A 71,483-nucleotide genomic window follows, 5' to 3' on the forward strand; every position below is an offset into this window, starting at 1 on the left:
CACAAGCCTTGAGGGAAAGTCAGGAAGGACAGTGGAGAGGTCAGCACATGGCGTGTCTCGCCTCCTGACATCTGGTTTGGAGCTCACCACTGTTAGTGAGGTCAGGGATTTTCAGGTTTCAAACTGAAAATTCAATTTGTGTCCTTAGCAAAGATCCTGTTTAGTGTATCACAAATAAGTGGCTAAATTCCCAAGCCACTGCTGAAAAGGAGCCCGGGTAAAAGACAGGCCAAGAGACACAGGATGGCAAAGGCAGATAGCTACCTTAAATCCATACTTTTCCTCTTGAGCCTGAACTTTGAATGTGTGTTTTAAGATCAATAAAATTAGAATATATATATTTTCTCATCTAAAACATTGTGTTCAATGTCCATCACTGTTTATATTTTAAAAATGCAAAATTTTCAGTGTAAGGCTAAGGTTGACATTAATACAACAGTGCCACCCAGTGACTGTTCTGGTCAAACAAAAATGTCACTACAATTTCCCATTTAAATATCTGTGTATTTTCAGCATGTCTGTGGCCCCAACCATTTATATAAAATTATACACAATACTAATTAAAAAATATAAAAAAGCATTAGACACTTTTACCTACCCACTCAAAATTAAGTACAGTTAAGGTGTCAAAGGCTAATATAACACTTGCAAATAAAGGGCTTTGCTTATTAAATGTCACCTGTGATGCTGTGAAGCCAGTGATGTGGCTGACAGGAGGGCACATCACTGTCTCCTCTAGTGCGAAATGCTAGACAGCCATAAATCTATGACAGTCCTTTGCTTTCACAAATGTTCACCTATACCTCACAATGCAGTTTCAAGGAGTTCAACTAATGAATAAAAATTGTGTTCATAATTTCACTTCAGACCACTATTCATGGCTAACCATTATTTTTAAGGCTTTAATAAATATCATTCATGATTGCTATAAGTGAGTCTAGTGAAGGCATTGAAGATGCCACCATGGAATTTACAAATCAATCAATAACGTGATATGGTCAAAATACTCCTATGACCTCAGATAGCATTACAAAACCCCACTCTTTAGAACCATAGTTCAACTTTTCAATTTTAAGTCTGTACAAACAGAAATACTTTGTCATCCTTTATTTATTTATTTATTTATTTTTTACAGGAAATATAAGCACAAGCAGGAGGGAGGGGAGTAAAAGAACCAACATGTACAACAGAATCTCTTTGAAGCTACAACTGTAACTTTCTCCTATTAGATGCACCACATTTAAACCCACACACCTGCAATTCCAGCAACTCTGGAGGCTAAAACAGAAGGATCACAGGTCCTTGGTCAGCCTCAGCAACTTAGTGAGATCCTATTTCAAAATTAAAAAAAAAAAAAGCTGGGGATGTAGCTCAGTGGTTGAGCGCCCTGGGGTTCAACCTCCAATAGCAAAATAGGTAAATAAAAATAAAGAGTAGTAGTTCAGTTCAGCAACACTGACTAGATACCCAGGATGTACCAGGTACAGTGTTAGACACTAGGCAATCAAAGGTCATTAAGAACTAGCCTGTGCAGTAGTGGAGACAGACACTATCATTTCAGTGTAATATAAACTTTTTAAAAATTTTTTGGTATTGGGTAACCCAGGGGTGCTTTACCACTGAGTATATCCCTAGTCCTTTTTATTTTTGATAAAGAGTCTCACAAAGTTTTCCTGGCTGGCCTGGAAATTGTAATCCTCCTTCCTCAGTCTGCAGAGTTGCTGGGATTACAGGAATGTGCCACCACACCAAGTAGACTCCTATGCAAAGAGTCTACCTCAGACCTCTCCTTGTTACATGCATCTGAACACAGCCAGGGGCATGCTTTGCAGGCATCCTGAGCTAGTCTGATAAAGCTAAATCATCAGCCACCTCCCAAATGAGTTTGCCTCAAGGAACCTAGGTCAGAAGATGGTACCCCATTAGTCTAGGCATTGAATCCACCTAGTGTCTAGGACTGAGGCTGAGCTGTGGATAAAGGGTAGCAAAGAGTGGTCCCTGTCTCCTCCAAGGCTTTTTATGTCTTGGTATTCCTATTCCTACATTAGACCAATTTAATCCAGTTTTCATCTTTAGTGATCTGCTAAAAACAAAGCAGAAACACTGTTTGGAGCCTGTCACTTAGGGATGGGACTTGAGTGAAGTGCTGATTATTCAGGAATGCCACCTGCACTGACATCCCATTTGAGGGTTGCCAAGGTCTCACCCAGTATTGAAGCCAGATTTAAAATTAGGTAGTCAGTGTAGTTAGGTAAATCAGGTCTAATATCGAGTGAAATCTAAAATGGAGGCCATGTTGAGAATGAATTTCCAGAAAAGCTGAGCAACTCTCTGAATGTTAATGAAGTCCAGGAAACAGCCCCAACAGATTTGAAGACAGCCCATCCCAAAGAAATGTTAATGAAGCCCAGGAAACAGCCCCAACAGATTTGGAGATAGCCCATCCCAAAGAAATGTTAATGAACAGCAAACTCCACAGGGAAAGGCCCAGATTACTTCTATGGCCCACCTGTGTCCCAACCCTTCCCACCTACATTCCATCACCAAAAAATAAAAAGGGGAACACATTCGCCCTTCAATGGATTCCACCTCTTGGGTCCCCTTCTTCCTCCTGGAGAAGTCTTTTCTGCTGTCCTTGGTCGGCGTGCTTCTCTGGTGTTATTCTTCAACATTGGGGAAGCAAGGACTCGTCACTGGTCAACAGCGGTCACAGTATCACCTGTCACTCAAGGGTCTGCTCAGCCTTTAAAGGTTTGTCATGAGTCTTTAAAGTACAATCTGGAAGGAAATATGGATTTCACATTAGAAAAGGAATAGGTACTGCAGATACCAATGTGTGTTAAGTGCTTAAAAAATATTTTTTAGATTACTCCGATGACCTTCTAATAGAGTTGAAGAGGTTGGAAAGGGGATCAGTTTGTAAGAAATCAAATAAAAAACTGAGGACTTGTTAAAAATCAAGGACAGAACTGAAATTGGAGACTGAGCTTGGTATGCAGACTTAGGGTTAGGGCTTGATGGGGACCCAAGTCAACAGTCTCAGACATAGGCAGTTCACATGCTGATAAATCACACAGTCCAAACTGGGAAGGGAAGTAATGTTAGGAGACCTGACAGGGAAGATGGAAGTGAATATACACTGGAATGAGGTATAAAGGAGCAGAAAAATAGAATGCTGAGAAAAAACAGATGTTCCCAATTTACAAAGGCTCCACTTGTGAGTTTAGACTTCACAATGTTGCAAAAATATTTTCATTCAATAGAAACCACACCTTGAATTTGATTTGTTCCCAGGGCAGCAATGTTACACAGCACTCTTTTCCATGCAGGAGAGGCAGCAAGCTTCAGCTATCAGCCACAGGATCTGGTGAGAAGAATGGCATCACACTATGTTGCTGAGGCTAGGTGTGTGGACCACACTTCCCACTTAATGTGTTTATGAGGGAGTGAACCCACTGTAAGCTGAGTATAATCCTGGTACTGGAACTTAATTTTTGGCAGTGTTACCGCTGTTGACCGGTGACGAGTCCTTGCTTCCCCCATGTTGAAGAATAACACCAAAGAAGCACGCCGAGGCAAGGTCAGAATAGAAATTAGAAGTTTATTAAAGGTAGGCAGAAAAGACTTCTCCTGGAGGAAGAAGGGGACCCAAGAGGTGGAATCCGTGGAAGTGCAATTGTTTCCCCTTTTTTATAGTTTTGGTGATGGAATGTAGGTTGGAAGGCCCGAGGGGTGGGACACTTCTTTGTGATGGGCTATCTTTAAGTTTGCTGGGGGCTGTTCATTAACACTTCTTTGAGGTGGACTTTGGCCTAGGGCCTTTTCGGACTTCATTAACATTCCATGAGTTGTCCTGCGTTTCCAGAATCATTCTCAGCATGGCCTCCATTTTAGATTTCACTCTGTATTAGACTCGATTTACCTAACTATACTGACCACCTAACTTTAAATCTGGCTTCAGCAGTGTCTTTAAGGTGATGACAAAACTTGAGAATTCTTTTGCTTCACCCTTCACCTCACAGACCATGTAAGCATATTTTAAAAAGTTGTATTGATCCTTGTAAATAAGATCATTTGAATAAACTTTTTCATAGGTAACTTTAATACTAATATAACTTATATTTACGGTAATATTCTCATTCAACTCTGGACACCATGCCTTTCCTGCTAATGCTGCACAGGGTGGCCAGATCAAAGTTCTACTGGTGTGGAAACCTCAGTAAAACTGCTTTTTCCTCTAATAACAGGCCCACACGCCTTCAGCTGAAAGATCACAACTTGTACTGAATGTATATTTCCACACTTGCCCTCATAAAAATAGATTTTGGGGGGGACTCCTTCTTTGAAGAATGTAACTCACCCAGCAGGTGAAGCTGTGACAGTTTAGAGGAGGGAGAACAGAGCCTGTTGGAGATGAACAGGGGATCTGTCAGAAAATGGGGCTCCACTAGGCCACAGGCCCTCACTGCACCTGGGTCTGCCACACTCGGAATCACTAATTTGGATCCACTGCATCTGAACTCTTCACACCTGAACCCCCTGACGTTTGGGCCCACTCTACCTGAGGCCCTGCACGCGGGGCCGCTGCTCTTGGAGCCCTGCATCTGGGCCTGCCACACTTGAGCGTTCCTGTTTCTGGACCCGCTGCTTCTGGACTCAACGCGTTAACTTGAGAGCTCCGGCACCTGGACCCGATGCTCCCGGACCCCGGCGCTGGGCCTGCTACACCTGCGCGTTCCTGTACCTGGGCTCGCTGCACCGGGACCTGCTGCTCCTGTACCCGGGCCCGCCACACTTGAGCCCCAAGCACTGGGCTCGCTGCACTGGGACCTGCTGCTCCTGTACCCGGGCGCTGGGCCTGCTACACCTGCGCGTTCCTGTTTCTGGACCCGCTGCTTCTGGACTCCGTGAACTTGAGAGCTCCGGCACCTGGACCCGCTGCTCCCGGACCCGGCGCTGGGCCTGCTACACCTGCGCGTTCCTGTACCTGGGCTCGCTGCACCGGGACCCGCTGCTCCCGGACCCGGCGCTGGGCCTGCTACACCTGCGCGTTCCTGTACCTGGACTCGCTGCACCTGGACCCGCTGCTCCCGGACCCGGCGCTGGGCCTGCTACACCTGCGCGTTCCTGTACCTGGACTCGCTGCACCGGGACCCGCTGCTCCCGGACCCCGGCGCTGGGCCTGCTACACCTGCGCGTTCCTGTACCTGGGCTCGCTGCACCGGGACCCGCTGCTCCCGGACCCCGGCGCTGGGCCTGCTACACCTGAGCAGTTTTACTGAGGTTTCCACACCAGTAGAAGTTTGATCTGGCCACCCTGTGCAGCATTAGCAGGAAAGGCATGGTGTCCAGAGTTGAATGAGAATGTTACCGTAAATGAGTTATATTAGTATTAAAGTTACCTATGAAAAAGTTTATTCAAATGATCTTATTTACAAGGATCAATACAACTTTTTGAAATATGCTTACATGGTCTGTGAGGTGAAGGGTGAAGCAAAAGAATTCTCAAGTTTTGTCATCACCTTAAAGACACTGCTGAAGCCAGATTTAAAGTTAGGTGGTCAGTGTAGTTAGGTAAATCGAGTCTAATACAGAGTGAAATCTAAAATGGAGGCCATGCTGAGAATGATTCCGGAAACGCAGGACAACTCAAGGAATGTTGGTTCTTTTACTCCCCTCCCTCCTGCTTGTGCTTATATTTCCTGTAATAAATAAATAAATAAATAAAGGATGACAAAGTATTTCTGTTTGTACAGACTTAAAATTGAAAAGTTGAACTATGGTTCTAAAGAGTGGGGTTTTGTAATGCTATCTGAGGTCATAGGAGTATTTTGACCATATCACGTTATTGATTGATTTGTAAATTCCATGGTGGCATCTTCAATGCCTTCACTAGACTCACTTATAGCAATCATGAATGATATTTACTAAAGCCTTCCTGTACCTGGGCTCGCTGCACTGGGACCCGCTGCTCCTGTACCGGGGCCCGCCACACTTGAGCCCCAAGCACTGGGCTCACTGCACTGGGACCGACCCTGGCCTGGGCACAGGGCTTCTGGAGATGCAGAGGCGGCAGCCGGCGGCCGTACCGCTGGCTCGTCGACCTGGGGTCTCCACCCCGGCGAGGCGGCGCCTCAACTGCCCCATCGAGAAGACCGCTGGGTCGAATTTCCGACCAGGTGCCGATTCGGTGCCGGGTGGTCCTTCCTGCTAGACCTTGGTTCTCCTTTGACTTGGGCGCCCGCCTCCCGCCGTCGCCTTAGCGCTCCGGGTCAAACTGGAGCCCGAGTCTCTAGTTCCGGCCGGCTTCCGGGAGCGACGGTCTTTTGGCCCTGGTCGGCCACCGATACCAGGAAGGGGCGGGGATGGCGCCGGAAGGACAGGTACTTCCGGCGAGCGGCGGATTTGAAAGAGCAACGGTCGGCGCCGGCTGGGGAGGCCGTCCGCCGCCGTTCCGCGCGGGGGACCTTCTTGGCGGCCGTGTAGGTGAGCGGGCTGGCCTCCGGCGGCCGGGTGCTGGCCGGGTGCTGGCCGGGTGCCGCGCCGTCCGGGACTTCAGGGAACCGTCGCTCGAGCGTTTGCCGCTGTGGAGGGTCTGAGTCGGGATTTCCTCAGCCGCCGGCCCAGGGCGTGTCTGAAGTGGGGCCGTTTGGGCGAGTGAGGAGCCGGTGGCCGGGGCCTTCCGTCCAGCCCCGGGTTCCCGGTGCCCAGAGCCCGGTGTGCTGCGGGGCAGGGCGGCTTGAAGGCGGAGGAGATTCCCCAGAGACGCGGGAGGCCGAGGCCAAGTCGGGGGGAAGTTCATCGGGTTTCCAAGGTTTTGGAACCAAGCAGAACATTTGAGTTTGGTGTGATGGGAAAGGTTCTTTGTACCTTTGTACAAATATGGTGCCTGAGACGTTTTGCAGACATTAAACTGACGTCAGGAGCCCAGGACATCAGGAGAGGGACGTGCGGTGATGACTTAAGTTATTTCCCACCCACCTGTCCATCGTGACCATCTCTAATAAGATCTACTTTGTTCTGGAAGAGTGACCTGCAATCGTTCCTCATTGGGTCTTAAATATATGGCTTAGCAGAAAGTATAGATTGCTTATGTAGGGAAGTTTTAAGTGTCTAGCAAGCCTTCAGAGGGAATATAGTTTACACTGCAGGGAAAATCCAGAACTTCTTATGTGCCTAAGCACAGAAGGGCTAGACTGTTGAGGTTTATAAAAAGCTAAACAAAGGTTTAGTGCCTTGGGCTTGAGGGTGGGCAGGGGAGGTGGCTGCAGGCTTTGGAGGCCCAAGGGGAGAAGGTGACAGCAAGCAAGTTTACTATCGATGTTTACTATCTACATCTATCTAAAAAGCTGTCCTTTTGCAAACTGTTTACAAAAGGACAGCTTTTTAGAGCCTTTTCTTTGTCTGAAGAAGTCTGCATTTTCTCTGCCAAATCAGCTTGAAATAATGTCAAAGAAATATCCTGGGGTAGGAATCTTGCTTTCCCTCTCAGTTAAGGTAATAGAGACACCTAATATGTGAAGGATCTGAGTCTACATAAAGTGATCTTCATTCTAAAATAGAAATGTGCAGTTGTGAAATTCAATAGTAGGAAATACAGACCCTTGCCTAAGTTACCAATAGTTATGCAGGATCATGGGGAAATACAGCTGATATAAGGGGTCACCCTGAGGATGTTCTTAATATCCATCATAAACATGTTTGAGTGAGTGTTACATTTGTAGCCCAGCAGAGGAGTCTCCTTACTATTAATACTCTGCCCTGGGCCAATCATATCTGGAGTGTTGTGTTAAGCTTGGGCATTATATTTTAGGAAGACACTGACAAAATGATATTTTAGAGGAAGGTAAGTATGAGGGTATAATATTTTACATATGCTTTTGGTGTTCATCCTGAGTTCCTGGCACACAAATCTTAAAATCCTTGGAGTCTTCAAAGTGATAAGTGACCTTTTATGAGCTAGCGGTGGACTGAGGGCTGGTATCCCCTAGGTAGCTTCTGGATGGGCTTTCATCTGAAGAACGTAGGCAGGCTTAGAGAATTAGAACTTTTAACCCCACCTCTAATCTCAGGGAATGAACAGATCACCAGTGTCCAGTAATGTAATCAATCATGTCTATATAATAAACTTATGTAAAACCCACAAGGATTGGTTTTGAAGAGTTTCTGATGACCATCCAGATGATGTGAACCCCAGTATTCCTGGAGGTTGTAACCCCTTCCCTCATACCTTGCCCTACCTGACCTTTCATCTGGTGTTCCATCACTTGTAATATTTCTTTATAATTAGCCAGTAAATGTTTTGCAGGAGTCCTAGGCTATGTTCTGGGATCCCAACAAACTAGGTCCAGCCATTCATTCCCCAAACCATACAGAAATGGGAATGGTGAAAAGCAGAAAAAAACTTTATATGGCTACATTGGGAAGACTTATGCTAAGATCCAACATCTCAGCCCTGTCTTTCAGTTTGAAGGCAGCTTTAGGTTTAAATAGAGGAGGAATCAGGTCAGGAGGTCTGCATAATTAAACCATCATGGTCAAACTGGTCTGGCCTATCATTCTCTCAGTCCTGGCTCTATACAGGAGCTCTCATGAAGTCCTTATTCCTTGAAGTCCAATTTCCACTTGTTGCTTAGAATGTTTATCTGTCAGACCTGGGATCCTGGAAGGGGGCAGGTTGGCTCCCATGAGATGATTGCTCCTGCCTGGAGGATGAATCTGTCTTATCCTGGAGTGATGTGCCTGTAACATAGGATCTGCTATATAGGGCAAAGTGTGGACACTTCTAGGTGCCACTCCTGGGTGTGAAACTGGATGCTGCAAATCTGGCCTCAGTCTTAAAGGGGACAGGTGAGATAAATTTAGGGCTGATGAAGCTTGTATTACTAATTTTTAGGTAAATATTTCTTAAATGATTTGCATACCTACCTGAGCAGGTTAGAGTTTAAGGTGACAAAGGAGACAGGTACAAAATGAAGGTAGAGATGCCAAACTTTATCCTGCTTTTAGTTATCCGTGGGGCATCTCCAGACCTAAGTGAAGTCACTGCTTTTAGCAAAAGCAGCCTAAGTCCCTGTTACATAAGTGTTCCCTGAGTTCTGTGAGTTTGTCCAGCAAATTAAGTGAACCCAAAAAGGAGATGGTGTGAACTCCAATAAGTAGCAGGTTGGTCAGAAGCACAGGTGAAATGATGTGGGATTTCTGATTGGCATGTGGGCTGAGGAGATAGTCTGAGCCCTTAGCCTATAGGATCTAAATCTATCCGGTAGATAGTATGAATGTAGCTAGTGAACACCTAGCTGGCGCCACATGCACAACTTGCTTGGTGTGTGCAGGCACCACTCATCCCAGTCTTGTCATGAGCTTTCAGTGTTGATTGCTGTTGAACTAGGGGAAAGTTTGCTTTTTTTCCTCTCACAGATGGAAGGGCTTGCTCTTAGGTAAAGAAATTATTCTAGAATAAGAGGGCTTAGCAGAGACCCAATGACAGTCTTCACATTTTTTGAAAGAACTGTCATTTAAACAGGGATTGATACATTCTGTGAAGTTGTGGTAACTAGAAATCAAGGCAATGACCAAAATTCCACAACAAACATTACAGCACGAGGAAGAGTTATTTAACTGTGAGAGCCACTCTGAAGTGGAAAAAGTTGCCTTGATGGACAGTTGTGGTATGGAATGAATAGGTTTACTGCTCTGGCTCCCCCAAACTCTGGCTCCTTTGCAGGAAAAAGGTTTATTCAAAGCCAGCTTCAAGAAAGGGCTGAAGACCTTTCTGTCTCCAACCTCCATCTTTTTTTTAATAGCAGGCAGAGTGAGACAAAAGGCAGCAAATACACACATGTAGGTTTAGCTAGGCTGTGTTGATCAGAAGCATGCTAGATTAAGTTCCTTGGTGCCTCTCAGGCCGGTGTAAGGGATTGAGCCTCCTTTCAGTATGAGGAAATATGGAGTGTAAAAACATGGTTATTAGAAAACTTCCTTAATTTGGAAGGGAGTCTACTTGAGAGTGACTACTGTGATGCTTTCAAGGGTTTATATGGAACTAGGCAGTTTTTATAATCATCTTTTAAAATAGCTTTAGTTAGGCTAGTTGCCAGTGCTTCTTTTTAACCCTAATGTTCTAAGAAACATTAGGAACCTGAAAAAGAAAACAAGATTTCCAGAATTGTGGCCATTTCAGAATATCGGCATATCTGCAAAGTTGAGTATGTTCACATTGGGTCTCCACATTGGCTTCTTCCCTGGGACATCGTGGGAAAGAGGGATCTTTGGGCAATTAAACTAGTATTTAAGCAAGAGGTTAAGGCCCCTCTTCTTCTTGGTAAAGAAATGAGTCTTAGCTTATTGGACTCTCCAGGTAGCGTCAGAGTTCTGTAAGTGAAATCTCAGTACATAGCCACAAGGTTAAATGCAAGTTCTAGGACAGGCTTTCTTAACCTTATCCTGTGGGCATTTTGGATAATTCTTCGTTGTGAGGAGCCATTGTAGATAGATGTTGTGGGACGTTTAGCGGCATTCCCACCTCCACTGACTAGATTCCAGCAGCATTGCTACTCCTGGCCTGACAACCAAATGTCTCCAAGCAAATGAGCCTACAAGAGCAGGGGGTACAGAACTGTGAGAACTGCTGCTTTAGCGGGGCACAGGACCAACTCACCATAGGAACACATTAGGGAAAAGGGGTTTTTGTTTTGTTTTTTAAAGTTCTTGCTTTAAGAATTTCTGCATCTGTTTTTACTGATTTTTTTTCCTCTTGCATCTTAAACTTTAATAGTCATCTCATTATGTATGTAATGAATAGAATTTTGAATCAGAATATGATATTTTTTTCCTTCCGTGTGTTATCATCCCTTATATATAGCTTCTAATGATGGTGCCTTATGCTATGCAAAACCTCTGTCTGGCCCCTCAAATGTGAAAAAGGAAACACATGATTTCCCAGTTGTGTGTTCAAATAAAATCCTCTTTCCCATGTGGAAGATAATAGTGTACAGCATTAGGAAAATTAGCAGAAAATGAGTGTGCTTGGTAGAATTTTATTTTAGGATATACATCTTTGTCTTTATCTTATTAAATATTTGATGATAGTGCTAGTGTCACTAGTTCAACTTGACTTGTTTTGTTCTTATTGATTATCAAGTTCCAGACAATGAGAACTACTGATTGTATTTCTCATCTTTTTTTCTCCCCCCCTTCCTTCAGACTACAAGTCCCAAGATGGAAACTTTGTCTTTTCCCAGATATAAAGTTGCTGAGATTGTGGTTCATATTCGCAATAAGTTATTAACAGGAGCGGATGGAAAAAACCTCTCCAAAAATGACCTTTATCCAAATCCAAAGGTAAAATGTCTTGATGTTTGAAGTAGGTATTGGTGTTAGAGAACAAGTAGGTCACCATGCCATGTCATGTTGTCAGTTTTAATACAGAGAAAGATTTCAGCTAGTGTAATTTTAAATAACATTAAATTTGTATGTGAGATGATTTCTGCCCTCCCATTAGGAATTCACTTTTTTAATATGATTGTTTTCTTTTAAAAAAGACAGCCGCTTTTAAATCATAGATATATTAAAGGATTTTAAGTTTTTTTTATTGCTGTTGAAGTGTGGTACACGGATTTAATGTATTGGCAGGGCTTAGGGGAACTTATTCCTAGTGGTTTCCCACCATAGAAAATGCTTGAAATTATCCCCTTGGAATCTTACAGATTAATCTTCTTGCTTTATGCCCCAAGGGAGAGTTGACTTGCTTTGATGGGCATCATTCCTCACATGGTTATTAAATGCTGAAATGGACTGTGTGTGTGTCACAGAGCATCCAGAGTCCTTTTTCAGTCTTGGTGTTACCTTGCAGTGACAACATAGGGAAGCCTGGTTCCATGACATGGAACTCAGACTGTCTAATGTCAGTATCCTTTAATTCTTTAAAATGAGGGGAGTCAGCTCAGAGTAAATGATGGGCCTTTAAACTTTTTGAAAAGGTGCAATATTTTCTCTATATTTCTCACTTTTCTGCTCATACAATAAGGTTTTTAAACTTCTGTATTTCCTCATTGAGTTTATCCCACTTGTCTCTTAAACTTCACATCCAAGAAAATCTTAATGTCTAAGGTAGCAACAAGATTTCTAATGATCTTTTTCAAGAAATATATTCTCAGTGTTGGGACACATCTGCCACATTCCTGGCAACCAGCAGATCTGAAAGATGAACTAACTTCCTCCATTGCCTGGGGTGAGGGTGGCTTGAATTTGATTTAGAAGAGTATGTTTGTTCTTAAGCAGCTGTCTTGTCTACTTTTTTGTCTACTTTTGGCACTTGGAACAACTGACATGAATCAGGTATTTTAAAATCTGGAAAATTGTGAAACATTTCAAGGAGATGGAACAGTTGTCACCCTTTTCTCTGTGTTTACTGACTATAGCATTGGACAGTGGTGGTAGTGATGTAGTGCTGGAGTCATGCGTCAAGAGTATTGAAAATTCCTTTCCGTTGCAGCCTGAAGTCTTGTATATGATCTACATGAGGGCCTTACAGATAGTCTATGGCATTCGATTGGAGCATTTTTACATGGTAAGTTTATGGTAAGGCAAAACAATGTTTCGTGTTTTATTGCAGTTCTCCTGCTCACGTACATACTGCCTTTTAAGGAAATCTTGACTGTTTTGACACATTCAAAGGCTTATGTAAAATTAATGTCACTTGTGAAGGAATTTTAGGCATAATAATGGTTTATATGCATAGCTTTACCAAGATAGACCTCAGTGGAAGCCCTGAACAACACCTAGACATCACTGAGGCTATTCCCAGGTTTATAGGTCCCCTGAGACCCACGGACACAGTGAGTGTGCATGGACAAGTGTCTCTTCTCAGGAAGGACTCCTAGGTGAGAAGAGCAGGCATACAGTCAGAACAATGCTAGAAATGAGGCAGCTGAGCTCTCAGCAAACTAGCTGTTTCTAGTAGGAAAGGCCACTTTCTTTATTGTAATTTTTTTTTTTTTTTGCAATGAAGTCCTGAGGGCATCCTTTGAAGATGCTCTGACATTGTCAGAGTCTTTGGAGTCTCATCAACATGATAGTTATCTGTTGTTTAAAAATCAAAGACATTTTAAATGAACAAAAGATGGCTCACTTCATTTTTGTTTTTGTACAACTAGTGTTTTGCACACTAGCTCAGCTCCACCAACCCACCTGTTCTTTTTTTATTTGACATTGTTCACAGACTAGTACATATTACAGTAAGAGTGCTGGATAAAAACATGAGGTACGAAAGTAGTTCAAAGATTATAGGTCATGCAGATCATGTTAGACAGCAAAGAAAATTGTGACCGAGAAAACCCTAAATAAAAATACATAAAGAATGTGCATTATATATATTAAAAAAAAAACAAAATAAAAACAAAACAAAAAACAAAATTTCGTATGCAGAAAACATTTTGTTACATTGCAGATTTTAATGTATTTAAAAATTGCAACATGAAGATTAGTGCAGTGTATACTGAGTATTTAAATTAAAATGTACGTTTCATAAATACAGTTTCAAGAGAAAGCATCATTTTGTGTATATTAACACATTAAGTGTATGTCAGAAATGGATGTATAGATATATATTTTAACACATTTTCTGAAATTAAACCGCAGTTTTGTTGGAAAAAAAAATAAAAATCAAAGACAGCCACCCTTTTACAATGAAATCTTGCCAATTGTAGTTTCTTTGTCTATAAAAAGGGAATAGCACTTTGTTTATAGATCCTTGTAAAAATCAGAAGAGAAAATAAATAAAACCCCAGCATAATGCCTGATACACAGTGGTGGCTTGTGGTTATCCTTCTATTTTTTTATTCATTTAAAAATCTTTATTTAGCACCCCCTGTAAACCCTATCATTAGAAATATTAATGTCGATTATAGCTTAGTAGCAGGAGCTGCATTGTTTTTTTCAGATTTAATGATAAAGTTGATACAATTTTATCTTAACCTCTGATTAAGGTTACTTTTAGTTTATGGCTGAAGAAACTCTTTTAATCAATGTGTGACTTAGATTTTGTGACTTACTACATGCAGATGCCCGTGAACACTGAAGTTATGTATCCACATATAATGGAAGGCTTTTTACCAGTTAGCAACTTATTCATTCACCTGTGAGTAAACCCCCATTTTACTTTCTCCATCTGCTTTTGTATTTGCATGGCATTAAACCCTTTAAACCCTATATCTTTGGGAAGGAGTTCCATCAACTTCCTTTCCTCTCTATGTATGTTCAGAAGTACAGGTTTCTACCAAGCAGAACTCCCTTCACTTCTAGCACTTCTCAGGGTCTGTCCACTGAAGTTCGGAGGCCATGTAAATGGCAGTCCTCAGCCAGCTTTGTGGAGAGTTTCTAGAGTCTCGGTGTGCCCAAGTGCCTGTTCATTAGAATCTGTGGTGTCCCTGGCTCTAAGAAAGGCTTGTGTAGCTATCGAGCTCTGCACTACATTGGGCTCAAGTTGGTCCTGCAACCCTGGGGGAAACCTCCAGAAATCTCTCTAAAAATGGGGAATTTATGCTCAATGGTTCAGTATAGCTTACAACTCATTTATTGATATTCTTTCTATAAAAGGGATTCATTTCTGCCCATCTGCCGGGTGAATGACTTTGAGATTGCTGATATTCTGTATCCAAGTAAGTGAAAATTTAAACAGTTTTATTGTCTAGCTTTAACCAACCACTTTACCTTTCCATTGAAAAATGTGGAGGAAAGACTTAGAGTAGGTTTCAAGTGCATCCCATCCTTAGAGATGTGTTTTATTACATCCTTTTATTGAACTGTTTTTCCTTTGTAGATCAACATAAAAGCTGTGTTTCTGACTAATTTTTTTCTTAACTCCTTACATTTAAAAAGTATTCTTTAAATTTGGGGAGGCCAGGCACGGTGGCACAAGTCTGTAATCCCAGCGCCTTGGGATCATGAGTTCAAAGCCACCCTCAACAAAAGCGAGGCACTAAGCAATTCAGTGAGACCCTGTCTCTAAATAAAATACAAAATAGGTCTGGGGATGTGACTCACTGGTCAAGTGCCCCTGAGTTCAATCCCCAGTACTTAAAAAAAAAAATGCAGATGTGATGTCACATAGTAGACTATTCATATTTATTCATATTAACTTTATCAAGTTAACGGTTACTTTTCACCATGAAGAAGTTCTCTTTTAGTATGCATCATGGTCATGCTGTTATTTTAGATGTAAAATTTCCCAGCTTTGTGTCCCTTGATTCATTTTCGCCCTCTTGGATCTCTGACTTTTGTCTATGGATGTAGTATATGCATGACAGACCTCATGGATTTAAAATGTAAATTGGATGTGTTTTAATAAATACGTGTACTTGTGAGCCACTGCCACAGTTGTGTATAGCACGGGTCCATGGCCCGCAGGAGTCCCTTGGTGTCCCTTTGCAGTCAGCCTCCCATGGCTGCCTCACTGCTTGCAACCACTGGCGTGTCTTCTGTCACTCTAGCTTTAGTTTTTCCAGAATTTCATACAGATGAAAGAATATGGTCTGCCATCCGTGGTGTCTGCTTCTTTTTATTTTTCCTTTTTTAATTTATTTTTTCTTTTGAACCAGGGATTGAACTCAGGTACTTGACCTCTTAGCACATCCCCAGCCCTATTTTGTATTTTATTTAGAGATAGGGTCTCACTGAATTGCTTAGTGCTTCACTTTTGCTGAGGCTGCCTCAGCCTCCGGAGCTGCTGGGTGTATGGTGTCTGCTGCTGCTGCTTTTTTTTTTTTTTTTTTAAATAATACTTTCATTTTATTTATTTATTATTATATGGTGCTGAGGATCAAACCCAGGACCTCCCATGTACTAGGTGATTGTCCTGGTGTCTATTCTTTAAGCACAGCCTGGTTGAGATTTATCCATGTTACTTGCACTTGTTGCTGCTGTGTATCTTTTTATTTTGGAGTATTCTCTTCAGTAGATAGACATTTGAATTGTATCTAATATGTGCCCACTGTGAAAAAAGTACCCTAAACCTTGGAGGGTTCTTTGCTCATGTTTACTTTTGGTTTCATTTATTCTTAGTTTTTGTTCTTTACTTTAGAGCAGGAGCTGAGGTCATTAGTTTCAGGCCTGTTTTTGTTGTTGTTGTTTGTTTGTTTTGTTTTTTTCCTAGTATGAGGGTTTAATGTGTGAATTTCCCTCTATCTCAACTTCATCTATATTCTATAAACCCCACTGTGTTGTATTTTCATTTCCTATTCAATTCGAAACATTTTCTAATTTTCTTTTTAATTTTTTTTTTCATTCACCTGCAGGTTTTAAGTGTGTTGTCTACTTTTTAAAACATTCAGGGTTTGTCTAGCTATCTTTCTGTTGCTGATTTGTGATTTAGTTCCTTTGGGATTAGAGATTTGTTCAATTTGACCCCATTTCAGTTTATTCATACCTTTTTTATGGCCCAGAACATGGTCTGTATTTGTTGCCTTTCGGAGCCCTAATAAACTATCACAAACTAGATGGCTTCAGATAATACATTTATTTATTGACATCTTCAGACATGATTGTGGATTTGTCTGTTCTGCCTAGTTTTGAAGCCAACACATCTAGAAGTATTCTCTGGACTTGCTCTGAAATATGCTTTATATCCCAGGACATATTGTCTTTTGCTTTGCAGTTATTTGAGTCATTGTATCTGAAGTGGGTCTCTTAGAGACTGCCTGTAGAGGGTTCTTGCTTTGCTTGTCTGTCAATTGAACTGTTTAGTTCACTTACAGTTAATGTTACTATTGGTGTGATTTGATTTAAATTTAACTTGTCCTATTACTGTTTTCCCCATTTCCTGCCTTATTTTGGTTTATTGGGATATATTTATTTTTATTTAGTTTTGGTATTTACTGTAGGGTTTAATATGTATGCACATATCTTTAGCCTATTTCTGTTTGTCTTAATATATATTATACCTTACAAAGAGTTTATTTCCATTCCCCATTATTGTCCTTTGTGTGATCATGCTATAAAGTTTACTTCTACAGATATGTGAATGCTTTGACATATTGTTATGAAATGGCTTCAGTTGATTATCTTTAAAAAGTATTGTTTAAATGAGGAAAATTTTCTTTTATATTAACCCACATTCTTTTAAGTATGTCTAGTCCCTCTCTGGTATGATCTTTCCCTGCAACTGGAGGATTTCATTTAATATTTCTAATACTGCTAATAAACACCCTTTAATTTGCCTTTCTTTTTGAAAGAAATTTCCCTTTCACGTAGAACTCTGAGTTGACCACATGGCCACCCTATCTTCCGCTTGTGTTGCCGTTGATGAGAAGTCACTGCTGTTCTGTCTATCCATGTGATGTGCTCAGTTTTTTTTTTTTCCCCCTCTGGCTGCTTTTAAGACTTTATCTTTATCACTTTTTATTTATTTGGTACTAGGAATTGAACTCAGGGGTATTCTACCACTGAGCTACATCCCCAGCTGTTTTTACTTTTATTTTGAGGCAGGATCTCACTGAGTTGCCCAGGTGGCCTTGAACTTGGATCCTCCTGCCTGGGATTCCTGAGTTGCTGGGATTACAGTTGTGGTTGGCCTGTTTTTCTGACCCTCCAAGACCCATGAGTTCTGATTGCGTTGTGCTGTCTGCGCTGCAGTCTGGGAGCTTGAATTACAGGCCAGTGCCCTGATAGTGCTCGCTTGCTGGGTCCTGTGGAGGTGCTGCAGGGCCTGTGTCCAGTATCTGAAGTTTGTCGCTTCACAGACTGTTTCTTTATAGTTATTTAAGGGACACAAGCCAGTCAGGTTTTTGCTGTTTCCATAATGGCCAAAAGTAATTGGCTTTTTTTTCCTAATTATTAATATATAAGGGTAATTCTGATCTTGAAGTTAGAACAGATTGTTACACGGTTTTATTTTACATACCATGAGCAAAGTAATGCAGGGGGAGAGAATGAATATTTCTACATTATGTTGTTTCAATCATTTACTTAAAATAGTCTTGCTTTATATTTTAGAAGCAAAACGGACGAGTCGGTTTTTAAGTGGCATTATCAACTTTATTCACTTCAGAGAAGCATGCCGTGAGACTTACATGGAATTTCTTTGGCAATATGTAAGATTTAAATATACTTGAGGGTCATACAACAGATGCATAACCTCATTTATGAACCAGCAATCTGGTTAGAAATGTTTGTTGCAAATATCATTTGTGTTAAGTAAAATTCCTAACTCATTTGTGAGGAATAACTGACTAGCTCTACTAAAATTTATTTCTAATGGGAAAATTATAGTGTGAGTAAACATTTTGTAGTTATTGCTAGTAGTGTTATGTGTGAGGAAATCCATGGCTCTTGGAAAGCACTGAGGAGAGATTGCTGATGTTGCTTTGATAGAAATCCTCTGTGGACAAAATGCAGCAGCTGAGCATTGCACACCAGGAGGCACTGCTGAAAATGGAGAGGCTCGAGTAAGTGGGGTTTGCAAGGAAGTGAACAGTTTCAAAATGCACAGTGAGTGTGAATGGTGTTACCATCTTGAAGTCCACTTTAAGTCTTGTCTTCCCCTGTAAGTGGCAGAGTATTTAAGTGTGCCTTTTCTGAAAAGACAAAGATGTATTTTCTTAAAACTCTTTGCTTCAGTTTTCTTGGGCTCTGTCTTCTTGATGATGCATTAGCCGGACTCATTTGATGCCTTTAAATTACTTCCCTAATTACACCTCCAGCCTTTGTCTCATGCAGATGAGCACTAGCTGTTGGGACCCTTTCTTCATATCATCTAATGCTGGCAGCATGTTTGCTCTTCCACAGTGTTCTGCTTTGAACTCGAGTAAAGGGAAAGATATTCAAATGACAGTTCCTCAGTCTCCTGTGTACTGACAGATGCTCCTCAACCTATGTTGGGGTGTGTCCCACCAACCATCTTAAATGAAAAACATCCCAAGTTGAAAGAGCACCTGATGCTCCCGAACCACGTGCCACTGTTATCCTGGTTTGTCAGCCAGTGTGCAGTGGAGCTTGGTGTTCTCATTTGCAGTGGTGCGTATCCTCATGCTGGTGGCAGATGGGGAGCTGCAACATTTTCACCTGTCACTAGCCTGGGAAAAATCAAAATGTGAAGTACCATTCCTATTGCACATGAATTGTTTTCACATCATCATGAAGGTGAAAAACCATCATGAGTCAAGGACTATCTGTGGTTTTTTTTGTTTGTTTATTTTGTGTGTGTGTGTGCTGGGGATTGAACTCAGGGGTACTCTATCACTAAGATATCCCCATCCCTATTTTGTATTTTATTTAGAGACAGGGTCTCACTGAGTTGCTGAGCACCTCGTTGTTGCTGAGGCTGGCTTTGAACTTGCAATCCTCCTGAGCTGTTTGGATTATAGGCGTGTGCTACTGTGCCTGGCTAGTTTTTGTTTTTCAAGTCCTTTCTAATATGTTGAGGCCTCTGAGGTTGCCTGTTTTAGGAGAGAGCTTTTCTGACCTGTTTCTGGTAAAAATTGCCTTTACAATCAGTAATAAACTGAAAAGACTGGGGATGAGAGGAAGATACTGAGATTTAACATGGTAAAAACACCGCAAACCAGATCAAAAGAAATATGCAAACTGGGAGAGAATTTTTGCAATATTTGCTGCAAAGCATTGCAGACTATACTAACAAAACTCAGGTAGTTTTTCTACCTACAAAAAAGTCCTGCAAACTGAAGGGAAAAGATGACTTAATAGAAACCTGGGAGAAGGCTGTGCATAGAGTTCACAATAAAATCAAAACAGATGCTGATACATTAGTTATGCAAAAATCATACTAGAACTTTTGTGGGGAAGAGGCTTGAGCCTGTGTGTGTTAGGAATGGTAGAGGCCTGGGGATAGGGGAGGAGCATTAGAGAAGGCATTGTGCATGCATCTCATAGGAGTGAAGTCGGACAGCACAGCTGTGGGTGCTGCCTGCATAGAGACTCCATGGGAGGATACTGAGGGCTCCTCAGGCTTTCATTTCTCTCAGCAGTGCCAGGCCATCTACTTCAAATGGCTGGAGAGTGTGTGATTCAAAAAACAGAAAAGTAGATGCTGCATCTAAGTTGAGGGTATGGGTTTTATTTTGGCCTTTCAAAGTTAAGAATGTGATGTTAATCTATTTTACTGTGTTCAGTTCTGTTCCAGTTGAAGAGCAAGAAGAGTTCAAGCAACTTACTGATGATATTCAGGAGCTACAGCAATCATTGAATCAGGAATTTCGTCAAAAAACGGTATCTGTTATGAAACATCTTGAAAACATTTTTTTTAATTACATTTCCATAGGGGTGTGTAAGGGGGATAGGAGCTCACTGCTTTCCATTACTGAAGAACAGTGCTTGCTAGGTCCATTTGTGCCCCTTACAGTGTATCAGTCATCCCTGAACAGGTAGCTTTTTGTTTGTGTTGCAGTGTTGTGTCCAGTCTGGTTGAGCAGGCGTCTTAGGGTTCTCCTAAGCTTGCTCCTACTGAGACTAGAGGCACCCTGGACACTGCAGCAAGCTCAAGGGTGCTCGGGATAGTTTAAATTTCCAGGGAAGCATTGTGGTACCCAGCATCTCTCAGACACTGCTGTAGCTCCTAGCTCAAGGTAGTCCACTTCCGTTTTTAGATCATATTACCATTTGATATCTTTGGGGTTTTGGCATTTACCATGATAAAAAGCAAGTGCCATGTGAAAATCATTATGGAAGGAGGACCTGAGAATTTCTGTCTCATCTGCTTACGGGTACAGGGATTTATGCAACATCCAATAGGTCATATATATGCCTAATGAGTAAGTAGTGTGATTATCTAAGAATAAACTAAAATACTCTTTCCAGTTAAATGTTTATTTTCTCAAAGGACTGCAGCATTGTCAAACAGAAGTGTGAAGTCACTTTGACTTAATCATTTTGTGGAGGAATCCTTAGATAGTTATTCTGGCCCATGGGCATTACAAGCACAGAGAGTTTGAGGCCGGTCAAACTCCTTTCTCTCCTTTCTCATCTTGATTTTGTGAGAAAGCAGCAAGTGATTCCATTTCAGTCTGTTTTAAATCATAACCCCTTGGTTGGCTTTTTTCCTTAGATAGTGCTACAGGAGGGAAGTTCCCACAAGAAATCAGATATCTCAGAGAAGACCAAACGATTGGTAAGCACCTTCTGCCACCAGCACTGCTGTGATGTTCAGTGGGGAAAATACTGGAGCCATGTGCCTGCTTTCCCCACTTCATAGTGTGGCACATATTAGTCCTTCCACTGATGGCTGCAGGTGTCTGTGCTATCCTGCAGATGTTCCTGGAACCCTGTCCATGCCTGTTGTCTTGCCCATGTGCTCCCTTTTGTCATTGAAGGGATTCCCAAAGTCAGCACTTGGGGGTTCAAGGGAAGTGAGTATTCACAGCTGACCCACATTGCCCAACGAATTCTAGAGCTGAACACCAAGAATAAAGTAACAGCACACATCAGTAACAGACATAGCACACATCAGTAACAGACATGCATTATTTTGGTCAGCCTTGGCCTCTGTTGCCTGGTCAAAAGGTAAGAATCTTTCCAAATAAGAAACCTAGAAGGATTGCACAAGTCCTAGGATTGTACCTTCTGTCCTAACACATAAGCATTCCCTTGGTCTACGGCCCCAGAGGGGCGCCAGTTCATCTCTCCCTATGGCTCTGCACTCAGACACATGGCACTGTTTAGCTGTGTTTTTGTAAGGATATATTTGTGTTCTTTTTATTCAGATATATTTGATATATATTGACCTGTGACTTGTTAACATTTATAACATTTCTAAAAAGCCTCTGTGGTAATATGTAGAGTGATAGAATTTCCCAAGCAACGTAAACACAATTTATCTCTTAAGTATTTGGGAAGGAAGCTTACTGAATTTGTTTTTATAGCATGATTTCAGACTTGAAGCAGACTTTTGAGAGAATTCCTCAATACTCTTCTCTTTCACTCCTTTGGGTTATATTCGCTTTTTTTTTTTTTTTTTTTAAGATATAGGGTCTTTCTGGGTTATCAGGCTGCCATTAAGCCTGGGGCCCAAGCATCCTGTCTGCTAGGCCTCCTGAGTAGCTGGGACTATCGGTGCATGACAGCACACCTGGTACCCCCCTTCAATTTTATTAATTGATGTGTGAATATGTAAAATTGTGCATATTAATGGGGTACTATGCTTTGATACCTGCATATGTACATTGTGTAGTGTTCAAGTCGTCAGACGTACCTATTTCAAATGTTGGTCAGAGTCCTTCTTGCGTTTTGGAATTCACAGTACACAGTTGTTATCTGTGCTTACCTACTGTGCAAAGCACGCCAGGGTTGTTTTCTCCCGCCTCTAACCTGGTGTGCACCAGCCCATCTCTCTTCACCCCACCCTCTGGAAACTGCCATTCTACTCTTCCTGTGACGCTTGTCCTCCGGGGCTTCTTTCACCTAATCTCCAGTCCCATCTGTGTGGTCCCAGAGGTCAGGTTTTGTTTTGTTTGTGGCTCAGTAGTGATCCATTGGGCACACGCACCCCCCGTTTTCTCTACCTGCTTATCAGGTGGTGGATGTTGTGCTATGTCTGTCTCTTGGCCCTTGTACACAGTGCTGCATTGGTCGTAGGAGATCAGAGGTCCCTGCAGCACGTGGACTTCATCTCCTTGAATATGCACCCAGGAGTCTGGTTGCTGGGTCATGTGGGGGTTCCATTCCTGTTTTTTTGTGGCTCTTCCTGTTTTCCGTAATGCCTAGGCTGGTTCATGTTGTCACCTCTGGGTGGAAGAGGGCCCTTTTCTCCACATCCTCCTGCACTTTTGTCCTTTTGGTGATATTATGAGGAGCTGCTTCAGAAAACACTCGAAGTACGAATTCACATCAAAGAGAGCTTTATTTGCCTGGCCAGGGACTGTCACCCACCTGTACAAACTGAAACTCTGGGAGAACAGCAATTTCCAGGCCTCTGTCTTGGGAATTTAAGGATAAAACCACAGCTCAAGGGCTTTTTCTCAGCGTCATGCAAGCAAGCCCATCAGAGAAGCTAAAACAGTAGTTACCTGCAAGCCCTAAGCAGGACTGGAATTTTCCAGTTAGCAAGCAAGCAAGCAAGCAATCAAGTTACAGAAGCTAAAAAGCAGTCAGCTTGCAACTCAGTTAATCGCATCTTGGGTCTGAGCAGGTGTTAGACAACTGAATCCTGAGTTCGAGCAGGTGGTTAGTGGGGATGAGAACCTACTTCAAAGTCTTGGGTCACTAAGACCACCATATCCTGGGCTGAGTATATTTTATGGGGTACAAAGTACAGAAAACAGTATAAGAAAACAGCTTTCATTTCAGTTTCTCAGAAACAGCTCTTGTAACAGTTTTTTTATAGAAGGCAACAAAATGGAGTCTTAGGCCTTTCTATGACAGTTTTTGCTTTATAATTGTCTTATCTCACTTTTCAAAATCGTATATCCTATAATCTAAATATTTTACTAATCTATAACTATAACTTACACTCTTATTGATTGTTATCTATCAGTTCACACCACAACCGTGATTGCCGTTCTTACTAGAGCCAGGTGATTTTCCTGATGGTTAGTGGTGGGGAGCAGGTTGTTTTCAAATTCCTGTTGGCCATTTGTTTTTTGAGAAATGTCTATGTCTCTTGACCAATTTTAATTAATTGGTGGCTTTTTTGCTGTTGAGTTTGGAGTTTCTTGTCAGGTTTTTGCAGACTCCTGCTTCCATTCTGTGTGACCTCTTCACTCTGTTGTTTCCTTTGCTAGATAAAAGCTTTTCAGTTTGTTGTAATCCCATTCATGTATTTTTCTTGTTTCCTATGCTTTTGGTGTCTTGTCCAAAAAGTCTTTTGCCGTTGCAATGTTCTTGAAGTGTTCCCCTCTTTTCTTTTAGTAGTTTCATTATTCACTTTTAAAATTAGGGAAAAGAAAGGGATTTGTTTTGATTCAACAAGCATGGGCTAAGCACCTTCTCTGTTCTGTGGCTCCATTTGGGTACTGGGAGAACAAAGACAGCTTCACAACTACAAGTGGCATGGTGAATTTGGAAACACATTGGGTGCATAATTATAAAGTTGCATAGAGGAAATGGGAGTTGGATTTTCAAGGATCAATGAAAGTTGAGCAGGCAGGCAGGATAAGGGAGGTTTGCTGTCCTAGTACCACTCTGATCATGGAAACAGCTCCTTATTCATATGTATGACAATGTTTGAGTGATGAGTCAGGCAAGGAATAGTCGGATTAATTTTATTCCCTACCCCCTGCCCCAAAGGTGGGCTTTTGTTTTGTTCTTTTCTGTTATTGAAATATAAATCATCACTTTTATCATATATAAAAAAATGTTTCTCAACAGAATGAACTAAAATTGTCAGTGGTTTCTTTGAAAGAAGTACAAGAAAGTTTAAAAACTAAAATTGTGGATTCTCCAGAGAAGGTAAAAAATTATAAAGAAAAAATGAAAGATACAGTCCAGAAACTTAAGAATTCCAGGGTGAGTTTCCTCTTTATTTTATTGTTTTTCTATCTCTTTTCTTTCTAGCAAATTCTTGGATTACTTTTCTGGATTATCTATGCTTTTCTCTTATTTGTTTTTGTTGTTTTTCCTCATTGCTAATTTGTGGCTCTTCTCTAAAGACAGGGTGTGGGGAAAAGAAATAAAAATTTAAGACCAAGACATTTGTTCAATGACACTAAAGTTTTGAGGCTTTGCTTTGGGTAATTAAAGCAGAAATGCTCTGTCCTCATGAGTTTGAGTTACTTTATGACAAAGAGAAAGGTATTAAGCAATTTTAGTTAACAGCTGTATAATTATAAATTATAATACATACTTTGAGAGAATAAGAATATAAGGTGTGCTTATGAATACAGAATATACATGAAAACATTTTCATAACTTCTGATCAATTTTGCTGTGAATATAAAACTGCTCTAAAAATAAAAATGCTCAAAAATATAAATATAAAATTGTTCTAAAAATAGGATGACCTATTTTTAAAAAAGGAAAAAGTGTAGGGTGCTTTGACATTAAAATGGGGGAGCTCAGTTTAAAATGTAGGAGCCAGGTGGGAGAGAGGGAAGCGGGCATATGCACTCCCAGGTGAAGTCGTGTAGTGTGTCCTAGGGAATGATCCAGGAAAGAAGCTTGAGCAGAGGGAGGACTTCTGTGAGTTCTGTGAAGCATTAGGGGCAAGATGTGCACAGGCCATGGGTTACTCGGGAGACAGGTGGAGGTGGTAGGACAAAATTGGAAGTTGGAAGACAATTTAGCATTCTCCTTGAAGCAAAGTTTTTAAACTATTTCTATTAAAATCATTGCTAGTTTATCTGTGACTTTGTTACCTGATAGTTAAAAATTGCCACATAAGCATAAACAAAAGTCACCACAACGGCAGTGAGAGCCCAGAAATAATTTGTGTATTTGTGAGGAATGGATGATATATTCAAAAGCAATTCTAGGTCAATTAACTGTTTATACAAAAGGAAGGGAGATGAGCCTACACTTTACATTATTTTCAAAACAACTTATGTGGATTGTAAATTAAAGTTTAAAATTTCAATAATTTTAGAAATTTTAAAAGAATATTTATTGTAGTCTTATACTGTGATAGGTGCTTTTAAAAATTAAGATTGGAAACCCAAAAGCTATAGAGAAAACTAGACCCACTAGAACATATTTGCAGTGCATCTGACAGGTCAAGGATTGTGTCTATCATATGCAGAGTGTGTGAACAGCTGGGAAAGAGCATGCAGTAGCATGACCCAGTCCTAACTGAGGGGAGCCCTGCTGGCTAGGCAGTTGGCAGGAGTGCCTAGAGGGGAGAATAGAGAAGTCTTTGCAGTTACAGCATATGTTCATTTCATGATTTTAGAATTGGAATTGTTCTTTTTAAAAGAGGAGGCTATAGCAGTAGTTGTACCAGGGAGTAGGAAGATTGTAGATGGGTGATGTGATTGCCAGGGGGATCAGAAGCACCTGAGAGTTAGCGAGAAACACATTTCCTGGCCCCTTGCACAGCCCTGGGGTGGAACCACAGCATTGAACTGGCTCCTTTGCCAGTTAAGAGATGTAATCGCTCAATTGGACACATGTTGGTGATGATGCTCTGATGCTGACCTATGCACAGAAGTCATTAAGAGCAAATAAATTCATATTACTGCAGTTTTATAAAGAAAACTATCAAACTGAGGGCTCATTTTTCTTTCCTTTCATAGCAAGAAGTGATGGAGAAGTATGAAATCTATAGAGACTCAGTAGACTGCCTGCCTTCATGCCAGCTGGAGGTGCAGTTGTATCAGAAGAAAATACAGGAACTTGCAGACAATAAGGACAAGCTGACCAGTGCCTTGAAGGAGGTTTGTGTTGTGCAGGAGGGTTGTCTGTTATGGAGCTGCTTACTGTAGTTCTTTGAGTCAGTTTCACTCTTAACTGTTTTCCTGAAGATAGGTGGGATTCTTCCACAGTGTGATAGATGAGTCAGTGTGTGCTAAGGAAAAAGACACTTTTCTTTTTAAATATAGCAAGACCTGTCTTAACCTCCAGATGAAATGAATGATTGGCACAGCACATCACCATATATGTTTTGGGAAACAGTAATGGATATTTGAACTTGTAACCCTTGGAAATATTCTTACCTGATCAGTAAGCATAAAGTCCCAGTCTAGTGCCCAGAAGTGCACTGAGGATTTGTAGAGAGCTTTGAAGTTTATGATATAGATAGTGTCTATCCTGAGACCTGAGAACTCTGGTGTCATTTAAGTTTCTCAGTCCGGAAGCTTAGAAACCAGTTCTTTCTCACTTCTTACCATCTTACATTCAGACCACCCCTAGGGTCATTATCATTGGCATTTGATAAGACATTTTTTTTTTTTAAGAGAGTAGGAGTTAGGTGAGATTTCCACTTCATAGTTCCTTTATCTACCATGCATGTTAACAAGACAGATCTATTGCTTCTACTTGCTCCTAGCATCTGCCCTTTCCTTTTTTTCTACCAACTAAGTCTAGACTGTCCCCAGATAGCCTCAGCTTCTTGACTCGGTCCAGATCCTCCCCAGCCAGCCTTAGCCTCTTGACTGATACTGCACCTGCACCTCCCCCAGTCTTGGCTGGCAGAGTGACCATGTAAAGGCACCTCTGCTCGTTATGCTCATTCTAAGGTCCCTGTTGTCCCCCTTGCATGGTCTGCTGCTTTTTGCTATGCTTTCAGGGCTTCAAGGTCCATATCCCTTTCAAAACTATTTTATTATAGCTTATTTCAAAAGTACCCTTTCATTTTGTTTATAATTCTAACTAGCTTAACTGATTTTAAATGCTTCTCTCATAAAATTTAGAGTCGGAACTTAGAGGACCAAATTGAGAATGATGAATCTGAACTAAAGAAATTGAAGACTGAAGAAAATTCACTCAGAAGACTGCTGATTGTGAAGAAGGAAAAACTGGCCACGGCACAGTTCAAAATAAATAAGAAACATGAGGACATCAAACAATACAAACGAGCAGTAATTGAGTAGGAGCGCACCTTCAGTCTTTGTGTACTAGGAAGTGATGAGGAAAGCTGTGTGTGTGTGTGTGTGTTTCCCCCCAGAAAAAGGGCATTCCACCTTTTAGTGACTCTAGCAGAGGTGTCATGAAACTTGTAGTGCTCCATCCTGATTTTGAAAGGTTCTAGCTGTTCCTTTTTGTTCCTCTTTAGTGAGCATGATGCTGCATATTTCATGGTCTTCAACAGACAGTGGTTTAGACTTGCCTCAGAAGAATTAGCTGGCCTGTCTACAGTATATCTGGTCTGTAGAGTTAATAGCATTCATTTTGAGAAATCTTTTTATTCAAATATAGATTCATAATTTGCTGAATATTTTTGAGGGCAGTACATTGGGGTGTTTTGCTGGTGATCTTCTCCCCATCAATTCTAAGACTATGTTTTTAGAACATGTGCTGCAGATCTGTTATCTGTCATCCCCCTAGTCCCTACAATGGGTATCAGAGATCAGCTGAGTGTTTCCTTTGCAATTCCTCGTGCTGGAGCAAGGGGCAGCACCAGAGAATATTATACTTGATGCCAAACTGCCTTGCAGAAAAGTTGTGCTGATTCCCATTCCCATCGTAAGCATAGCTGTGGGTGTGCAGCTGAAAATCCTCTCCTTAAAGGAAAGCCCTTAAGTGCCCTGATGCGACTGTAGCACCACACTTTGGGGGATCTTTCTGTTTGCTTTTATGTCCTGAGAAGAGTTTTATGTCCATGAAACCATTAGTGACACATGGAGACTTTGGAATCAGAGTCAGCATTGTTTTGCCTTTTTAAATACTAAGTAATTATATCAGCTATCTCTGTTTTCTTTTAGGGATTGCAATAAAGTCCAAGAAAAAAGAAGTGCTGTCTGTGAGCAATTAACCACAATTAATCAAGAAATCCAAGAGATTAAATCTGGAATTCAGCAAATAAAAGATGCCACCGAAAGGGAGAAACTGAAGTCCCATGTGAGTAGCTATCTGTTCATGAGCGTCAACTAAGAGGTCCCATGTGCTGAGGATGGGGTCAGGCAGCCTCGCTGGAGGTGTCTGTCAGCTCTCCAGCTGGAAGCCTGGCTGCCCTTGGCTTTTGTCTCCATTTCTGCAGCTCTTGTGTCACTCTTGCACAGTGTGCACAGGTATCTCCTCTCTGTCTTTCTTCTTGCTTGACTTGGGCTCCTGATAGCACGTAGTAGAACATCATTTTTTTTTTTTTTTTGTAGTAAAAGTGGTTTCTATGTTAAAGTTTTGATTTTATTAGGTAAATGAACTTGAGTAGTGATTTCATTAAGTAATCACTAATTTTTAAGTAAAAAAATTTCGGTATTTCCCCCCCAATAAAAGATCTCAAAAGTTTTTCTTGGTGTCATTGTTAAATGTAATTCAGTTAACTGAAGTTTGGAAAAAAGAGCTTAGATTGGTCCCTTTGTGTTAGGAAAATTTTAATATCTATATATAATTGTCTAAAATTATTATGTTTACTTCCTGCTCATTTTGAGTATATTTATTTTATAGCTTCTTAAATAACCTTAGTTTTAATGAGAATAGGAATCTTCTACATTTTTATCTTTGAAAATGCCAGTACATTGCCATGCCTGTTTCTAGCCCTTTAACTGTCCATGTCTATTCCTAAAATATTCATTAAACCTCCATTCTCTCCTCAACTTGTGTGTGTGCTGCTGAGGATTGAACTGGAGGCCTTCAGTGTGCTAGACATGTGCTCTACCACTGAGCCACATCCTTTCTATTTCACTTTGAGACAGGGTCTTTCTGCATTGCCCAGAAACTTAGGGTCCTCCTATCTCAGCCTCCCAAGTCTCTAGTATTATAGACACACCATCCTGTCCACCTTTCCTTAACTTTTGAAGTTTGACTTTTATCTTGAAAATTGTTTTACTAGAACAGTTGTCCAAATTGCTGTATAAGAAATCACTAAAAAGGCTATTTTTCATGCAAAATTCCTTGATATCTATTTTTCTCACTCCTCTTCATCTTCCACACATCAGCACTGTAGGTTGCAGTTTCTGAAACACCCTGACACCTGATAACTATTCATATACCTACTTTTATTCCACCATACACACTCAGTTTTCAAAGATTGCTAATTCTAAGGAGCCACGATGGACCCTGCCCATACATGCAAGGTACTTTTATCCCCCAAAAGATACATTGTTAGGATACATTGTTAGTACTTGTGTATCTGTGAATGAATGCCTATGGATAATGTCTCTAGGCTGTTTTTAAGGTAAAAAGAAGATAGGAAGAGAGTAGAATAGCAGTGGTTCTCCTTGGTCTGCCCAGTATACTGTCCTTCCTTTTCCATTTGGAAAAAAGTCTGAATAGATTTTAGCAGATATCTAATCCTTTTTTTTTTCTTTTCAATATTACTTTATTTTTTGGAACCAGGGATTAAACTTAGGGGTACTTAACAAGTGACCCAGCCTCCCAAGTCACTGAAGTTACAGGCATGCACCACTGTGCCTGGCTAATCCTACTTTTTAACTAAATTAACAAATGTTTGTTATCACATGGTCCAAGTATGATTAATGAACTAGTTAGTAATGCATTACCAAGTAGTTACTAACTCAAATTTAAGATATCTTTGTTTCAATCATAGAAAATGTCCATATCTGTCTTATATTACTCTTAATTCTGTGTGTGTGTGTTTCCCAGTGACGTTTTAACTTCTTGACAGTAGCAATCATGCATGGTCCAAAGTTGACATCATGTAAACTATGCTGGAATGGTGGCTTATGTGTAGTATGCTTTCCACAGATCCTGTAAAATCATAAGGTTTTCTAGCACAGTGTTAAAACTGTCTCTGTGTCGTTATTCAGTAAAGAGTTTTTGAATGAACAAGTCCCCAAATGAATGTGCTGAATTAGGACCTCCAGTAGCAGGGCAAGAGTTTGTACTTTGTCTTGGCTTTTGAGAATCACCATAGGTTCTGCTTATTGTCCTAGTAGAACAAGACAGCTTTTATTGTTGAAATGTTCTCATTTTGAATTTTAAATTTTTATTTTTACATTCTAGTGAACTGAGGTCTTGTCTGTAGAATGAATCTGTGCCCTCTTGCTGAGTATCTCTTAAGGCATTTGAGGCTGTCAAGGTTCTTTCAGTCTTCTCTCAATGGGTTACTTAGCCCCAGTTTTCCAGCCTCCTTTATATAGCTTCATTTTCAGATTTATGACTAACCAGTTTGCTTGTCTCCTGTTCCCTGCTTGCCATTAATCCTTTTACAATGTATAACTTAGTCCTAAATAGTCTTCCAAGATCACGGCTTGACAGTACAGAGCGGTGCCTTTGAGGATGGGGCCTAACAGCAGGGTAAATTTGTAGCAGTAGCACCTTATCTTTAACTTGCAGAGCTTGGGGTCACTTTCACGGTGGTTCTGCCAAGGTGAGATATTCTTTACCTGTTTCAGTAAGCCTTTTCTCTGCTATGACCAAAGTCCTGGCGAGAAAACTTTAAAGAGGAAAAGTTTATTTGGTGGTTCACAGTTTCAGAGGTCTCAGTCAATAGACAGTCATTTCTGTCCCACGTGGCTCCTGAGGCTGAACATCAGGGCAGAAGAGTATGGTATAAGGAAGCAGAGAGGGAGCTCTGCTCAAAAGGACACAATGTAAACCCCGAATCACACACCTAGGGACCTTCATGAGCCGCACCCTACCTGCCTGCAGCAGATGATTAAGTCACTGAGTAGGTTGAAGCTCATAAGCCACTAATTTCACCTCTAAACCTTGCATAGTGTCACACATAAGTTTTTGGGGGACACTTACTATCTAAACCATAATATCGTACTTTATTTACTTATTATTTTGGTGCCAGGAATTGAACCCAGGGTCACTCAACACTGAGCTACTTCCCCAGCCCTTTATTTATTGAGAGGGTCTCACTAAGTGGCTGAGCCTGTCTTTGAACTTGTGATCCTCCTGCCTCGGGCATATGACACCCTGCCCAATAACACCTTACTTTAATGCAAATATTAATTCTTGTCATTATTTAGTGTCTCCTGAAACTTTGATTAACACGCTGCCTTTTCCATATTAAAAAGTTGAGTGGATCTGGGCTCTGCTGCATAGTTACAGATCAAAATTCAGGTACATTTTTTGGGCTTGCTGATTTCTCTAACTTGCCATTTCTCAGCCTGCACTGTGACACATGTATCTGCTCATAGTAGCTGGGGAAGGACTGTAAATACCTGGGTAACGTAAGGGTGGTTTTATGAAGGCTCTCTAGCTTACTACCTGATCCTCTGAGGAAAAGAGAAGGGCTTCCAGATTGCTTTTCCTGCATTTCTTTTGGATTCTAGTTTTTACTATAACCCTTTATTTATCAAGTATTTTTTTCCTCATAGTAATTCATTCTATTTCCAGTTTTAATTGCTATCTTTATTTGGGTAGCTTTCAAAAATCTGCTTCCTGTTCTGCCCACTCATGGAAGAAATAGCATTTATGAGCTTTTGTTCATTCTCTTGCTGCCTGTCCTCTTCTTTGCTTCCTCCTTTCCCCACCATGTGTCTCTCATTCATTTTGTATTTCTCTGTGGCAGCATTATTTTCCATAACAAAGACAGAAGATGACAGACAATCCTAGTTTTAAGGCAATCAGCAAATAAATTGGTCTTTCAGCTCCACTGTTCCTAACAGTCCCTTTCTGTCCGTAGTGTGTTGTTTTGTAAGACTCGTGGATGGCAGCTAAATTTCTTCTGTGACTCTAATTCTACATCAAATCTATCCTGGAAAGCAAGAATTGTCAACTGTGTCTTGCTGAAATAGCACCGTACTATTTCACTTCCTTGTTGAAAGTGGAGCTGGGCTGCTCTCTTGCAGCTGTTGGATCCACTCACAGTGAATGGACTGCCCAGAACCTCCATCAGCATGTCAGCATATGGCCTGGGCATCTTCCAGATGTCTGTGGTCATCTTGGACTCAAGGATGGGCCTCTGAATAAGGGAGGCCCAGCCCCATCCCAGCACATTCAGGTCTTAGGTCTTGGGCAGTCCTTCGTTGTTTGAGGCTTGATAATTTTCCTGGACTCCTTTCAGGTGCCTTTGATTTCTCTTAATACACTTTTGGTCTCTTCCAGATAATATGGTTCTGTGCTGTGTAATAGGGCATCTGCTAGCCACATGTGGCTCTTCATAACTACAGTGAAGTGAAATTGAAGATTACTTTTTCCTTTACACTAGCTGTATTACAAGTGCTCAGTCTTTGGGCTGGTTTTATTTTCCTTTAGGGCCACAACCATCACTGCAACTTCCACTTACTGTTGTGCTGTACAGAGTGCCCTGTAATATCCTTGGATGGTGTCAGGAATGTGCTTATGGAGTGAATAGCTGCACAGGAAATGAACACCGTGGGTGTTGTATAACCTTCACCTTCTCTGATCTGAAAACCCAGATAGACCAACACTGTCTAGTGGGATTCTCTGCATTAGTGGGTTGTGAGAGCTGTGCTGTAGCCACAAAGCACGTGTGGCCATTGAGCCTTGGCACGTGTCTGCTGCAGCCCAGAGGCTGAGCTTTAAGTTGAGTTTTAATTATGTTAAATTTAAATACCTGCCTGTGGCCAGAATATTAAATAGCATAGAACTAGACTATAGGTTCCCTTTTTTTCCTTTGTCTATTTTTTTTGTGCTAGCAGTGGAACCCAAGGCCTCATGCATGCTAGGAGAGTACTATAAATTCTTAACTCCACCCTCAACTCTAGAATTTGATCTTAAAAATATTGAACTTCAGTGAGATTCTCACAGTAAAACTTATATGTGAATTCTTGTACTATTGTGAACTTCCACTTGGATGTAAATATAAATAGAAACCCTAATACACAGTGTGGGGGCTGTGATCTGTCACCATGAAACTCCTTGTGAAATGGACATCCAGTGTTTGCTTCTTTGCATGCTCCTGGAGTACCCTCCCTATCTTCCTCTCTCACTGTGACCCTGTCTGTGTGGTATTCTTCAGCATGTTTGTTCTCAGAAGAATGTCCTATGGTTGTACTGAAATGATGGGCTCCTGTGTTTGCAAATGTCTTTCATTAGCCACACTTGATTTTGATAATTTCTCTCAACTAGTATCTTTCTACCCAATATATGCAACTCATCATACATCTAGTAGAACTAGGGACTTAAATAGATCTGATTTTTTTAAAAAGGCCTTCACACAAGCTAGCAGCTAATTTGCTGTATTTTTCTATAAGTTTTAAGAAATAAAGTTTTCACAAATTTTTGGTTTATCCATCTAGTTGTACAGCTTGGTCTCTGTTCTGTCTTGGAGATGTAAACACCCATTTCTTATGCTAGGGTTAAGTAGCTGTGTGTGGATTTCTGGGACGTATGTGCTTCAGTGCACACACAGTGTATCTGGAATAGTGTCCTCAAGCTCACTTAGGTGATGGTGCTGGGAATAGTGTTCTTCAGGACATTGTAAATTCATACTATATAGAATTATAATCTGTGCAATGTGTGTGAACTTTGAAAATATCTACACCAGAATTTAAGTAAAGGTAAGTAGTAGCTATTATTACAGGTTTAGGAGAAAGTTAATAGGAGAGACGCTCAAAGTTGAGAACATTGTACCAGTTCTCTGTTTTGACCATAAATTTTGCCCTATTGGCAAAGGGCCACTGTTTTGTTTAATTAGTGAACTCATCTTGAGGTTTGTTTTTTCTAAGGAAAATGAATAATAAACGGATCAGTATTACCTTTGATAAATATGAAATAAAGGAAAATGTATGCAATTGAATTTCTTTATTTTATTCAATCTATAAAAATTGCTCATTCTTGTAAAATCTGTAGCACACCCACAAGTGTTATATGAAAGCTGCTATTGCTCACAGTAGGACTTCCTGGCCCTCATTCAGAGGATTTGGAGATGTGGGCATAGAGTCAGTGGTGTAGTTCAGGTGGTAGGTACGACTTCCCAGCCTTCATTCAGAGGGTTTGGTTATGTAGGCATGGAGTCTTTGGCATGGTTCAGGTGGTAGTTAGGGCTGGATGCAGAGGTGGTACCCATGTGAATCCAGGTGTTCTCCATGTTCAACAGTAAAACTTTTTTTTTTTTTTTTTAAATATTTATTTTTTAGTTCTCGGCGGACACAACATCTTTGTTGGTATGTGGTGCTGAGGATCGAACCCGGGCCGCACGCATACCAGTTGAGCGCGCTACCGCTTGAGCCACATCCCCAGCCCCAGTAAAACTTTTTTTATAATTTCAAATGGTTGTTCTTAATGTTTTGAAGTTTTGGCTTATGTCACATCTCTGTTTCTTCTAAGTAGCAGAACTTTTTGATGTGTGCATTGGGCTTAGAGTGGATTTTTCATGAGAGCAGGCATTGTGCTCCTGTGCAGAAGAGTTTAAAGTATTAATAAACATGAATGGAAGTCTGATGAGGTTGTTGCCTGGAATAATTCCTACTCTATTTATTTTCCACTAGGAAATATCCCTCAACTTGAGGACTACCTTGGACAAGTATCATAAAGGCATTGAGAAGGCAGCAGAGGAGTGCTATGCAAGAATAGAAGAGAGGGCCACGGAGCTAAAGGGGAGAATGTTCCGAATGTCCACTTGACCGCACAGCTGCCTCTTGTAGATGGCTTGCCATCTTTTAATTTCTTTGAACGGTGTAGTTAAGTTGAAACTAGTGGGAGTATCAGAAATAACAAATAAAGTTCCTTCAAGCAGCTCTTATATGTTCTCAAAGTGATCATTCTCAAGACACGCATTTAATGTAGGCTTTCATTAACTTTATAATTGAAATAACTTGTGCAGCTACTTGCGTATCTGCCCAGTCCCTTGCTGTGTGCACTGGCTGGAGTTACCTTTGAAGTACCTGTTTTTCTGCTATTTCCATGGTGGCTGTTAAGTCAAGCCATGCTTGAGCCCTGGCTGTGCCCTGAGCATTGTAGACAGGCTCTTGCATGGTTCTCCTCAAGCAGGACTAGGATATATTGTCACTCCCTTATACATCAGTAATGATGAAGGTCCCCAAAGATTCAGTAGCTGAGCCAAGGTTGGAACTGTTGCTCCTTAGGAGACTGAGGTCTGGAGTGTTTCCCTGACCCCACACTTGGAGAGTGGTTAATTGAAGGGGAAGTTGGAGTGTGATTGTCGCTCTTCCTGGATCCATCATGAGGAAATGGGGGCCTGTTATGTGTTAGGCTTAGGTACTTTCTAAGGTTTCAAGTGCTTTGCTCTTTGTTAGAGACGATGAATGCACTCCGTAGAGACCAGGCCTTCCATGGAGGGAAGCCCTGGAGTGGGAAAAGCAGCAGAGGAGTGAATCCAGGCGGAGGAACTGGGTGCTGAGCTGAGATCCGCCTGCCTTCTCGTTTATCTTTCAGTAGCCAGGAGTTGGGATCTGCAGGAAGTCTGCCTGTAAGTCCAGGAGACATTGTAGTTGTAGCCACAGGCTTCTCATCTCTTCCTGTCTCTATTATTATTGTCACTTCTTTGTTCACATGAATTTCTGGATCGTTATGCTGTGCTTGTAAATCCACCTTTCATGGTACTGCAGCTTCTGCCACAGAGCACTCCCTTTCCAGGACTCCAAGATGCTTCTCAGTCTTCGTCCTCCTTACCTCCGCCATGCAGGATCAGTCCCATCAGGGAGCTCTTCTCTCAGTTCTTAGTTCTATCTTCCTTTCACTTTCTCCCTGAAATCTCACCCTTGACTCTCTGTTCTAGGCTTCTACCCTTCACCTGTATAGCAACCTCTGCTCCTTGAAACTGTCCATTAGTACCCCTGGCTTCCATTATGCATTACCATTATACATCCACACACATTTTATTTATTTATTGCGCTTCTCTTGAATTCCAGACTTGCATATCTGATGACAAATCAGTGTTTGTATCCGTTTGGCATTCTGGTGAAGCCTAAGGGCCTCTTTCAAAAAAGAGTTTTCATGCATGAAATAAAACACCAGGACTACAAGGGAAGCCAGTTAAATGCAGATGTGGTTGTCACATACTGTAATTAGCTTCCCTAACTGCACTTCTGCCCATGAAAGGAGCCCCTGTGTTTACCATGCTCTGCCCTGGCTGCCTCATGTCTCTCCAGTTAGGACCTCATCTGATGCACCTGGCTCCTTGCCTCCTTCACCCGTGTTTCAGTCTGCATCACCCCTTCTTGACCACCTTTCCACTTCGCTTTTACCTAGGCATTGGGGTGTAGTTGACTAATGTGAAATTAGGTCATTGGGGATCTGTGCAGTCTTGGCTTTTCAGGCTTTGTTTGGGTGATCATGGTGAACTCATAGAAGAACCATGGGATATTTTTAATTTCCAGAGGAAACAGAAATAACTGGTAACTGTCAGATGGCCTTGCAGACCCCAGCTCAAGCAGGCTCAGTCAGTGAAGCCACCTGCTTTCCTGCCTGCACGAAACTGGGACTTTGGCTGTTGCTGTGATGAAAAGCAAGGATCATCTGAGCATCATGGAACAGAAATGAAGGTGGCGATGCTTAACCTGATGTACAGACTGCAGTTAGCACTGCTTATTGAAGAGTAAGCGTATTTCAACTTGTGTGTTTTTCTTGTGCATCTTCAGGACATAAATGCCTGTTAGGGTTTTTGGCTGATGACTTCATGAACAGAGCTAGTGAAGTGTTTTCTTGGACTCTGTGCATGCAGTCAGGGACCTCAGCCACTCTTTTTCACTCCTGCTTGTGGAGCTATGCCCTCCAGCCCTGGGAGGTGGCTCCCTCAGCACTATAGGCCCTCCAGTCACCTGCTAGGAAGCACTCACCTCTCCCAAGTGCAGACTTAACCTCTTCCCTATCTTCAGTTGTCCTCACTACAGCATGTCTCATGGGTTTGCTGGGTTATATACCTTCTCCACGTTGTGTGGGAGTGGTGACTCCCTGTCTCCGTCTTCTGGTCTGCATAGAGCCCTGCACCTGATGGTTACTCAACATCAGCTTGAGAAATCTGTTTTTCCTCAATGCTACGTGGAGGACTGGGCTCATCTGGGTTCCACACCCACTGCTCCTGCGTGCCAGGCAGTGCTCTACCACCCAGCTGAGCCCCACCGGAGAATCCAGGGTTATTTTAGCCCAGCAGGAAAATCCAGCATAATGTTCTGGTAGCTTGATATCTTCACTCATCTATCTCTGCCCCCAAACAGGTAAAATAAAACCTCACTCAAGAGCTCTCAGTATAATCCACCAAAATCCATATTGGGCAGTTTTGACTGAAGAATAAATTATAAAGTTTAGATTTTGAGGGGAATAGTGATTTGGGCCAAGTGACTTTTTGAAGCTTCTGGGTATGGGGCCACAGCTGCTCTGCAGGCTGTGGCATCTTGGATGCTGCACTGACCTGGAGGAGAAGCTGAGAATTCAGACTTGAGCTCATTTGGGTCCAGCCACTTAAAGAGCAAATATTTAATTCAAGTGACATTCCAAGAAACTCATCCAGTTCATGACAAAGCAAGGGAAATTGATACATGCATCTTGCAGGCTGAAGTTATAATACATCTGGTTTTCATTCAATAGAAGGTTTGCTATTTTTAGTAAGACCAGAAAAGTTTTATATGAATCTCCATTTCAAATTCAGGCCTGCCACCTATTTCAATTAAGTGGGCCCTAATCCTGTGATTGAAACCTGCTCCCCATTCCTACCCAAATTGCCACCAGGGGGCATAACACAACTTGCATAAGCCATGCTGACAGGCCATGATTTTTAAGGTCTGAAAATAAAGGCTGCAAATTTTAAAGCGATAGTGGCATTTCAGAGAAGTGTCAGAACTTGGAACTGAAATCTGTTCCAATAGTATGAAAATTTGAAGTTCTGCTGAGAGGATGGCCTTTCAAGTTTCCAATCCTGACCCTGTTAGCTTTTGAATTTTATCTGCATTATTCTGTTAGTAATTGGTTCAGAATTTTAGCCCAGAATCCATGTAATTCTTAGAATTTAATTTTCCTGAGAGAATTTGAGAAGCCATACAGTGAGCAAGTCACTTAGGTGAATCTGGAGCACCATCTGGCATTGATGGCTTAGAGTGATACTCTGATAAAACTGTAAAACAAGTCTCTATCCCCAACAGGCTTCTCAAGCCCATTTTTAACTACCACCACAGAGCTATCTCTAACATGCATACCTGGTCATTTCTATGCAGCTCAACAAATCTGAAGGTTAAGATCCATGATACTTCAGGGCATTATTTAGATGGGAACAATGTAACACGGCACAGTCATCTCCAACTAGTGTGTGTAAACTCCACTTGGATTTCTCCTTAAGTATGCTGCATCTGTAGAGATTGGCTTGGGCAGCGGGGGGTTCTCTTGGTTCTGTACTTGAAGCAGGCATACTAAGTGATTTTAGTAACAATCCTTGGGGATTGTTAAAAAGAGCTGTGTGGCTAAGAGCATAAGCTACTAATTCCTCACATTCCTTCTCATACAACAGGAATAATGAATGTTGCACATCAGAATTGAGGGGATTTTGAGCATGGTATCTGCCGTGCAGCTAACACTCAAATGGCAGCTGGTTCTGTTGAGGATGAAGCTCATTAGATTGCTCTGGGGGCCAATCTGATACTTTATATGATACTTCTGTAGCACCTCTGCTATAAGCCTTCCACTGGTGATGGATGGAAGCATGTTTGCTGAACTCTAGAATCTTGTCTGAGTGACCCAGTAGGCACAAGATCTGGAAAAACATTACAGCAGAAAACATTGGCTTCGTATTTTCAGAGCAAGGAGCAAAGATGATGGTTTCCCACCCCAATCCCCGCTGGGGGCAAACAAGCACACAAAACAGTGCAGGCTCCCTTGGCTCCACAGGTGTGGCTGCTGGCTCCTCATCCCTGGGTGAGCCCAGGTGTTAAGTGGTGCTTGGCCTTGGAGAACAGAACTTGAGGCCCCAGAGTTTGACTCTGGGTCCTGGGTGTGTTGGTAGGGACCAGGGAAAGTGATATTACAGCTCAGGGTCACACTGGAGGAATGCACCCATGACTAGGGTAGGTATTTTCACAGATCTTCAACAGCTGTGCTTCTCAACTGGTGTGCTCACAAGTTGCCAGACATCTTGATTAAAAGAACTTTAGTAAGCCCGAGTAGTGCCACAGCACACACTGAGCAGCAAAGGTCAGCAGTCTGCCTGCCCACTACCTTCTACCTCATGTCACCGAGCACCTTGCTCTTCAAAGTGCTTTGTACAGGCTAGAAATTGATTGGGGCTCAACACCTGGATTCAGAATGCATTTTGAGAGACATGCTCTAGAATTCTACATTTGCAACTCTCCAGCCTTGTGAGCTGGAACATGAAACAGAAAAGCCCTGAGCCTTGGGTGCCTCGTTTTCAGATTGGGAAGTCACTGTATGGATTAAGTCAGATAAACCACCTGGCACTCTAAATGGCCATTGTTACTCAAGTGGAGGTTGAATCTGGAGTGTCCCCCAGAGGCTCCTGTGTTGATGGCCTCCAGTACCAACATTCAGGGTGGGGCTTTGGGGAAGTGATTAGGTCATGAAGTTCTTGACCTCATCAGTGGGTTGATCCACTGATGGGTAATTTGATGGCATTATTGGGAGTGGTGGAGATGATTGGAGGTGGGGCCTAGTCAGAGGGATTGTGATGCTGGGGGTGTGCCCTGGAGGCATTTACTTTGTTCCTGGCCCTTTTGCTTTTCTCCACCTCCCTCCCCCTGCTTCCTGGCTGCTGTGAGTAAGCAGCTCTCTCTACCAAGCCCCTGCCACCATGATACTCTGCCTTACTTCAGGCCAAGAGCAGTGGAGCCAGCCGGCCATGGACTGAGATCTCTGAAACCAAGAGCCAAAACAAACCTTTCCTTCTCCAAGTTGTGTTTTTTAGGTATTTTGTCCCAGAGACAAAGCTGATAACATAGCTAATAAAACCCAAGAAGCTGGTGACAAAATGTGTGAGCTCTTAACAGTGTTAAAGAGAATATAACCCGAAAAAATGTGACATAGTGCTCAGGGTTCTGAGCTGCGGTCTGACTAGTAATGTTCCCTGTTGCTGGCAGGCAACCACCAGGCCAAGGAGTGAGGGTGCAGAAAATTCTAAGGTGCTTAAAGCCATCCTCTACAGCTAGATTTGTAGGGAAAATAGGACAGAAGCGTTCTGTCCAAAAGGTCTTAGAAACTAGCAGTTGCAGTTCATTCTGTGTCTGTAGAACTTAGCACATAATAGGAGCAAAATAATGTCTGGTGCACAAATGAGTGAAGAAGCCCTCCACATTTGAGGGTGTGAGGCTGTCCCGTGCTGTTTTCTCCTGCTGATCCCCCCACGTTTCCTGGAAGGGCTCCTTTAGCTCTCTGTTGTTCCAGCTCTAGGCACTGAACGCTTACATTTCAGAAACCTTCTGCTCCAGGCAACCCTCTCCCAGACAGGTATTACACAGGGGGATTCATATACCCAGAATATGGTTCCTCTTTGCTAAGGCCCACGCAGACAAGTCCTGTCCAAGTTCACTCAAGGGTCCATGGTGTCACCCCTTGAAGCCCCATCAACCCAATGTTATCAGTCTTCCCATCTGCCCATGTCCCTGTGTTGGTTATCCTTCACCAGGGAACAGATGGTTCCAATTCTTAGCAGCTTAACACAGGAACTATTTATTACCTAACTCTCAGGGTCAAGGGATCAGTAACAGCTAAGCTGGCTGGGTCTAGCCTCGAGGCTTTCGTGAGCTGGTAACCTGTCAGTCTGCCGGAGTTGCTCTATTGAAGACTTGGTTAGGGCCATAGGATCTACATCCAAGATGGCTCCATCAAGCAGCTCTTGGCAAGAGATCTCAGTTCCTCACCACATGGGCTTCATGGGACTGCTTGACACAGCAGCTGGCTTCTCCTGAAGAAAATGATTGTGTGCATGTGTACTGAGAGAGAGAGGTGGAGACAGGCAGAGATGGATAGCAAGATGAAGCCCTGGAATCTTGCTCCATGTGGCCCCTTGGGGACACATTGGAATCACTGCTAATCAACAGCCCAGAAAAGAGGCAGGCCTCTATGGGCTAGTTGCTGGCTCCACACTTCCATCCTGGATTAAGGTTCCGGCCTCCACACTTTGCTGCCATGAGGACATGGTGCCAGTCTGCTCAAGACACTGGCGTCTGGCTTAGACTCACCTTTCTCTTGGAGCATTTTACCCTGGTCTGATGTGAGCACAGCGGACTTGGTAGCCAGAATTCATTATCTCCTGTGAACAGATGGGAAGCTCTGGCTCAGAGAGGTACTTAGTGGCAACCAGTTGATTCACCTGCCCAAAAGACCCAAAGCGGCTGCCAAAGTCTTCAGTAGTTCAAGTCTGAGCTTCTTGGTTGGCATTCAAGCCCTCTTTAAACTGCACTACACTGTCTTTAATCAGATAGCTTTCTCTCCAGCATACATTAGAACAGTGTTATGAATTGCTTCCAAATAGGCTCTGACCATCTTCCAGCTTTCAGTGGAAATGAGCAGATATATACTGACCATGTTTCCAGAGTATAGGGACTCAGAGCCTTAACTTGATAAACCAGGCACAATTCCAGAGGTTTAGGTCTGAGAACTTGAGAAGCCCAAATTGATGTCTATGGCTCAGGCTCCTATATTGGAAACACAAATGTGGCTCTTTCCCTGCTCTTCCTTCTACTATGGCAGTCTGGGATTACCACTGTCCCCTGTGTCTTGGTTCACTGCAATTTTTCTTCGAGGAATCAAGACCAGCCTATCCGCTGTAGTCCCAATGATTTAACAACAGCTGTCTATGTCCACGGAGCTGACTTGCCTTCTAAAGGTGATTGTAGTATAAAGGAGGCCCCAAGGAGGTCAGTTTCCAGCACAGGGGCGGATCACGGGCAGGTCTTCACATTGCGTCCTGCATCATTGCTCTATGGAAGAGGTCCTGGTATCAAGGCCCAAATATGTAGGGACTCTCTGTGAAGTTCTCCAGATCCAGTCAAAATGACTCAACGTTTCTCTCAGGACATCACATGTGCTAGGCCGCTCTTCCAGAGTGATATTCCCAGTCCTAAAAGTGCATTTCTAAGGAGACATAGACATGGAACTTGAGATCCCAGCTCAGAAACCCTGATGCATCACAACTGAGGACTACACTAGACTTGATGTTCTACTAAACCACAACAACTAGCACTAGTTCAGTGTTTAAAAAAAAAGAAACCTTTCATGGACTTAATTTGACATAGCTCATCAAATCTATCCTGGGAGTAAATGTTCAGCATATCAAGGGAACCCTTTAGTTTGTTTTTTAAAGTTCATTGAAATACTGAATCAAAATCTTTACGTATTGACTGAAATATATTTTTTTTAAGAAAGGGATATTTTGGAAATACATGCAGTGGCATTGTGAATAATAATGATAATCATGTACCATCATCTGACTACAAGAGAAAAACCTTAGCCAGACACTGAAGCCTTGCCTTCCTCCATGACTCCTGCTCACCAGTAACTATTGCCCTAAGACTAAGGTGTACTGTTCCCAGGAATTTCTTCATCCTTTTGCCAACTGCATGAAGCAATCCTCACCGCACATAGCACGGCTTGCAAGGCTTAGACCTGGAATTGGCACACCACGTGCTCTGCAACTTGCTGTTCCTGCTCTGTGGGAGCAACTGAAGTGTGAGGACTACTTTGTGCACCAGTGCCCGGGCCTGCAACACCAACAGTCAGGCCTGCAGCCAGCGCCCAAAGATAGCTCCAGTGAACTATGTCCCGAGCTGCCCCGTGTGTGTGGCCCTCATGGTTTCACTTGTAGGCTTTGCCCTGCATGGCTGTGTCATACACTTCTGCTGGCCATGTTCAGCTTGCTTTCTGCTCACTTTTGCTCTTATGAGTGCTATCCTGTGCTGTGGCTTTGAGAAATTGCCAGATGTGTTTTTATGCACACATGGTGAAATCTCTCTAGGACAGATACTAAAGGGTTCAATTGTGGGGTTTCCAGAGTGGTTTGCCACTGTTCCATAGAAACTGTGGTGTCTATGTGTCCCTTCTCTTCTCAAGTCTGCCACAAGGGTGTGGTGAGCCCCTTCCTTCTCCAGTGTGAGGGCTGGGAAGTGATGCTGCCATGGTTTCTGCATTTACTTATCTCCTTAATTGTGAGCTCGATCATCTGACTGTGTTTCCTCTTTGGTAAATTACCTGTGCACTTTTTCTGGCCATTTTTCCACTTTGTTACATTTTTTAAAATATGCTTTTAGTTGTAAATGGACACAATATCTATTTATTTCTTTTTGTGTGGTGCTAAGGACCTCACACATGTAAGACAAGTGCTCTACCACTGAGCCACAGCTCTTACCTTATTGTTTTCAAGAAAACACGTGTGCATTTGTGTGTACACTCACACACAGACACACAGTTTCTATATTCTTTGTCAGTTACATGTTTTGCAAATACCTATTGTGGTTTGTCATTTTATTCTCCCACTTTCTTCCACAAATCTTTCACTGTGGCACTAGTCCCTCTGAATTATAATTTTAATCCACTAAATCTGTTAACTCATTAGGAAGTGTAATCCTCTGGATTGTATTGTACCTAAAGGAAGCCACTTGCCACTTATGACTGAAGCCTCTTGCTGGGCCCTGTACTTATGAGGCCCAGGACATGCTCTCTGACTTTTCTTTGTGAATTTTGAAATGAACAGGGCTCTCTCTTCCACAGGCAAGGTGAGAAGGAGCTACTGGGGGCTGGTGCAGGGGTAGCAAACCATACATAGCCCAGGGCCACCCAGCCTGCCTGTGTGAATAAAGCTTAATCAGAGCCCAGCTGTGCCCAGCAGCTCAGATCACGCCACAGTGTCAGAGGTGAGTAGCTGTGACCAATGTTATATGTGCTCAAGTCCAAATTTACTATTTTACAGAAGAAGATTATGGTTCCTGGTCTAGCAGATAACAGTGATCCACAAAAGCATGCTACTATCATATTTGCAGCTTTGAAGCAAAAAATGCACCCAGTGTTTTTTTCTGCATGTTTTGTCACTGCAACCAAAACAAGAACAACATAGAGAACTCACCGTTCAGAGGTCTTAGTCCATAGACAGCTGTCCGTGTTGCTCTCAGCCTCAGGTGAGGCAGCAGTCATGGCAGAAGGGTGTGAAGGAGGATAGCAGATCTGAACTGGGTAATCAGGAAGCAGAGAGAGCTGTGCTCACAAGGGACAAAGTACTCAGGGGCATGCCCCCAGTGACCCACCTCCTCCAGCCACACCCCACCTGCCTACAGTCACCACTTAGTTAATCCACTCAAATGGATTTACCCACTGACAGGTTCTGGAATCCCGTCACTCCAGCTCTAACTAGTTCTCTTGCATTGTCTCACCCATGAGCTTTTGGGGACACCTCACATCTGCATCATAACAGTTTCTTTTCCATCACTCTCTTTGCATCTTAACAATTTCCAGCCTACTTACTTTTCATCCCTTCAATGTTACCTTGAAAGAATGAGTAATATGGACTATGGAGTAATATGAAATATTTTTAAATAATCTGAATCCATTAATAAATAATGCCATAGATCCCTTAATAGTGTTGCCATTCTGTCTTTCATCAACAAATACAGAAGTGGGTCTTTCAAAGATTTCTACCAGAAGTTGCCTGCCGGGTCATCTGCCACTCGAGGGCAGGCAGAACACATTTGAAGTCCTGACACTGCTTCCCCTTTCGTGTCTTGCTCACTGAGGCCACTCCACACTGTGTACCTGGTGCACTTTGCAGGAGTAAGTGGGGCAGACTGGGACTTAGATGTGGGACACTGCTCATTGGTCACCCCAAGGCTGCTGATACTGCTGTCTGCCATCTCACTCTGCAGCCCTAGGCACTTCTGCAGCTCTTCCCATGCTTTTGCTGCTATTCCAGCACTACAGATAAGAGACCCTCAAATCTTGCTCTGTTCTGGAATAATGAGATCAGAAAGAAAAGATCTTTTTCATCTTTTAACATTAAGAATAAAAACTAGTCAGAGCCCAACAGTTCAACAAATATTACTCATGTCGTTGGCAAGAAGAAAAGGATACTTTTGAATTAAAAAAATGGAAAAGATGAACACAAGAGGCATTGTTTGCATATCAGAAAAATTAATCTACATTGAAAAGTGTAAGAGCCTGCAATTCAGAAAGCGAAGAATTAGGGCAGCCCAGCTGAGAATAATTTTCTAGCCAGTTAATTTAATTGCATAAATCATTCCTTTGTTAGCAATAAAAAGATATAATTAAAATGAGATTGCCTCTAGTTTCTATTCTCTAGAAACTAAAGGAATTGATTTTGGGCAAAGCATTCTTCCAAATACCAGATCGGCAAATTACATTTACCTTTTTAGAAAAGCTAAATTATTTTGCCGTAATATCATGGCGAGTTTAATTAATTATAGATCTGCCGTATGATCTTAAAGAAATAATTTATTCAATGTCCTTAGTACAGAAGTTTGCAATCGTGTGTGTCCCTTTGGTAGATGGTGTGCAGATTTTTACCAACAGGTCAGAAGTTTAACAGGCAGCTGTCAGGAGGAATTTGAGGCAGTGTAAGGATTGTTTGGGGTTTGTGCTAGCTATCCTTGTTTAAATAAAAACCACCTCTACTTAGTATGGCATAATTTAACTGAACTCATTTGGATTGGCTTTATTCTAAAATTGCTATTGGTAATTATTTGCTCTCAACATTTGGGATTTAAAGAGTCTATAATTGTCTATTAAATAGGGAAAATCAGATCAAAGAGGAGTGCAGAAGTCTCCCTCTCTGAAGCACAGTTTGTGACTCAGTTGCATGTCAGAGAGAACTTCCAGCTGTGACAAAGAAGAGGCTCCTTTTTATGGTAACAATTTAAATTTTTAAAAATGTACTAAACTATACTTGGCTTGCTCCAGATTTAAAAGTCTATTGGCATGACTTGGCAGCAGGGTTTTGTAGGGTAGTGAGAGGGGTCTTCCATCCTTCAGAGGGCCTGGACTCAGAGGAAACCCAGTCCCCATGCTGTCTCAGAGGTGAATCTCCTCTCATTCTATAGACCTGATTATGAAGTGCCCAGATTTGTTTGGTACAAGGTAATGAATGTTTGGTTGGTTGTGAGAGGTTTACATTTACTGATATCTTAGAACAAGAAGCACATGCCACCATAACTCTGTTCTTCCTGTGGCTCACAAGAAGGTATCCAGGAGATAAAATCACCCAGGATCAGAATTTAGAGCTCCCTCACGATTTCTGCTGCTCAGCAAGGGTCTGGCCTGAAGGAGTTGGGCAAGGAGGACAGACACTTCTTAACTCCAAGTTCACTCATCGGGAAACAGATCTGAGCTTCCCCTGCTTCAGGAGTCTGGATGATTCTAGTCTCAGCTGGGCAGTAGCTGCATGGAAATCTCATAGATCCTGTGAGAGCAGGACCATCTGTCAGGTGCCAAACACTACGCATGCAGACCTTTCACCTGAAGCCACAATGTTCACATTCACTTGCTTTACCTGGGTGTGGCCTGCCTCTGAAAGCCTGGTCCCTCCTTATCCCTCTTGGTGTGCCCAAAGCTGTGGAGGCCTCCTTCCCTATTCCTGGTCCTGTGCCACCAACAGCATAGGCTTGAGCCTGCAGTCAGTGCAGCAGAACAACTGCAGACGCGAGCTGAGGTTAATCAGCAAGTATACTGATTACTTGGAAAATTAATGTGAATTAATGAAAATGAATGTGGTTTCAGTTGGGATTTTTAAGCACTGTAAATAATATTAAATAATATTACATTGTTAGAATTAGAAACAGTTGAAAAGTTAGTACTTTTAACCTTACCCCTAGGTTCTGAACAATCTCTGCTAATTAATCTAATCTTTGGCTATTGAGGTGGTTTCTGTGCATCGTTTTCTTACATAATTTGCATTGGTCACATGGGAAACGCTATTTGCTCCACAGGCAATGTGGCTTTGCACACACTGTCTTTTTATGGAGCTTGCTCATGGCGACACCATGAACATAATGAACTGGGGAAGTTGAGGGTTGTTGCCCCACGATCTTCAAACCTGCCACGGGTCCAGAAGTCCCAGATGTGGGTATCAGTGCTGGCAGGTGCAAAAGAGTGCTCAGGGCATCCCACGCACCTCCTGGGTGCCAGGGCTGCTCCTGGGACTTTGTGACCATTGCTGTCATGTGGGGGAGGAATATCCATTCACCTAGATTTCCAGGATCTCCAGCTGGACACAGTGGCCACGTCTTTAGCCAGAGTGTTCAAGACAGGTTATCTACAGTGTCTAAGAGGATCTCTGTCTTCCTACCTCAGAGTTTAGATCCCAGGCAGCTACAATCTGGAGCAGGTGGCAGTGAGCTGATCTTTAATTATTTTGCATCAATAACATATAAAGCTTTCATTTCATAGTGTTTGAAATTAGTTTCAAAATGTCCATTGGCCCAGAGAATGTTAGAACCCTAAGGGCTGTGTCCTGAGTACTGGTGAGGTTAATAGTGTTGCTTCAAGCTGTCTGTATCCTGGAGATGGGAATTTCACCCACAATCTTGTGTCCATGTCTCTTTCTACCCTGTTCCATAGTGTGGCCACTGCCCCCTCCCTGTGCCTCCACACTACCCTGGCCCATCTCTTCATGCTCCAGTCACCACTGTTTTGCTGTGCACACAAACCACCACATCTGGGAACTCCTTGGGCCCAGGAATGAAAGCTCATCACAATTTCCCCATCTGCAGGTGCTTGTCACACGCACTCTGTTACCTGGTTATCACCAGCATGGGGCTCACACACTCAGTGTGTCACGGAGTACCCCATTCCAAACAGCTACAGCTTAGCACTTCTCTGGGCTGTGTAGGAGGACCAGAGTTCATGACTCGCTTCCCCTTGTCTACAAGTCCAGCCCAGACCTTTCTTGTGAGCTCCAGACCCAGGTACATGGTGCCTCTGGGCCTCCTGCTGAGGTGCACCATGAACATCTCAAATCCAACATGCCAGAGACAGCTTCTCAGAGGAAGGGCTGCCATCAGGGGCCCACCCAGCAGACGAGAGCCTTTCCTCATGTCTTCCCCATCCCCACACGATTCAATCAGCAAGCCCACCAATAGACTCTTTTAGGTATCTCTGGAACCCATCTTTTTTCTTCCCCTTGTACCTACCAGGTAGGCTGTGCCTCTGATCCAGATCCAGCCAAGCCACAGCATTCACTGTTTTTACAAAGTTTTACTCATTGACTTTAAAGATTTCTGTTTTTCCACTGGGGAAATACAGGATACAGGCCAAACTCCTCACCTTAGATCCTGAGGCTCTGGGTTTCTTTCTCGGGACATTCTTGCCTCCAGCTTTGTGCTTGCTACAGCTTCTACACCTGAAGACTCACCACAAATGTTCCATCTGCAAAAATAAGCCCTGACCACACTGGTAGAAAGAGCCCCACTCCCAACCACTCAGTTGCTATCTTTTACCTGAAAACAAGTTTACAATACATGAGGTTATCTGTTTGCTGTCCATCTTCCTCCAAAAGAAATTAAGCTCCTTCTTACTGCTGGCTGCACTCAAACCCACACTCAGATGCAGGCGGGAACACTCCCTGGTGTGCAGTGGCCTGTCTGCATGCTTGTGGAACCTCTGGGTGACGCGCTGACACGCAGAGGCCTATCCAGGGGCTCTTTGGTCTCCTGAAGCCTCCCTTAGACACCGATTATTTTCATTAATACACCAGGTTCCTTCTCCATCCCTCAGCACCTTTAGCACACATAGTTTTACCCCCGCCACACACACATGCACACACACAAACACACATTCTCTCTCCTTTGAATGCTTAGGAGGTCTTTCCTAACCAGGACCCCCTATGGAGTCCTCACATATTTTCTTCTGCTATCAAAGCATTCCACACTCCTGGAATTGCCAAAAGATACAGAGCCCATGCTTCTTTTGTTTGTAGTCCTATTTCCAGGGCCTGGTTATGCCTGACACTAGTAGGTGTTCAGCAATGATCTGTGGGAGAATGAATGAAAGAAGGAGGGAATAAGGAACCCACGCTCTGTGGGGGAGAACCTACCCTCAGAGCAGATCCAAGGGCACTTCCTTCTGAGAGGATGGAGGAGCACCCTCGGGCCCCAGCACGTGGACAGTCTGAGATGCTGGTTGCATGGGCACTGTGCACTCGAGAGCTGAGCTTGGCACCACGCAGATGAGTGGGAAAGCTGTTCCTGGGTGGGAAGTGATTAGTATGCATTTGGCAGAATGTCCTGGAAGCAGCAGCAGCCTAGGTGGTACTCTTGGAAGACACTCAGCACTCAGCCAAGGACAGACCATGAGCAGTAGCAGAGACGAAGATGCACCTGCACCTGGTGGCAGGGACCTTGGTGCAGGGAAGCCCCCTCCCGAGAGACCACTGTGGAGCAAGGAGGTGTGCAGCATGTGGTGGAGTCTCCAGAATTAGGTCCAGAGAGAAGAGAAACCTGGCTCTCCTCACATCAGAGGTTCATGTTTCTCCAAGCCTTGCCAACTAAAGGCGTTTTTTTTTTTTTTCCCTAATTTCTTAATGAGAAAGGAATTGAAGATGAGTGTCCAAATTCTTTTTTATGTTTGCTCTATTTGATGTATAGAGAGTTCTTCCTGAGTTAGTTATGTTCCTTAAAGTGAATATTGTAATTTGCAGTTCATATTTTTATATTTTCATAAAGTCCTGATTTTAAAAAAGTTTCAACATCATTGTACAATGGATTGGGTAGCTGCTAACAGTTAAAACGTTGACTTTCAAATTAGCAAGTTAAATAATTTGTAGTTTTGCTTAAACAAGCTTATTTGTCTCTTGGTATGCTACATAAAGTTCCATGGAATCACTTGAAAGAGGATGAAATTCATTAAATGACTTTCCCAACCAAAGCATTTCAGGGGTTCTGATGGAGATGACCCAGCTGGAACACAGGAGGACCGGCTCTGCCTCTGCTGTGTGGTCCAGGGGCCTGGACAGCACATCTCCCCACCAGGCACCTTCCAAGGCCCACTGTAAGTCCTACAGTATCTGCAGAAGGAGTTAGAGTCCTCATGAAGCCGCACAACTTGTGTGAGTAGGTCAATACAGGACTCCGGTTAAACAGATTCCTGAACAAACGGTGAATACTTTTTTAGTATGAGTATGCCCCTACTTTTATTTGTTTTCTTACAAAATTCAAATTTAACTGGACATGCTTTACTTCTTATTTGCTAAATCTAGGAACCCTAATTAAAATTAATTCATCATTAAGAGAAAAATACCATTTCTCCCAGTCATCTCTGCCCATAGTTGTGAAACCACAGAAATCTGGAGAAACAAATTCATGCTTACTATCAGAAGTGCCTGTGGCTTTCCCCAAAACACAAATGTTGGGTTGCTGAGACCTGAGAAAGGAAAATCCTGGGAGCTGTGCTGGGAGGAAGGCAGCTTGAAGTTGGTGACCGTCTTTCCTCTCCTGGCCTTTCTCCAAGCTCATCTTCCTGGGAATAGCAACTCAGGGTGGTTGCTGTGTTTATCTTTGATGGGGCCAGGTGCTGGGGAGACCATAAACTCAGTTCTCAGGAGTGCAGAAGTTAACATCTCCTTGTCAAGGGGCCACAAACTACATTGAATACCACAACACACTGGGGACCAAGGGACCCTCTCTTAAGTCATAAACAACCGGCTGATTGACGGGACCTAGGAATTTGCATATCTAGGCCCTCCTTTTAATTAAGCACCTCATTAGAAAGCACATAATGTACACCATGGTCATGAGAACTGTGACAGCTATATGGCAATTTTATAGCCCAAATTTAATCAGCAGGTGCTTATTAATTCTGCTCTAAAAATCCTCCCTATCAAGACAGTTGCCTGGGTTCTCTCTGCCTGACAAAGAAGGGAGAGACTTCTGGGGTTGCTGAGAAAATAGATGGCCAGCCTCTTACTGTTGCTCCAAATTTTCTGTCAGTATTGACTTGAGCTTAGAGAAAACTCCCCTGTGGCACCTGGGTCCACCACAGTGCACTTTAGAACCATGAGGAGGAGCCTCCTTTGAATCAGCCAGCTCTGAGCTTGCAAGGATGGGGTCTACACTGCCACAGCTCCCCTCTGGGGTGCTCCTTCTGCCTCCTCCTGGCATGTCCCCAGACATGCCCAGCCTCTCGGTTCTCTCAGATCCTCCCTAGGTCTGAGGCTTGCCATTATTTTACCTTCTGGTTTTATTAGCACCATACCATTCCCCCAAGTGGGTTCTGCCTGGAGAGTCCTCACCTGTCCTGGCTGAGCTGAACCCTTCTCGTCCTGCAGCACCTGAGAGCCCTTTCAGAGGCCTCTGGCTTCCACCAAGAAAGTGCTTGGAGGTCTTTCTCTGTGGCGCAAGAGGCTTTGACAGGTCTGTACTACCAAATGCATATATGGCAGATACATGTTTTAAAATATTTAATTTTATACATTTATAAAAAATAATCTTTTTGTAGAAAAGGTGAAAGATGGAAAAATATAACTAAAGATTACCAATAATTTAACCAAGTACAATGTGAATATTTTGACATACTGACTTTCAAACCTTTCTCCTGTACAGGCTAAGAGCTGACTGTAACAACTGCCCTGGCCTGCCTATACTCTGTCCATCTGCCATGTGTCCATCACCTGCATGGGCCTCGTAGAACATGGTGCCAGCCAGGGTTCGATGTGAGCCTGCAGTCCTTCTCCCTTTCCCACACATCACAGGGACGGTGCTGCTAGCTGAAGAAAGGTCTGAGACCTGCAGTAGCCACCTTGTCCATCTAGCTCTCAGACCACCTTTGGCTAGTCAAAGCTTCCCTTGAGAGCCCTGCCCAGCCTCAGCCCTCTGCTGTACAATCACCAGCTACATGAATTGTTCTTAAACCACAAGTTTTGGGGGTAATTTGTTAAACCCAACCAGCTTACTCCTGCGTAGAGATGGTAAATAGGAGGACCCCAGTTACAAATTTGCATCCTATTTTCCCTTAACCCATGCAGTTCTACAAATATTGCAACAAAATTGACTCAGGTGCCTTAAAATAGGTTTGAAATTATAATCTAGAGCTGATATATTATTATCTTAATCAGTATTAATATTATAATTGTCATAATATTATTATATTATTATATATTATGTTTACAGTTTTCTTTTTTTGGTATCGGAGAGGGAACTCAGGGGCACTCAACCACTGAACCATGTCCTCAGCCCTATTTTGTATTATTTAGAGACAGGGTCTCACTGAATTGCTCAGACCTCACCCTTGCTGAGGGTGGCTTTGAACTCCCGATTTTCCTGCCTTACGAGTTTTATAGGTGTTTCACATCTGGGACAATGGGACAAGATGGGTTAATGTTTTAACCAGAGCCCTATTATTTAAACATTGTTGCCAAGCATGTTTCCCACTCTAGGAGGTATCCTATTAATGTAACTTAAAACTTTGCCATTTTCCTATATGTTGCTTTTAGTTTTTTACACTTATGTAGGGCAGTACAATGGGCACCTCCAAACTAGAGACAGAGTATGGGGCCAGCATCCTCATGCGTGTTTCAAAGGCCTGGAGGCACTGACAGGCTTCTTCCAAAAAGATAACATGTATGAGCCAGAGTGGCTCCTGACCATGAGCTCACCACAGCAAGCTTTAGATAAATGGTAAACTTGGTGGTCAGGAAACGCCTCTCATTCTACTTTTTATTTTCTATGAGTGAAGATGTACAGATTCTTCTGTTTAGTTTGCTATTTGTATTTACTCTTCTGTCCACAGTCTCTGCATAGTCCATTTCCTTTTTCTTACTTAGTGGTTGTGCCATGGCATGTTCTACATCAAAAGCAACCTATAATGGCTGATGTTTGTTCAATGTCACCTAGCAGGTGGACACCTCACATGAAGTATCTCGTCTAAATTCTCACAGTACCCTCTCTAAGTAGATTCCATATTCCCCTTTTCCCAGACGGGAAAACTGAGGCTTGGAGAATTTTGGTGTTTTGCTCCAGTCTACACGAGGCAGCTTCTTCCTCCGATACCACTTCTCAGCTCTGTTCATCACCATTTAACCTGTACGCATTAGTGAAGCTTCTCTCTTCATGAGTTCATCACTTTTCCTATTAGGGTATTATAGAGCAGGCCCCAAATGGCTGTAGTCAGGCTCCCTCGCCAAGTCTTCCAGTAGGCTATTTGTAGTATGTAGCCAAGGTCAAGAACATCCTGACTCAGCCTGTGTACCCAAGGTCATACAGATTTGCCTGTGATCATGTGCCCACTGATGTAACCTGTTGGCAGTGAACCTTCTTTGGCCTGCATATAAGAAAGACCTGTGGAATACTTCAGGCTGACTTGGAGTTGAAGCTGGAGCTGGGCCTGGGGGCTGCTACCACCTCCGAATAAAGCATGTATATGATTGTAGCTGCCCCTTGCATCTTCTCCTACCTGCTGGAATCCAAAATCTGTTCCCCAGGGTCTGAGCCTTGGAAAGACGGCTACAAAACTCGTAGGGTGGAATCTCGTGGTTAATCTCCTGCACCTCACGTGACCTCAGATACAATGCACAGTCTGCAGATGGTTTCCAGCTGAATGCTTTGCTCTCACATTGGCCCTAGACCTTGGTGATGAAAGTCTGTCTAGTGGACTGTTACACATAGCAGGCTTCTCTCTCCACCTAGTAGATGTTTTAAAATAAGCAGGCTAAGTACGTTAGATCATTTTACTTTGCCAGTTCACTTTTCCCAGTAAATTCAGGAAGCAACTGATGCCAGGTCAGTGGCATCAATCCTGATTAAAAACAAAATCATGAGGTTCTAGCCCCTCCAGAGGTGGACAGCCTGGACAGCTGAGGTGGCAACCACCACAAGACTGTCCAATCCTGTTCCATGCAACTGGTATTTGGCCAAAACTATATTGGTGGTCACATCTCTCATCCCTAAAAATCAAGGGTGCTTGGTTCAAGTATTCCTTGAAAAGTAGTTCTGGAAAAAAAATGTTTAGTTACTGAAGACAAAACAATTCTCATGGCTTTCCTTATGTATTTATCACTTTGAAAATAAGGTCCAAGCTGTGTTTGAGAGAATATCATGTTAACGTGATGATACACTGGACTACCTGTGAAATGTTGCATTGTTTTCTGCTTCTGGACGAATTGGTCTGGTTTTCAAATGTAAGTTTTCTGAATACTGGAGTGCACCAGGAGACAGGCAGAGTCCTTGACCTGACAGGAAGGTTCTGCTGGGATTCACAGGAGGAGTCCTCTGGTGCATGTGCACTGGTCTTCCCAAGAACAAGAAGAGCCCCATCTGTGTGCCTTCTCTGTGCAGCAGTTATTGGGGAATCAAGCAGTCTTATTTGAGCTCACAAAAATTGATGTGTGCATACTTTCCAGAGCAAATCAAAATTAAACAGGCAGGACCTTTCCTTCCTGGTGGAACCCCTGGTTACCTGGGGGACAGACTGACAGAACTGCTAGCCTCAGCCTAGGGACGCATTGAAATGGCCTGTAAATGCTGAGCCGGCCTGTATGGCAGTGGGCAGCACCTGGCACTGGCATTTTAAGACCCTCAGGAGAGAGTCACCAGTGTTTTAAAAGCTGAGCAACAACTTGCTAGTCTCCAAATTAGGTCAGTGAGCACAGAAGGTAGGCACTGTCTGTAAGATCCACTTCTCATTATATCTAATAACAGAATCACAAAGAAGGTGGTCAGGAGGTAGGCATGCTGACACTAGAGGAATACACATCTCCAACTCACATACACAGGATTTTTCAAATGGAAAAAGACCACCTGGCTCCAGAATTCTCAAGTCTGTTTAATGATAACCCCAATAATTTTTCCTTTATATTATTTATAGGGATTATCAACCAGTGGATAGAAATCCTCTCACAAAAACATTTTCTCTTGAAAATGAATATATTATCAGTTTACATATGCAAATAGAGCAGAGGCAGAGCTTAAAAATATTGAAGTACATATGAATGTATTACACTAAAAATCTGATGTTTCAGAATGATGGGAATAGGTCATGCGGATGCAGAGTCCATGACCTATTTTGAGAAGACAAAAACTAGGTTGCTGTTTTATACCTTATGTGAAAATAAATGCTGAAAGGACTAAGCATAAATGCTAAAATTTAAAAATATTACATAAGGTCTTGTGTTTTTCTTTTCACTATTTCTGCACATTTCCTTGTGGAAAACTATTTCTGGATACTTTGTCCTTCTGCTGCTGTGCATGAATGGGATAACCTTTTTTGTTGTGGCTTTTACCTGGTTCTCTAGTATGAGAAGTAGAAAGTCCAGTGTTCCATTTTCAGAATGTAGTATTTAGTCTTAATTGGAAAGTCTAAGATCCAATTGTAGCCATCTTAACTATGTCCTTCCCTCTGCCACCCCAGTTTTAAAATTAGCCTATTGTGTAGATTGTGACTCTGCGCTCCTCCTGTCAGAGCAAGGGGCAGTGCTGTAATGTTAGGGATAAAACCAGGTGGACTGCCCACCCAGGTGTGCTTGATGGCCAGACTTTGTTCGGTAGCACACCCTTCTGCAGAAAGGTCATCTTGCCAAGCTGCTCACAAGCATGTGTTTGATTTCTAACACAAGCACCTAAAAAAGCTGTTTAGTCCTGTGTCTAGCCACCACTGCAGCCTCTGAATAGTCCTCGGCGCAGCAGCATTGAGTTTGGTTGACTCTAGAACTGTGTGTATATGCATGTTTGCAAGCACACATCCCTCTCTGTTTATGTCAGCAGACATTCCATTCAGTGATGAGCAGGCATCTCTCTGTTTCACCTTCATGGAAATACATCCACTATTTCTCTATAATTTTGATTTTCAGTGATTTCCAACTTCATGATCTTTATTCTGTTTTTTTTTGCATTTTCATTATATTACTATTTTCCTTAAAATTTTAATCATTGTTTATTAAATATATTTAGAATTTTATTGTTCAAATTTTTCCTTTTAAATAACATTAACAAATTAAAGGTAAAAACCCACCAAACAACAGCTTTGTTTGTTTGTTTGTTTGTTTTATTGCTATTTCTGATCCTATCTAAACTTCTTGGAATAGATTCAACCTGGTCATGAATAATCTTTATGCATCACATTTTGCTAATGTCCACCTGGACTTGGGATTGACATTTTTAGTGATGTGGGTCTCATTTCTGCTTCCTGCTTGCCTTCACCTTTCTCTTGCTGCTGTGTGAAGACCTCCTTTCCTGGGCTGGGGATAGAGCTCAGTTGGTAGAGTGCTTGCCTCGCATGCACAAGGCCCTGGATTCCATCTCTAGCACCACCAAAAAAAAAAAAAAAAAAAAAAAAAAAAATTAAAAAGACATTCTCTCATGTCTGTAGTGGCTTTTGATGGCTTAGGCTTTCTTGGAGATGGTCCATTCCATCTGTGTTCAATGAATTGTTATACTGTTTATTTTATACATTTTAATTTTATATATTTTAATTCTTTTGGTTGTAAATATACTTGTGATTATAAACTTTGGGTATTTTTGTTCCCTTGTTTTTGTCTTTTTTTTTTTTAGAGAGAGAGAGGAGGGAGAGGGAGAGAGATTTTTTTTAATATTTATTTTTCAGTTTTCGGTGAACACAACATCTTTATTTTATTTTTATGTGGTGCTGAGGATGGAACCCAGCGCCCCACGCATGCCAGGCGATTGTGTTACCATTGAGCCACATTCCCCAGCCCTTGTTTTTGTCTTTCATCTCCTCTTGGACATCAGTATTTACATTTTTCGAGTTGTCCACCTTTGCTGTTGCCTTTTCTTGTTGCTTTCTGGCTTTACTTTAAGACAGTTCTAGAATTCACTTCCTTTGTGACCAACTGCAGGCATCAGGTACACTTTCCACATATCCATGCAAGCACATGGATGATTGGTGTCAATAGAACCCAGGGCCTTATGTGCTGAGCATCTTCCCCTCTGTGCTTGGGCATCGTGTGGAATCCTGGTTCTCAGCGGTGGTGAAAGCATGCACTTTTAGCTAACTCCTTATATAAAATCAACCATCTCCCTGTTAAGTGCAAAGACGAGTTCTGAGGAACATGGGGATGCCGACAAAGCCACTGCCACCCTCAGGATGCAGAGCCCGCTCATCCTGCCCGGAAACAACCAGTCTTCTGTGCCTCCATCTTGTCTTCACCTTAGTTTCCAGGGTGTCCCGGATCTCCACAGATGGCTACACTTGATGTCATACTTTCTGTAAGTAGAATCATACAGTACATCTGTTTTATCTGTGGACTCATGATGCTCTGAGTTGCCTCTTTCTGCATGAGACGGTGGTTGGTTTCTCAGTGCTATGACATTCTGCTATGTGGATGGACCACAGGCTTTTTAATAGACATTTGGGTAGTTTGTAGGTTTTGCTGTAATAAATGTTTTATGAACTTTTGTAAGTCTTGATGTGGACATACATGTTTTCATTCCTACTGAGTAACTAATTGGGAGTGGAAAAACAGTCATGTGGTAGTTCTATTAAATTCATCTTTGTAGACATCACAAAGCTGGTTTTGGCTTTGGAGCCAAAGTGTGAGTTTTCTCTATGACAGTAGTGTCATCCGTATACATTTGTGGGACCAACTGTTTTGTAAAGTCTCATCTCTGTTTTTTTTAATGCTTTCTATTTTTCTACTTAAAATGTTTCCTTCAATAATTTTCTCTTTAGTAGAGATTTTCCAAAATATTAATTCAGTTTAGAATAATAATCCTATTGAGAAGTTCTATATAAAGTGGTTTTCATAATCAAATAAATTTATTTCATAATCAAATAAATTCATGTTTACATTTTAAGGGTTCTGAAAAAATCCTCTTAATCTCCCCAGGGGTCCCCCTTTCTTTCAGAGCAAGTCCCAATCCTGCACACCAGCCTCATAGCCCACTCTCTGATGGACTCTGTGAATGCACCAACTTTCCTCTTGCCTAGGCCTTCTCTGAGACCTTCCTTCTGCCCAGAGCTCTTTCCTCCAACTCTGCACATGAATGATCTCTCATTATTCTTCTAGTCCACAAGTAAAACACTCTTTCACCATGGAAGCCTCAAGGCTGTAGATCAGGTCTAGGTCACATACCTTTTCAGAGTGTTTTGTGTCTTTCCTCAACATCACTTGTCACTGGTCGTAATGACAATTGTTCATGTGGGGATTTGATTAATGGCCGTCTTCTTGACTGTACTGCAACTTCTGTCAAAGCAGGAAGCTGCTGGTCTTGTTCACTAATAGAGCCATGTACCTGCAATTCTAGACAAATGGTAGGCACTCTGTAAGCATGCATTGAATGAATCAGGAAACTGAGTCACTTTGTTTAACCCACATTCCCTGAGCCTGCTTGACACGTCTCTTGCAGCATCAGCACCCAGTCAACACTACTCTCAAGAGTGCAGCACCCTGTGTACTGCAAGTAATGACTTTATTTGTTCATTTAGTAAATAAATATGGGGTGCTACTGTTGTAGGCACTATCATAAGCACTGGGAATCCAGCAGAGTTTCTCTGCCCAGATGGTTTTCCTGTAAGTGGGGTCAGCCAGCCAATAAATATCTGAAAGCAAATTGAATGTCTGGTAGTAATGGGGTTACACTTTAACTTGGAAGATGCCTCCTGAAAGATGACTTTATAGGAAGGCCCCAAGACCAGTTGACTCTGCTTGTGTTCTTTTTTTTTTCTAATCAGTTATACGTGACAGCAGAATGCTCTTTGATTCGTTGTACACAAATGGAGCATAATTTGTCACTTCTCTCACGATGCACAAAGTAGAGTCACACCATTCATGCAATCATACATGTACCTAGGGTAATGATGTCCATCTCATTCCACCATCCTTCCCACCCCCATTCCCCCTTCCCACCCTCCCTTCCCTTTGCCCAATCCAAAATTTCTCCACTCATCCCATGCCCCCATTATGGATTATCAGTCACTTATCAGAGAAAACGTTTGGCCTTTGGTTTTTTGGGTGGGTTTACTTCAATTAGTATGATATTCTCCCTCCATTTACCTGCAAATACCATAATTTAATTCCCTTTTAATGCTGAGTAATATTCCATTATGTATATATACCACAGTTTCTTTATCCTTCATCTACTGAAGGGCATCTAGGTTGGTTCCACAGTTTAGCTGTTGTGAATGAATTATTGATATGGCCGCATCACTGTTGTATGCTATTTTTAAATTCTCTGGGTATAGGCTGAGGAGTGGGATAGCTGGGTCAAGTGATGGTTCCATTTCAGGTTTTCTAAGGAATCTGCATACTGTTTTCCAGATTAGTGGCACCAATTTGCAGTCCCACCAGCCATGTATGAGTGTACCTTTCCCCCTACATCCTCACCAACACTTGTTGTTGCTTGTATTCTTGATAACTGCTGTTCTGACTGGAGTGAGATGAAATCTTAGAGTAGTTTTGATTTGCATTTCTCAAATTGCTAGAGATTTGGACATTTTATGTATATATGTTGATTCATTGTATATCATCTTCTGAGAAGTGTCTATTCAGTTCCTTGGCCCATTTATTGATTGGATTGTTTGTTTTGGTATTAAGCTATTTTTATATATCCTGGAGATTAATTCTCTATCTGATGTATTTGTGGTAAAAATTTGCTCCCACTCTGTAGGCGCTCTCTTCACTTCATTGTTTCTTTTGCTGAGAAAAAGTTTCTTAGTTTGAATTTGTGCCATTTTTTGATTCTTGATTTCATTTCTTGCACTTTAAGGGTCTTGCTGAGGAAGCAGGGGCCTAATCCGACATGGTGAGATTTGAGGGACAGCATTCCCAGTAGAGAAAACAGTGGGTGAAATTCCCGGAGTGGGAATCTGTTTGCCAGGAGCTGAGGCTGAGGCCAGGAGGCGGGGCCAGGTGGTGCAGGGTTCCTGGGGCTTGGTTTGTCTCTGGGGGAGAAGCCCAGGCAAGGAGCTGAGCAGGGGCAGGGTGTGGCATGCTTGAGAAAGGTCCTGAGTCCTGGGTGGAGAATGTAGCAGGAAGGAGACATATTGGGAGTTCCAAGAGTGACCTAGGGGAAAGGTGCAGGTGGTGATTGATATTATTAATTATTATTATTGTATGAGGAAAATTTCTCTCCTTCTTTCAAAATGATTTCAACCCTCACTTAAGTCAGCATTAAGTTCACAGCATTTTCCTCTTTACTACTTTATGTGCCTTCATTTCTCAATAGTTCATGATTGATATGAATGTTCTTGTGATTGGTACATAAATGACATCTCGATCATGAAGGGACTTGCTGATGGATTGGTCGTGGACGACTGGTGCTGCTGGAAGCCTGCATCTGGCTGGATTGTCTCCAATCTGAGATGCTTTTTAAAGATGCAGATGGAGAGGTGGGCCAGGAGATGGAATCTATAAAGCCAAAGCAAAGGAGGAGGTCTGGGCTGGAAGACAGTGAGTCCAGGGAAGTGTCATGGTGTGGATGTGAGGTATCCTCCAAAAGCTCACGTGTGAGACAATGCAAGAAGGTTCAGAGGAAAAATCATTCAGTTGTGAGAGTCTTAACCCAATCAGTGAATTAATCCCTGGTAGGGATTAACTGAGTGGTAACTGAAGTGGTGGGTTGTGGCTGGAGGAGGTGGGAGTTGGGGCGTGGCTTTGGGTACGTATTTATATTTGATAGATGGAGACCTCGCTCTCTGTGCTTTCTGATCATGATCTGCCTTACTCTTCCACCATGATGTTCTGTCACCTCAAGCCCCAAGGAATGGAGCCAGCCTCCTACGGACTAAGACCTCTGAAACCTTGCGCCCCTGGAGTAAATTTTAGATCAATAAATAACTTTTCCTCCTGTACAGTTTTTCTGTTCAGATATTTTAGTTGCAGCAGTTGAAAAGCTGACTAAAACAGGATATTATAAAAGAAATGGGAGTAGATCAAGAAGAAAAGGCATCTGAAGCCCGAGGGTCCAGCACTTGGACACTACCATGCCCAGCAGCACAGCAAGCTGCCATCTTCCCAGGACACCCCAGCTTGTGGGTTTTTATTATTAATTATTATTATTATATGAGAAAAATTTCTCTCCTTTTTTCAAAGTGTATTTCAACTCTCACTTAAATCAGTGTTAAGTTCACAGCATTTTCATCTTTACTGTTTTATGTGCATTCATTTCTTAATAGTTCATGATTGATATAAATGTTCTTGTGATTGGTACATAAATGACACCTTGATCATGTTCACATTTGAATAACTTACTGAATGTGTAATATTGAACTATTGCCATTTCCTCTGTGCACAGTAATTATTGACCTATTGTCATCTAGCATTCAGTGTGAAAAGGAAAGTCTGAGTCTTTCTTAAGAACTTGACCTTTGTGGACAACAGCTCGTGTGCTCGCGACTTGCATGTACTTTTGGTGGTGGTGGTTGTTGATGCTCATTTGCTTTCCCCCACACCAGCTGGCATTTTTTCTTCCCAAAATTTGAGAAGTTTGATAAGATAAACAACTGTCCGTGTTTTCCCTGGTTTAAAGCAGTTTAAACAAGGCTGAATATCAATGTCAGACTTGGGTTTTCCCAAACTCTCCCGTGGTGTCTGGGATTGTTCATGTTTTCTATTTCTACTCAGGTCATTTCCATTGAATTTCATTTTACTACTATACTCTGGCAGTATGTTCTTTCCTGAGTTTTAAAGTCCTCTCCCCATCTTTATCCCTTAAACAGGATTGTGAGATGACTGTTTTTTAATAGGTACTTAAAATGAACAGATTTTTGAATTATTAATCTTTGCTAACATTTTTGGTTTTGATAATTATGGCATTTATTTTTATTAAGTCTCTCTACTAAATTTTTTTAAAAAACTTTATCTTCCTTTTTAAACTTCCTAAATTAAGTTTCTAGCTCCTGTATCTTTAGTATTTGTTCTTCAAAATAGACATTTTAAAATTTTAGTACATTTTAGATCAATAAATAACATTTACTAAATTTCCTCTGAGGAGAGATTTAGTTATTTTGTATAGATTATAACATGAAACTCTCTCAATTTTATTTGAGAGATTATAATTCCAAGTTTGACTTCCTTTTGGATCAGTGGTTTTATACGAATACCTTTTCTTTTTCCTTCCCTTCCATTTTTCTTTCCCCTTCCTTCCTTCCTTCCTGCTGGGATTTGAACTCAGGGCCCTGAGCATGTTAGGTAAGCTATACCCTCATCTCTGGAGTACTTTTTAAAATTTCTAACAAATTTAGAGTTTTATGCTATCTTTTCTTTATTTATTTCTGATTGTTTTGAAATAAGTACCTTACAAAACCTTTCCTCTAAGAATTATTAAATTTTGTTTTGTAGCAGTTAACTGGTAGATTTAAAAAAAAATTCAGTGGACATATCAAATTTCTATTCTCTTTTTAAGATATGCAAATTTCTCTTTCTTCATATATACACACTGTATACCACACACATACACACATGCCTTACACATACATGCACACAAATATATGTGTTCATTACACAGGGGTACACAAACACATGCATATACATGTACATGCACACAAGCCACATGTATGTGTCCACACATACCACACGTGCTCATATGCATGTGCATGCACACCACACAGATATACACATACTACATGCATATGCATACACATATACTATACGCAGATATATATTTACACATATGCATGTACACATACATGCAACACACCATATACATCCACATATACACATAGCATCAGCACATATGTGCATGCATGCATCCACACACCACACACATGTACTTTTGTATACACACATCTGTACATGCCACAAACACCATACACATATGTATGCACACATGCCTGCATGAACATATACCTGCTTGTGGGTTGTATCTGTGTATGTACATTCAGAATCCACTGCCTTGATCTGTAGCCCAAAGGTGGCTTCTGAGATGTGGACTTCACAGTGTTTGCTAGCTGGGTTCAGGGAGTCACCCAAACACAAGACTGCGCCACATTTCAGGTGTTCAGGGGTCTGCCCCGATGTTGTGTGGAGCCAGAATCCATGTGTGTTGCAGGGCAGCATTTCTGCCAATGTCTTCAGGGTTGAAAACCCAGCAACTTTGCTGGTGTCAAGCTCTAAGGAGAACAGAAGGTAATGTTTGGACAAATGACTCTACTCTTGTCCCTCTTCTGTTTTTGAGGCAGCATCTTTTTCCTTTTTAAAAGAAAGACCAGCATGGCCCATCTGGGTAGGAAGTGCTGTCTGCCGTGATTCAGGAATGAAGACCATCTGAGCCATCGGAGAGGATCCCCCTGTGCTCAGTTAACTTACTCCTTTATCCATGGCACAGACACCAGGGCGACTCTGCTCAGCCTCAGCAGTGCACTGGGCTTCACCACCGACTCCACCCTGGATCCCCTCTGTATGCGAGCAGTTAGGGACGTTGGTATAATTCTTAGTCTTATCACTCAGACTTCATAACTCTTCAAGAGTTTTGTCACGCTGGATATTTATATGACATCCAGTGAATGATTGACCCTCTGTAGGACCCTATGGTAATTCACATTTGCTTATCAGTAGCACAGAGAGGGCAACCGACAGATTTATGGCTTCCAATAAATATTGTTACCAAAAGTACAGTTTCTCTTCTCTGTGTGCTAATTTCTAATAACTCTTGTGCATGAGAGCAATTACTGACAAGAGTCAGCCCCTGTTAATAGAGTTTATCACACTTCATCATATATCCTTTGTCGTTGGAAGAATTCTGACAAGCCCAGGGTTAATTAAAACCAAGAAGACAATAAAATACACCTAATCAAACATAACAGGTACAGAAATCAATTAGCAGATTTAGAGCACTTTGGAGGTTTCCATAATGTGTGAAATTCAAAGAAACTGTCGCTTCCATTTCCTCGACAGTGTAATTAAATTTCTAATTGAAACTATTTTTCAGTAGGTAATGTACAATGCACCCAAGTTTGATTTGCATTAACGTAGGGTCTACAGAGGTTGAAAGAGCTTAGAAAATTTAAAAGATTATTGAGTCATTTTCATTATTGTTATTTTGTACAATTGAGAGTTGGGAAAAGTTACCAGGGAAGTGGGGAAAGATGCCCTGGATCACAGAGAGGGCAAGGTCTCTGTGCACACCTGTGGCTCTGGTGTGGCCTGACCCAGGTAGCTGATTCCTGACAGATCAAGTCTAGCCTCTCCTGACATTAGAACTGCTGTAGGTTCATACTTCTCCTTCTTATTTCACTGAATCTTGGTCTCCTACTTCCATGACTTTCTGCAAGGTTGTTTCAGAATCACTCTGGGGTAAATGTTAATAATTCTGCTTTTCTTAATACTGTTGTGTGTTGTAGAATTTTCTCAACAACACAGAATATTTTCAGCTGTTTGAGAAAAAGGATGCTGTCTGGTGTGTTTTTGTTTTGTCCTCCATAAAATCTAGCTCAGTACAAACTAGGCTGGTATCCAGTAAACTGCTGCTTTGCACAGGTCAGCTCTGTCCTTAAGATGACTGGACAAAGTTTTCCTGCTTTTCCTGTTTTCCTGTCAGCCCTGTTTTACTGTTACAAACTACCTTTTATTTATGGAAATCTATGCTTAATTATAATGGGTGCCAAAGTAACTCCACACAACCAACTAGAGACATTTTAAAGTCTGGGGACTCATTTCAGTTAGTTCTCTCTTATTAATTCAACTCTGGTCCAGGTCCTGAAGAGGCTCACAGAAGCACAGCTGGAATACACACACATTGGGGTCAGCAGACTCCTGTCCCTCCCTCCCTGGGAGTGGAAGCGGGACCTACATGTCACCTGGGCTGTCACTGCTACCCAGTGGGGAGAAGGGACACACTGACATAAGGAAGTCCAGAGAGGATGCAGGTGGGCAGCTCCCTGCTGGGCACCACCCCAGGGCCACAGGGGTAGAGCTGAGGGAGGGGCACGGCAGCAGCCACTGGAAAGCAGGACCTGGTTACTGGATCCCACTCACTGCAGCCTGAGTGAACTGAAGAGGCCCTGAACACCGGGATCTGGCTTTGCAGACTCTAAACCGAGAGCTCGGTCACTCCACGCCCTTCTTCAACATCACAAATGTGTGGCATTTTAAGCCACCAAGTGTGATGACTTATGACACAACAAAAGAAAATTCATACACATCTTGCAGCCTATTATTTAATGGCTCTGATGCACTACTGTGTATGAGTTCCATCATCCTGAGAGCCTCTGATTTTTAATCTTGAGACTTGGATTACTTCCCACGTAAAATCTCACATCTGGGGCTGGGGATGTGGCTCGAGCGGTAGCGCGCTCGCCCGGCCTGCGTGCGGCCGGGGTTCGATCCTCAGCACCACATACCAACAAAGATGTTGTATCCGCCGAAAACTAAAAAAATAAATATTAAAAAAAAAATCTCACATCAGGAAAAAGTGCTTTGGGATTTGAAAGTACCACAGGCATTCGCTTCCACCCTCCTGACCCTGAGTCGGTCAGCATTTAACCTGCCTCTGAAACCCTCTGTCAGCATCACCGCATGTTCTCCAAGACAGCTGCAGAGGATGTCCTGAGGGTGGGTGCCTTCCACACTCTGTTCCAGGATGTGCTGGGATATCCTGTGTGCTGCCTCCTAGGCTCAGTGCCCAGCGTCTCGGGAGAGCCAGGTGCACTTGCCCTTTGAAAGCATGGCGGCTTTGCCAAGCAGTTGCCCTCCTGCAGAGCATGTGCGCCTCTGAAGTACTCCAGCAGTGCAGATGGGAGCACCAACCTGGAGGAGGGGGAGAGGAAGAAGAGGAGTCGAGATCCTAGGAACCCGCCTGGCCAGGTGGAAAAGCCCAGAATGTGGGTTCCAGACCAAGCCCTCAAGAGGGCTCTCCAAGAGCTCGCAGAGCCTGGGTTTCTAGTCAGCGAGGCGGGGACATGTCTGGCCTTGCACCCACTGTCCTTGGGCACGGCCTCCACCCCCACATTCGTGTGATTTCTTGTTCCTCACTCCATACACATCGGCACACCACAGGGAGTTGCCCTGAGAGGTGGCGGGGGGTGGAGGTGGCCCCGGTGCCTTGGATCAGTGTGTGACCAGAGCCACTGTGTTTTCTTGCAGTTCTTTCTCCTGTCTCCAGAGCAAGATGGGAAGGTGGTTTCCATGCCACACGAAGGGGTTTCCAGGAGCCACTCTGCAGAGTCCTCCTGGCTCCAGTTTCAGGAAGTGGCATGGCAAAACCAGTGATGCTCCTTCACGGAGAGCCGCAGGAAGCCCGTGGAGGGTCAAGGCAAGGGTGCTGGAGAGAAAGGATCTGGAACACTGTGAGCTCTCCTCCTCCTGCTCTGCAACTGCTGCCTGAGGGCCCTCGGGGAACGGCTCCAGGGTGCTGGGGTCCCCGAGGAAGACGTCTCCCTAGGAGCCCACATTCCTCACCGCCCACTCCCCACCAGCCTGCCACAGCTCATCTCTCCACGAAGACACTCCCAGGCAGGTGGGGGCTGCTCTGCAGTGCCTCCCATCTGCACTGTGCAAGCTGAATACCTTTATGACTTTCCTACTTCCCTTTTCTTTCAACATAGAGCTGGAAATAAACTTAAGACTTAGAGAAAGTGGTTGCGAGCAGGAGAGGGGAGATGGCGAAGGTCTATAAAGAGAAGCTCCTGGACAGAAGAGGATGTAGAAAGAGAGAAATCCAGGCTCAAAGAGAAGTGGAGCAGGCAGGCCAGCTTCTCAGGACCATGTCATCATCATCCTATCCCAGCAAAATCAGGGCTCGTGGGACCCACAAGTAACCAGTCATGAGAGGACCCTGGGCCCAGGGCCTCTGCCAGCAGAACCCAAGGTCTCCATACTCCATACTAAGGTCCTGGGAGCATGAGCCCGAGCCACAGGCCAAGAGGGGCTGGCTGGAGGGGAGGGAGGTGCACAGCACGGCGTCCTGCCCCACATAGAGCTCTGCCGGCAGGGGCCCTCTCTGCCTTCAGCCTGGCGTGGCTCCTTGGGGAGCTGAGGACTCTAATTGGGAAGAGCTGCTCCCAGTGCTGTGCCCTGCCCTCTGCTCCCTTCCATCTGGAATGAAGGCTTCTCCACTGAAAACCTCAAGGCCCTGTTCCTCACTGCTGAACCTGCCTCAGGGCCACAAGACAGACAGACCATGGGAGATGACCCCCCAGATGATCACTGGATCAGCCCTGGCCCCGCCAGGGAGTTGGCAGTTGCCAGGGAGTGTCCCGAGAACCACCCTGGGATTCCAGAGGTGAGTGCCTGAGCGGTGTCCAGGGGCTGAGACTGAGCCGAGGAAACCAGGCCATCCACAGGGTGACAGGACCAGGGCCTGGGGACTCTCCCTGGAGGCTGGCACGGGAGGTGGCTCAGGGGCTGCAACCCCGGCTCCACAGCTTCCTCGGAGAGATCCTGCCACAGGTGTGAGCTGCCCATCCACACGTCCACCCGTGGGGACATGGGACTGAGGAAGTTTCCTCGGAGAGATCCTGCCACAGGTGTGAGCTCCCCGTCCACATGTCCACCTGTGGGGACATGGGACTGAGGAAGTTTCCTCGGAGAGATCCTGCCACAGGTGTGAGCTGCCTGTCCACATGTCCACCTGTGGGGACATGGGACTGAGGAAGTTTCCTCAGAGAGATCGTGCCACAGGTGTGAGCTCCCCATCCACACGTCCACCTGTGGGGACATGGGACTGAGGAAGTTTCCTTGGAGAGATCCTGCCACAGGTGTGAGCTCCCCGTCCACACGTCCACCCGTGGGGACATGAGACTGAGGAAGTTTCCTCAGAGAGATCCTGCTACAGGTGTGAGCTCCCCATCCACACGTCCACCTGTGGGGACATGAGACTGAGGAAGTTTCCTCAGAGAGATCCTGCCACAGGTGTGAGCTCCCCGTCCACACGTCCACCCGTGGGGACATGAGACTGAGGAAGTTTCCTCAGAGAGATCCTGCCACAGGTGTAAGCTCCCCATCCACATGTCCACCTGTGGGGACATGAGACTGAGGAAGTTTCCTCAGAGAGATCCTGCCACAGGTGTGAGCTCCCCGTCCACATGTCCACCTGTGGGGACATGGGACTGAGGAAGTTACCTCAGAGAGATCCTGCCACAGGTGTGAGCTCCTCGTCCACACGTCCACCTGTGGGGACATGGGACTGAGGAAGTTTCCTCAGATCCTGCCACAGGTGTGAGCTCCCCGTCCACATGTCCACCTGTGGGGACATGGGACTGAGGAAGTTTCCTCAGAGAGATCCTGCCACAGGTGTGAGCTCCTCGTCCACATGTCCACCTGTGGGGACATAGGACTGAGGAAGTTTCCTGGGAGAGATCCTTTCACAGGTGTGAGCTGCCTATCCACACGTCCACCTGTGGGGACATGGGACTTGGGAAGTTTCCTCAGAGAGATCCTGCCACAGGTGTGAGCTCCTCGTCCACACGTCCACCTGTGGGGACATGGGACTAAGGAAGTTTCCTAGGAGAGATCCTGCCACAGGTGTTAGCTCCCCGTCCACATGTCCACCTGTGGGGACATGGGACTGAGGAAGTTTCCTCAGAGAGATCCTGCCACAGGTGTGAGCTCCCCGTCCACACGTCCACCTGTGGGGACATGGGACTGAGGAAGTTTCCTCAGAGAGATCGTGCCACAGGTGTGAACTCCCCGTCCACATGTCCACCCGTGGGGACATGGGACTGAGGAAGTTTCCTCGGAGAGGAAGCCACAGGTGTGAGCTCCCCGTTCACACATCCACCTGTGGGGACATAGGACTGAGGAAGTTTCCTCAGATCCTGCCACAGGTGTGAGCTCCTCGTCCACACGTCCACCTGTGGGGACATGGGACTGAGGAAGTTTCCTCAGAGAGATCGTGCCACAGGTGTGAACTCCCCGTCCACATGTCCACCCGTGGGGACATGGGACTGAGGAAGTTTCCTCGGAGAGGAAGCCACAGGTGTGAGCTCCCCATCCACATGTCCACCTGTGGGGACATGAGACTGAGGAAGTTTCCTCAGAGAGATCCTGCCACAGGTGTGAGCTCCCCATCCACATGTCCACCTGTGGGGACATGGGACTGAGGAAGTTACCTCAGAGAGATCCTGCCACAGGTGTGAGCTGCCCATCCACATGTCCACCTGTGGGGACATGAGACTGAGGAAGTTTCCTCAGAGAGATCCTGCCACAGGTGTGAGCTCCCCGTCCACATGTCCACCTGTGGGGACATGGGACTGAGGAAGTTTCCTGGGAGAGATCCTTTCACAGGTGTGAGCTGCCTATCCACACGTCCACCTGTGGGGACATGGGACTGGGGAAGTTTCCTCGGAGAGATCCTGCCACAGGTGTGAGCTCCCCGTCTACACTTCCACCTGTGGGGACATGGGACTGAGGAAGTTTCCTCAGAGAGATCCTGCCACAGGTGTGAGCTCCTCGTCCACACGTCCACCTGAGGGGACATGGGACTGAGGAAGTTTCCTAGGAGAGATCCTGCCACAGGTGTGAGCTCCCCGTCCACACGTCCACCTGTGGGGACATGGGACTGAGGAAGTTTCCTCGGAGAGATCCTGCCACAGGTGTGAGGTCCCCGTCCACATGTCCACCTATGGGGACATGGGACTGAGGAAGTTTCCTCAGAGAGATCCTGCCACAGGTGTGAGCTCCCCGTCCACACGTCCACCTGTGGGGACATGGGACTGAGGAAGTTTCCTGGGAGAGATCCTGCCACAGGTGTGAGCTCCCCGTCCACACGTCCACCTGTGGGGACATGGGACTGAGGAAGTTTCCTAGGAGAGATCCTGCCACAGGTGTGAGGTCCCCGTCCACATGTCCACCTATGGGGACATGGGACTGAGGAAGTTTCCTTAGAGAGATCCTGCCACAGGTGTGAGCTCCCCGTCCACACGTCCACCTGTGGGGACATGGGACTGAGGAAGTTTCCTGGGAGACATCCTGCCACAGGTGTGAGCTCCCCGTCCACACGTCCACCCGTGGGGACATGAGACTGAGGAAGTTTCCTAGGAGAGATCCTGCCACAGGTGTGAGCTCCCCGTCCACACGTCCACCCGTGGGGACATGGGACTGGGGAAGTTTCAGGTTGGGGATGTGGGGAGGAGGCACCACCTGTCCAAGCTGCCTCTCCCACTCAGCGGGAGCTCAGGTCTGACCTGGGCCTGTCTGAGCACCGCGGCCCTGAGACCTCACCGGGGCTGGAGGAGAGAGAAACAGAAGGGCTTTCACCAAGGGGAGGCGGCTCCCCTCACCCTGGACTCCTGCGGGTTCTGTGAGCACACTCTCTTCTGCCCCGGCCCCAGGTCTCCCCGTTTTCCTCTTGGAGAACAGAACTGCTCTTCTCCTTCCCAGACTTAAGTGCTTGTTCTTGACTCTGAACAGAGAAAGCCCCCAGGGGACATCTTCACAGCCTGCAAAGCCACAGGCTGTTGTCCTAGTGTTGGCAGGTTTCCCTGTACCCCACAGACCCTGAGCTGTTCTGGGAGCTGTGGGGACAGCTTCTCCCTGGAGCTCCTCCTGGGAGGCAGGCTCTGGAGCCACTCTCTGGCAGCGGCAGGAGGCGCTGCAGGCTCAGGAGCTCTTCTGCAGCCTGTGCAGGCTGCTTCTACCCAGGCCCTGGCAGCCCCTCGCTGGATCCAGTGCTCTGTAAGGCCAGGAGCTTGGTGGGTGCACATCCCAGGGGAGTCCAGAGGAGCCTCTCCCAGGGCCCCTTCAGCCCCAAAGGCAGTCCTGACCAGAGGATCTCCATGTGAACCAACACTTTCCCCTTCGTGGTCCCAGCCTTACTTCTTCCTGTCTGGATCAAGTCATTCAGCAATCTTTCCGTGGGTGCCTGCTAGGTGCATCAGCGTTTTAGGGTGTTCAAAGGGGAAATTTGCTTCTGCTCAACAAATGTCAATGGAGAATGCCAAGGCACGTGCCAAGCACTTTCCTAGAGGATGGACACGCAGCAGCACCCAGGCCAGGGACTTCCTTCAAGGGACCCACAGCAGCAGGGAGAGTTCTCGGTTGCCCCTGGCCCATGGACCACTGCATCTGGTGGTCTGTCTTCCAGAAGAGGCTGGCCATGATGTGGCTGCTGCTCGTGTGGGCCCTGGCAGAGGCATCCACCTGTCTGTGCGGGGCCATGGTTGAGTTCTGTTACTTGCTACTCAGAGTGACGCACCTCCTGGATGCTTGTTAGAGTTCAGGTCCCACCCCAGAGATGATGGATCTGAATCTTCAGTTTAGTCAGACCCACAGGTGAGTCGTGTGCCCA

General features: G+C 43.6%; 1 protein-coding gene and 3 long non-coding RNA genes across 5 annotated transcripts; 2 read left to right on the top strand and 2 right to left on the bottom strand.

Annotated features, from left to right (window-relative positions):
• Nucleotides 1-1,092: 1,092 nt before the first annotated feature.
• LOC110597628 (uncharacterized) lies at nt 1,093-6,370 on the bottom strand. The gene is made up of 3 exons (XR_013426288.1): nt 5,945-6,370; nt 3,273-3,364; nt 1,093-2,778 (listed from the first exon to the last, which is right to left on the bottom strand). It is a non-coding gene; the product is annotated as an uncharacterized LOC110597628 (long non-coding RNA).
• Nucleotides 6,361-35,158, top strand: Nuf2 (NUF2 component of NDC80 kinetochore complex). 2 transcript variants are annotated; one of them, XM_005319862.5, is made up of 14 exons: nt 6,361-6,486; nt 11,206-11,343; nt 12,497-12,571; nt 14,064-14,140; nt 14,599-14,660; nt 17,992-18,089; nt 18,370-18,443; nt 20,127-20,223; nt 21,059-21,121; nt 24,316-24,453; nt 26,175-26,315; nt 27,291-27,466; nt 28,302-28,437; nt 34,905-35,158. In XM_005319862.5, the coding sequence occupies exons 2-14, from the start codon at nt 11,221-11,223 to the stop codon at nt 35,037-35,039; spliced, it is 1,395 nt and encodes a 464-aa protein (XP_005319919.1). In that variant the 5' UTR covers nt 6,361-6,486; nt 11,206-11,220; the 3' UTR covers nt 35,040-35,158. The 2 variants fall into 2 exon arrangements, with proteins under 2 accessions (XP_005319919.1, XP_040133022.1); XM_040277088.2 differs by having other exon boundaries at nt 6,403-6,482.
• LOC120887273 (uncharacterized) lies at nt 34,204-44,813 on the bottom strand. Its single transcript, XR_005730435.2, has 2 exons — nt 44,435-44,813; nt 34,204-42,450 (listed from the first exon to the last, which is right to left on the bottom strand). It is a non-coding gene; the product is annotated as an uncharacterized LOC120887273 (long non-coding RNA).
• Nucleotides 43,860-56,320, top strand: LOC144367080 (uncharacterized). The gene is made up of 2 exons (XR_013426289.1): nt 43,860-44,225; nt 46,112-56,320. It is a non-coding gene; the product is annotated as an uncharacterized LOC144367080 (long non-coding RNA).
• The last annotated feature ends 15,163 nt before the right edge of the window (nt 56,321-71,483 follow it).

This window comes from Ictidomys tridecemlineatus, chromosome 10 (genome assembly GCF_052094955.1).
Source record: "Ictidomys tridecemlineatus isolate mIctTri1 chromosome 10, mIctTri1.hap1, whole genome shotgun sequence".
Lineage (NCBI taxonomy): Eukaryota > Metazoa > Chordata > Mammalia > Rodentia > Sciuridae > Ictidomys > Ictidomys tridecemlineatus.

What these genes read in the sequence shown, in the direction of transcription:
- Nuf2 (XM_005319862.5), top strand. Translation starts at nt 11,221, where the DNA reads ATGGAAACTTTGTCTTTTCCCAGATATAAAGTTGCTGAGATTGTGGTT. An exon ending in TGGAATTTCTTTGGCAATAT is followed by an intron (nt 18,090 to 18,369) that starts GTAAGATTTAAA and finishes TTGCTTTGATAG; the next exon opens with AAATCCTCTGTGGACAAAAT. An exon ending in AGAAACTTAAGAATTCCAGG is followed by an intron (nt 24,454 to 26,174) that starts GTGAGTTTCCTC and finishes TTCCTTTCATAG; the next exon opens with CAAGAAGTGATGGAGAAGTA.